Here is a 55,269-nt window from a genome sequence, read left to right as displayed (position 1 = left end):
CCTGCCAGCTCCGCGCTAGGCGGTGGAGAAGCACGGCCGTCCCTCGGGTTGTCCCATGCGGGCAGCGGCACTAGGAACCTGCTGGCAAGAGACGGCAATAAAAGCATTACAGTAGTCTCTTCCAGGGTCAAGAACAAAATTTAGGGAAGTGCTGTCGTAAGTCCCTAGCAAGTTGGGTAGACAGCTCTGGCTTGGCCAAAGCGACAGCTACGTCACGGCTCAGGGGAGCCGCTCTCTCCAGCGGCGCTGGAGGCACGATGGCCTTCGGGCATCACGCTTTAGTCGCAGAGTAGCCAAGCACATTTGTTTTCCTGTCTAAACTCTAAATTAACATGCCATTCCTTGCTTCCTCCACCTGAGAACTTGCTAGAAATTAGATATCCTTCCTTAGGAAGGTAGAAAAATGCGGTGGTTTCAAAGCGCAGTGCTAAGGCCCAGCTCCCATTTAGCTGCCTTTGCAACGGCAGGTACCGGCAGAGGCTCACCCTGAAATAGTTACCCCCTTGCACAGCCTATTTTATTTTGGATTAGCAAGTTTTCAATATTATTGTTTGGGAGCTTGCATACCATGGATTAAAGCATTTCAAATGGCCCTTCACCACGTGCGTGGTTCTAGCATGCACGTAAAAGAGACTTCAAAAGGCTAATCAGGGCAAAAGCAAGATGAAAAAAAAAAAGGCAAACACGTAAATTAAAAATGGAAAACAAATCCAAGGGAGACAACGCTCTAAAGGGTGTGTTAGCTAGCTGACCACTCTGTGTAGCCGTAAGAATTATGAACACCATAAGATTTTAAATGTATTATTACAGTCTGTTCAAAGTCCACATAAATTAGCCTTATGTAGTTGCTGGGAGCGCCCGTCTCTCCTATTAACGTGTCTGATACGGTCAGCTGCGCTGCGGTGAAAGGCAGAATCCAGCCGGTTTTGTACCAAATAGATGGAATCGCTTTTTGCAGTTCTTTGCTAGGAAATGGATCTGAGCTGTGGTAAGAAATGGAGCGACGTGTGGAAATTGTTTCACCTCAAGCCCACCCCAGCGTCTGTCGGTATTTTTATGGCGTTGCCATTGCTTTCCCCTCCCCTCCTTACACTTTATTGATCTTTTCAGTCGAGGTTTTTATTTTGCGTGTTGGCAGAGGCCAGGATTTCCTGGATTACACGCTCAGTTGGAAATACCTTGAAGTCCTTGTCAATATGCGCCTCAGAGCCGATCGGGTCCTTAAGGAGCGATTAAAGTAAGTCCCAGGATGTTTTCACCCAGAAGTCTCGCCGCTGCTAAGCCGTCCGCTCTTTGGCTGGCGCATGTGCAGATCCTGTGGAAAAAAACTTTAAAAAAAAGGAAGAGAGCAATTTGATAGCAGCACAATGAATTGTATACGTTATATTGACTACTCTACTTAGCCACGCCATCAGTTACCAAATTTAGTTTCAGTCAAAACAAGAAAAAAATCTGAAGCTGTTGAAAACACCATGGTTTAACTTTCAAACTACAAATGGTGTAAAACAAGACTATTATAATGTAAGCATAATATTTTATTTTTATGTATACTACTGTTTTTTCTAAGGAGTCCCTAACCAGTACTTTAAACCCAATATTAAATGGCAAATAACTTTTTGAAGCAGCAATCCCCACCTTTCACCAGTCACCCCAGTCAGCTTCATGGGAGCTAACTGTTAACTCTGTCCGTCAGCAACATCCTCTGTCTCCGGAAAAAAACATACTTTAGAAGTCAATAAAATTGGCCATTTTAGATCAAAGAGGGGAGGTCTAAAATGAACGCATTAATGGTTAAGATACAGCTATTCTATCCTTTTACCAAGTTCAACCATTTTTTTTCAGGCTGTGCTTTTGTACATTGTTTTATTGACCTATTCAGACAACAGTGACCCTTTACGCTAGTCAGGGAGCATGTATCAATATTTAAAATAATGCGTTTATTATGTTCCATCTCTTGGGAAACATGCTCCTGAGCATGAGACATTCCAGATAAATATCTGATCTGATGTTAAATACTATACTGTGGACCTTCAGACTAAGTCGAGAGAGACAAATAAGAGAAATCATCCTGAAAGTTAACCAGACTCCCTCATGAATTATTCTAATTTGCAAAAAAAGCTAGCTGGACTTCAGAAAGCATTCCTCACTGTATGAATACAAATATCTAGAAGCATTTCTAATGCTCAGTGGTTCTTAAGATGCAGCTTTCATGTTTGGCTGCAATTCTCTGAGTCTTCACTATGAGACCTGGGCTATTTTAGCTCTAGGTAGTTAATACTTCAGATATGCGTTTAGTGTGCATATGTTTTGGAGAGACAACAATTAGTATGATCTTCATGTGAGAAAATATATAAACATGAGAAAACCCTACAGAAACTAACGTTACAAAATCACAAGTCAAAGAAATCCCCCAAGTAAGCTTACTTAGATGGCGGGAAGATGCTAAAACCAAATTAAGCTGAAGCCTCTCACATGGTGCCCCGAAGCTCCCGGGCAGTCCGCTGGTGGAGTTCTGCTGCCACCTATTGTGAAGATGAACTTAAGGGACTCATTTCATTTTGCTAGGCGACACATTTGCAAGAATTACCACTTGTCTTTCTCTTTTTTTTTTTTCATTAACAGTACTTTCTTCCTAAATATCTGCTACCGATCATTGCTGGAGACAGGATACAGGCAGAGGTGGACTTTCGGCCTGTCCAAATACAGCTGCTCGTACATTTTGATCTCTACTCCAACGTACAGCAACGTACAGAACTCGACTGTCTGCAGCCGTCAGCTGAAAGGCGGGATCCAAACTGGAACCCCGTTCCTCTCCCCGGATCAGCAGCCGAAGCACACGACGGCCCCGGGCAGGGAGGCAGCACGCTCTCCCTGCAGCAACGCCTCGAGGCGCGCCGCTCCTGCCTCCCTTGCCAGCGGAGCGCAGGACTGCGCCTTAGCACCGGCACCCCGTCCACGCAACTGAGACAGCGCCTGAGCTCTAGTATAAACTCGGGACTACGCCTTTAGGACACCTCCTCTTCTTCCTCGCAAGCGCAAGTGGAGCCCACATACCCCTTATATACATATATATTGTGCCTAATTCTAGCAGCCGCAGGTACCAGGCCCGGGCAGGAATCGCTGCTGCCCAGAGCCGCTTTTTTGTGCGTGCAGAATTTAGGGGACCTTATTTCAGGCGAGGAGCTGCGGGAGGCCCGGGTCAGCACATGTCTAGAGGCAGCCATGAGCAAAACTGAAAGAAATGACGATGGTTACTTCCATCTCTCTACGACGGGAGTAGCTTGGCACTGGTCAAGTTTCGCAGTTCTCAGTGCACCTTCCTCCACCTTTTCCTTTCCATCTACCTTGGCGTGACGCGTGCCCCTCTGTTCCTTCGCCTCTTCAGGAGTATCAGCTAAGTCAAGATCTAGGCATCAGGCCACCACTGCCATCCTAAGGTCGCTTAGCTGGGAAAATGAGGCCATCTGTTCACTCCTAAGCGAGCAGCGTGCATCATCGCATTCCCTTATGCTCTCATCTTTCCAATCCCGTCCATGCCTGACTCATCGTTCATTTTGTCTTCCAGCTTTAGGAACCAAGGGGTTTGTACGAACGACAGGTTTCCGTCCGCAGCAGAGCTGCGGCAGGCAATACGGACCAGGAGCAGCGCCGTACTCGGGAGTTACTCCCGGACAGCTCGGAGAGCTGCCGCGGCCAACCCGCTACGGGGATTTTCTCATTTATCTGTAGGGCATTCAACAGCTTCCAAGCCCCTCAGTAGGAGAGAGCCTCCTCTCTCTTGAGCTGCGGTTGCTGTTGAACCCGACTGCCCCGATAGCAGTGGCGTGGCCGAAGCTGACAGCTCGGTATGAGTGCTGTTAGGGCTGCAGAGAACAAGCGTCAGAAGAATGGGGCATTTTATACCCTTTGCTGTGCCAGAGGGTATGCGTTTTTAAAGTTTTGAATCGGTAAGATCCAACCAGGATCTATGAAAGTCAGGGTTACTTGCAGCATGCACAGATGGTGTCAGTCAGGCAAAGGAGAGCGTCAGCAACTCAGACGGCACGGTTAGTAGCAGATACCATTTTCAGAGCAATACGATAATTCACAAATTCCTTGGACAGGAGTGTGCGCTCCCTTGTGCCCAGGGAGGGGACACCAGGCGCTTGCAGAACGGAAGCTGTAGGATGGTGCCTGCCTGACGCCTGGGTTTCAACACGCCCCCGTTACGACGGGAGTTGCCTGAGGAAAAGAGGTTGAGCTCACTGGCAGCTCGGAGCCTTCTCACCTGTGCTGGGCAGTGAGCTGGGATAAAGATCCGAGAGAGCCCGTGGTCCTCAGCCCTGTGACCCCTTAGCTGCTGCTAAGCAGTAGTGGGAATCAGTCTATAAAGCCAGGTGGCAGAGCGATCCGTACCCCTCTCTCTCTCAGCACCACCCCAGCGCATCCGGGTACTGCGTCGGTATCGGACCCTTCAGCTGTAATCTGCACGTTTCCGAGCTGCTTCCCTACGCCTGGCAACTCCTGGTGACCTTCCATCGATTTTAGCAGACAGAAGGGAGACCTCGCTTTCCAGTTACTACATGCCTAGCACACACCTTATTTGCACTGCAGTCAAAAATGCATGTTTAAACTGGGTTTTAGCCCAAATCCAGGAGCCATCAGAATATAACACGGGCTTAACTGTTCCGAAAGAGCTTAGGTCAAAGTCCTGGGGCTATCGCACATCCTCTTTCTCCCAAGAGATCTACCCATCTCAAAGAAGTTCAAACCAAGAGACAGTATCCTGACTTCAGATACGAGACTGACCTTAAGTCAAATACTCTCAGCTTTGTCTTAAAAGTGACAGATTCCAACCAAAACAGTAGCTTGCCAAAACCTCCCGCGATCCCACCCCTATACCCAGAAGCAGAGCATCACACTTAGTTCGTTGTTCTCCGTGACGAAGGACAGCACTTGCACACAGGGACTTTTTTTTCTTTTTTTTATTGCTGTTAATTCAAGGAAAAAGGTTGCATAAAATCCAATCTCTTCTAGAAATATAAGTGACCTTTCCAGTACATTTCAAATATCAAAGTATATGGTAAACATACAAATAAAGAGAAGGTAACATACCTCCTATTTACAGTACAGTATTTGAAATCATAAAATAAGTTCCATAAAGTACAACTGGCAGGTAATTCACAATACAAGTCCATTGGTGGTTTAACACCCTCACTTCAACTCAAACGCAGTTCATTCATTTCAAGTGGTCCAAAAATACCCAGATCAAATAAAAATTTTAATCAAAATAATTTTCATTTACTACTTAAACTTTTTTTTTTTTTTTTAAATTAAAGCTTTCATCTACCTCCCTCCCCATTCCCCCCCTCCAAGAAAAAAGTTTCAAAATGTACACTGGTGCTATAAATATAAATGCTACCTATGAAGAAATGTAGTAATCAAGCTTTTTTTTTTTTTCTTCAAGTTTTTTTGTTTGTTTAGCAATTTATTAGATGGCTGAACCAAAGATGGATTTTATTTCATCCCTCTACCGGACGCCGGGTCTGATTTTAAGAAAACATTTCTGCCATGAACTGTGAGGAATGCCAAACCCTATGGATATACAGTGGTAGCTGTTCATCGGTGTTGAATGCAGCAGTCAAAAAATACACTCATCTTCCAGATAACCTCAGTGCACTTTAGGAAATCAAATATTACCTGGAAGCAATTTAGTACATATATTGGCTTTTAAAAATAAAATAAAAAATACAGCAGCATTAAACTTACTTACTCATGATACTGACGTGATTAATACCATCTTAACACTCATTTCGGTCTTTCACATTATACCGTAATTACGCATAGTGGTAAATTGTTATAAAATAGTGACTTTGCTATTTGGTAGACAGGTTCTAATACTAATACCTGACTATTTTGTAGAAAACCATAGCTTTTGTTCAGTTTGAAATAAAACATTTACATTCTAGAGTACAATGCAACACTGTAATAGTTTAGGAAAAAAATATTCAATCAAGTAATGTTCATTCTGTGTTGACACAATGTAGAATAGCTTTAAAAAAGGAAAAAATGCTGTCAACTTTCATTACAAATGCAAACACACTGAGTACAACATTCATACCATTTTTTCACCTTTGTTGCTGAACATACAGGCTAAAAAGCTACAATGGAAGAAAAATCTGTCAATTTGAGCTCGTTCATTTTTCTAAGTCTGTTCCAGTCCACACAGTTTCAGCCCCTTCCTGCTCTATGTATTTATTTGGGACTCTCAAGAGCTGTGTATATGTGTTATTATCAGGTATAGTACACATACAGTATTGTGTTTTCCTTTGGACTCTCCTAATAGGACGTTTGAACATCTCCCCTCAATTCATGAGCATTAATTTAGAGTACGGGCAGGGTCTGTATGAACTGCTAAACACTCATGCAAGTCCAACGAATCCACGTGGACAAACAGGGAAAGAAAATAAAACAGCAGCATAAGGAGAACAGGGAGGGAGGGAAGAAGATTGTGGTGGGGAACATGACCAAGTTTCTTCTTTCACCATATGGCTGCTCCACCAGTGATGTCAGAGGTCAGAGGACTTTTTTTTTTTTTTTTTTAAAAATGCAGTAAACATTGCACATGTCTCAAGTCTTCAGTGCAAAAGCATGGTTCGAATGCTCTTTTTGATTGTTTGGCTGTGTGTTTGAATTACATGCATTACGCAAGCCTTTTGTAGAACCAGGAGGAGACCAGGGACTCAGCTTTCTTCTTTTGTATGGAACAGAGGTGCAAAAGCAATGAAAAATTCCAAAAGAATATAGAACCGGGAATGTCCCAAAACACAAGACCAACCCCCCGCCTCCCACACACACCTTCCCCCGATTTCCCAAGCTTCAGTTTAAGTAGGCAATGTTTACTTGTTTCAGTCTGCAGAATCCAAGGTATCATTGGAAGGGGGAGGGGGAGGTGCGTATCTCAGTCTGTAAGTGCCTAAAACAGGAAAGAGAACTACTAAGTCACTGCTCACAATTAAAATGGATTACAAAACCACTACAAGGTATCAAAATGGACATGCTCTTCAAAAGGCACTATCATCCGCCAGTCCTTTTAAAGTAGGTCCTAAGATTTTATGCTATTTTCTTTCATCTGCTTGCTAAAACTGTAAGTTTAAAAAAGACATAGACCGTAGATATAGGACTTTACCTTTACTGGAAAAATGCAAAGAAAAGACGACCCCCATCAAAGTTCGTCTTTCCTGTTCCAGTCCGACCAAACAAGTCAAGTCAGAATGGGCACAGGCCAAGAATCAAAAATAGTTTGTGCTCTCAGCAAACACCGCTTTTTCTCCATTCTTCTGGATGGAGAGAGAAATGGCACATAAGACTGAAGCCACTCCTGTGATTTTCAGTTCCAATTGGTTTCTGCCTTTTTGCTGCAACTTCTCTGAAAAGTTAAAGCATGTTTCATTTATGTATTGCATGATGGGGCACAGAAAGATGGCTGACTCTGCAAAGGTAAGCTTTAGAAAAGTTAAATTATCAAATGCCAGTCTGTTGGGTTTTTTTTTTAAATTCTCACAAGTTTTAAGAATCCCAGTTGGTATCACAGGCAGTAATTGATATCTTTCACTTTTTGCCAATGAATTCTCTCCAAAAAAACACTGAACAGGAATGGAAAAATTGAAACAACATGCAAGTCTCAACATAATGCCAAAAACCAACCAGTGAAAAAAGAATGACAATTTAGGGCTGATATAGTTCGACTTCCCAGCTCCGAATCATACCCATTTTCGACTTCACGCTGCGAACCCTGTTCCCTTGCACTGTTCTACAAAATTTTCGGGCAGAGATAAGATACTTTGCAGTTTCAGAGCAGGTCACTAGTGCACAACCATTTACACAAAACATACACACGCACGCACACCTTTCTGCAAGACCAGAAACAGCACATTCAGAAAGGTAAAGTGAAACCGTTAAACTCAAAAGCAAGTCCGCTGGGAGTTATCATGATTACCTTGTTGACTGGCCTCCATGGATGACTGCTTACAGTCCTGCGCATAGTGTCCACTTACACCACAATTGTAACATGAAACGTTCCCGTTCTTCTTGGGTCCCGACCCATTTGTGTTGGCAACTACGTTAGGTGCTGGATATACAGGATAGAACCTCCCAAATCCTGCCATCTGCTGCATACCATAGTTGGCTTGGCTCCCCATCACTGGGTCATGCATAAGCCCGTTTGCATATGGAGACTGATGCAGGAAGAAAGGAAGTTGTGTTCCATTGCTTTGATGTGCTTGATTGAGGTAGCTGCCATTGCAAAGTGATGGCAGAGTGAAGAAAGATGGAACTCTGTAGACTTGTCCATGAAGTGGATTATGATAAAAATAGCTATTAATCTGAAGGCTTCCATTGGTCCCACAGCTACACCTACGTCCGCAAGAACCGCAAGGACCAGATCCCAGCTGCTGCGGAGGTAACATTGTCCCGTTAGTGTTATTATTTCCAACAGCGTTTATGTAGGATGTGCTGTCGCTCTGTGCAGTGCTGTGTGTTAAAGCAGGGCTCGGGCTAGGGGCAGGGCCTGGCGTATGCGTAGGTATTGCAGGAGGAACAGTGGACTGGACCTGACCAACACCTAAACCAGCTGACTGAGGTGGTGAGGAAGTCGCTACAGTGTTTAGCACGTTTGTATTCTGGTTGGGCAACACACTGGTAGCATGAGGACTGCCTGGCAAAGCGTATGAAGCTGGTGGAGGTGGCGGTGCTGCTGTGGAGAGACCAGCTGCTGGAAGAACTACCTTTAGATTGGTAGGCTGAGGGATTGCTCCTGGGTTTCCCTCAATGTGAGGCACCATTTGATTCAGTCCTACCACCTGGGATGCAGGTTTTGTGATGGGATCTGTAGTAGGAACTGGGGATCCTGGGAAACTACCTGGATTGTGGACTGGGATAAAGGCAGTATTTGGTGATCCAATACTTAAGTTTCCTGTCGGCTGCTGCGGTCCATTAACTGTGCAACTTTCCGATGACCCCTGTGGGGAGGGCATTTTCAATCTGTGTATTGCCAAATGCAAAGCAGGGCTACCAGGCTGGACAGAATGTGGAAGGAAAGTGGATGGGACTGGCAAAGGGGAAGCCATCAGCTCAAGGCGTTTCTCAGGTTCACCAGAGGTCACTGGGCCCATTCCACCAGGAGGTGAATTTGCAGACTCTCTCACTGGCGAGACAGCAACAGGCGTGGTAACAAGCATTCCCATTGTTTTACCGTCTGCAGATATGGGTGGCGGGACGACTGCTTCAGGCTTTTGGGCAGCGCTGTGCATCACACAGTGTAAGGCAGGCATGAAGGAAATATGTTGAAACTTTGCATTCAAAGGATCTTCTGAAAGGCTTCCGTTTTCATTATTCGCTGAAGAGATCTGCGCAGACGATTTGTTCATATTTGATGAACTGACAGCACTGTAGCCTGTAAACCTGGTTGTATTTTGATTCCCAGAGTCCTCAGAATTGCTGTCTGTATCTGTGGAGACAAGAGCATTTGTCAGAGTCAGAAGAACGAATCTGAAACAATATAGTCATGTCCTGGACTCATTTACCCATATAAAACTTCCCAAGTTTGATGATGCAAATGATAAGTTACATCTTCCCGAATCAGAATAACTTTGAGATTATTTTCATTCATCCAAATCAAGCTAGGTGAATCTCCATCACTTGCCTATATCAAACTGCCCAACTAGCTGCTGTGTCTTTGACTTGTTTATATCTGCAAATGGGAAGAGTAGGACACAGACCGAATTAGGAATTTGCATCTACCTAGAAGGACGTTAACACAGCTTACTCAAATTTGGGAGGAGCGGCAAATTAAACTGCCAATACAAAAAGAAGGACCTCTCAGACACATAATTCGATATAAAACCGGTCCCTTTCATGCCAAAGTTTTTCCCATTACTGTACTGCTGAAATTTCTCAAGAGAGCTACTCCACTGAGGTCAGAAAATTAATACATATATGTAGTAATCTAAAACTCAACGGTATTTAAACAGCCCTGCTATTTGCTAGAAGCCTTCAAACCATCCAGTCACGAAACCCACAAAGCAAAATGTGTTCTGTGGCTAGCTCAGAAATAAAAGCACCTAAGAAAATTGAGAAACTAATTAAAATTAATACGAGAAAGAGATCAGTCTAGGAATAAAGACATTCATGCACACTATCCATAAATACCACCTCTGTCTTTTTCTTCTTCACTATCAAAGCTTTCCCTCCCATCATGTCGTGGACTAGAAGGAGAACTGTAACTTTCAGATGATGTTTCTCCACATGTGTCATGACCAGATCCAGCGTCCAAATTCAGATCTAAAAATAAAAATTGGCATTTTTATTTTTAATCTCAGTATATGGAAGCGAGGTTATTTTGGTTTGCTCACATCTCACACTAGTTCAGATTTTTGTTTGTTCCTACTTAATTGCATCTTAATTTGCGATCACTGAATCCTTGGTGTTAAAGAAGGTGACACTGAAAATTGGTACTTATGCAGAGCAGTGAAAAGAATGATCATCCTTAATATATTTTGTGATGCTTGTACCAAATTGTACTACAATAATAATTTCCTCTGAATGGCAGCAATCAAACGTTTCCATTCAAAGAGATGCAATACTCCCTGGTCATACCAGCAAAGGCAGAAAGCTAACTCAGCCAGCAACATCAAAATAATACACCTTTTTACAATTAACTCTTCCGGAACAGGCTTTAAGCAAACTGTATCAACAAAACCTGTTTAAAGAAAAGGAAGTGAACTAAAAAAGTGTAAAATTGTTTTCTAAATTCTGAATAGCATCATGGGAAACTCATTTGCTGGAAACCAGCTGTCAGGGTGGGTTTAGATCCTATTAGTGAAGTCAAGTAGGTAGCTAGTATGCTCTGGCTTTCAAGTTCAGCCTCAGAGGTGAAGGAGCAAGACAGATGCACCCTCTCTCAGAATGTATGCCAGACACTAGCTTCAAGGAAACACCAACACCTAAAACCTCAGTTGGCAAAACTCCAGGACAAAATTTAGAACACCATTTTATTAATTCTAATAAATTATTATTTTATTTATAAATTATTAATTCATTTATTAATGCTGTTGCAAGTATAACAGGTTGGGATAAGTCATCAAAAAGCTGCCTTAATGCTTCAATTCTTGAAACCATTTCCTGGATTAAACCTGTAACTGGTCAAATTATTTTAACAAGTGTTTCGAATATCTAATATAACCTGGAGCACCAGTGTTAACCTCGCATCACTGACAGCAAGCATCTAAAGTGCTAGTTACAAGGTATTAAGTCTTCAAAGTTACAAGTGTAACTAACTGATGACTCAGAAAAGCTAAAAATAGGGAGGAAAAAATGGAAGCAAACATGATGCAGTTAAGAGCTACTGACTCAGAACAGAGCATTTCCAACCAAGCCTGGATACGTAAAGCTAGGCAGAGATTCAGACCGCAACATGAAATTTTTTCTTTAGACGATGTCTCCAATAGGGTATTTTGATGTTTGTACACAAATGCCCAGGTAGAAAGCTCATCTCTGAGCAGGACTTAATTGCTTCCAGCCTCTGTGGGTTCAGTTTCTTCTTGGAGTGGCCTTAGCTGGCCAACAGTATCAGACAGGCAGTTTCACATCTGTAGTGGGTAGTGAGCGGACAGAACTCTTATGGCAAAGCATTCCTTATTTAACTTTGTACTACGTCACACAAAATTGCACCATCTGTTAAAGTTATCGTCAGTTCATAAAAGCTCAGTGTGTTTTGCCTGACAACAAGAACAGTAATCAATCAGACATGTACACAGCAAAGCTGCCCTGTAGAGTGTATTTTCTGCTTGTACAGCCCTTAGCTGTAACTTTCTAAAATTGTCCTGGTTTTGCTAAGTTTGTGAGCTGTGAATTCTTAAAGTTTTAGCCAAATACTGTTTGTAGAAGGTAACAAAAACTGCCCATAAAACACACGGCAATAATTCAGAACGGGATCCACCTGGAACTCTCAACAGTGAGAAGCGGTGAGAAGAAAGAATGAAAGCTTAATCAAGACTGTACCCCAAGTGGAAGCAAGAGCAAGACAAGGCACTTTGTAAGAGTCCTTTCAACACTTACGCCCATTAGGTGGTGTACAAAAAGGCAAATTCTTTGTCGACTTTCTGTCATGAGAACTAAGTATAAAAGAGGCAAGGCTGCAACTGATATTGGGAGCTTAGAAAATGTCAAGATGTCAAAGTCAATGGGTAAAGTAGCCCTTCAGAAATTTGTAATAAAGCTTGAAGACTCAATTTACTAAAAGAACACAAACATCATTTTGTCTTTTAACTGACTGATGTACACAAGTCTTGGCCTAGACACTAGATTTTGCTGGATGACCCAAACTTAAAGACCCTGTTAGGGTAGCATACACAGTTCTGTGTTGCAGCTCAGTAGTCACTTGGTTTACACACTACAGTTCATCAATGGTTCGCACCAGAGGGTTTTTATTCAGGTTCCTCATGGGTCATTCCACAACAGCTGAAGAAACTAGTGAGCTGCAAAGAGAACACTAATGACGAGATGCTGGACCTCCACACACTCAGACTGCTAAATTTCATATAGAAGTAGCCCAACATTAACTGCTTATGCAACTACTACTCCACATAAGGCAACTTATGGAGACTTTACTAGTATTTTTCCAGTTATGCATGAAAAGAGACACACCCTACGCAATTGCATACAGAAGACTGAGTCTAGCATGTTCTATACAGCAAGTCAAAGCACAGACTAGACAGCCAACATGCTGACTTGCACCAAAATGGATTTCAGACTTGTGATTTCCCCTTTACTGCAGAACAATGAATAAATCAGCAAAGCTGGAAATTCTGTGTCTTACAAACAGCTTGGGAAAAAACATCTTACCTTTTGCTGTCCCTGTACGGATGTGCTGTGATGCTGCAACTCTAACTCCATTAGTCCTGTTGTTCAACCGGCAGTCAGTTTTCTTTGCTTTCTCCCTGTGTAAATAATTTTCATGTTGGTTTTTTTTTTTTTTCTTCCCCCAAATGCATGGGCACAAATATCCAACCATGAATGAATATGTAATGCCACTGTAAACAAAAGCAGTGACTCCAGGCCAGAAACGCCTATTTAATAGCTATAACAACAAATGTAGATAATAAACAAATAGGTAAAGGCTGTTAGTGCAATATACCAGGAACTAAACTGCAAGTAGTGTTACTAAACACTATGAATAAAGAGCTAAAAAAGAAAAGGTGCAGCTGATTCTAAAGTCACCTTTGAAAGCTGATGTGTGGTAACGCAGCCCTACGCCAGACTAGCATTAAAAGCATCTGGCTACAGAGTAAGAAAATGACAGATAGTCAGCTTGGAAGTAGGCAGAGGTGGAAATGTTTTCACTTCCTCACAGTGCAGGATTGTGCAGCCCACAGGAAGTTCTGCAGCCCTCTGATGTGCAAATTATCTTCAATAAAACATTTTAGCAAGTTACCACCCACTGCGTAATGTTAAAGGCTGCTGTCAATCCTTATTTGATTTTCAGTGTTTTCTGGAGAGCTTTACACCTTGTAAGTTTCAAATAAATATAAAGGGAAAAAAGGCAATTCAGTATCAGTTAGGAACCTACTTGTGCTCCTTCATCTTTTTGCTAAATGACAACCGGTATTTTGAGAAATGAAGGCATACAATTACATTCCATTTTTCAAGTTACTTCTTTTCAGGAGATAAAATAACGATTTTTATGTAGACTGGCTTCACACTATGCCAGCTCCTGTCCCACAATAGCAAAACAAAGCACCTAATTGATTGTAGACTCTGCTTATCAGAGTGAATGCATTACACTTTGTTTCTGGATTACCAGTTACATTGGAAACCTACTTTTCCAGCTGTGGCTTTCCTTTCTTCTTGCTGACTGTAGACAGACTTCGTTTTTCTGCTGTATGCTAGACCGAAAATACAAAGACGCCAGTCAAACAACAGAATTTGTATCACAAAAAACAACAAAAAAACCCTTTCTAGACTGACAAGTCCATGAGTCCAAGACAAGTGCGCTCACAGGTGCTATAACCATACCAACAACTGCTTGTACGGTGCATCCAGGCCTTTAGAATAATGCATCTTGTCTTGTGTTTATGCCGTTATCAGCAAAACACTCAGCAAATTACTACTTGCAAACATTCCAAAGATATCAATCAAATTATTATTTGCATGCTGTCTTTCCTCTTGAGGATAAAAACAAATGTGTTTCATCACATACCTGCTAAAAAGACTAATCACAATGCTTAAGGGGCTACAGAATTTATTGATTTAAGTGGAATTATTTGATCGTTGGGGAGTGAGAAGTACACGCGGCAAATTATTTTTACATAGCGACAAAGCAGGTACCGAGCCTTAAACTGGAGGTAGCTGCTAAACTAAACTCTAGAATGTAACCTAGAAGCACATACGAAATAGCCACAGCATCTGCATAATTCTTTAAGTATGCTATTACTAGCTGCTAGTAATATCTCATATTTGGCAAAGGAGTAAAATCCATGAAAACTCAGACATAATCTTTGTCCAAATATACTTTATTCGGACATCCTTTAAACAGGAAGTAGCTTTTCCTCTGCTTTGGTATATTAATTTTTTTCTTGCCTCAAGCTTGCAATATTTCAAGCTTTGCTGCAGGCTACCATCTAATCTTTAGAAGCAAATCTCAATTCATTACCTTGCTTTGGAAATAAGGGAACTGTTTTTGTTTGGCTTGCTATTCCCCCCATAATAATCAATAGCCAAATTCTGCATGTGGAAGAAGAGTAATATTAAGCAATTCTGACATTCAAGGTTTTTCAGATGTAAGCAGTGAGCAACCCTCCTTCCCTCAATTTCGGCAGATGATTTTATTTATAAGTAATTCTTCTCAACTATACTCACATCAAAATTGACCATTGAAGAGACACAAATCTCACAAAAAGATGCATCTAGCTATTAACATTTTTCAACAAAGATTAATACTTAAGTTACTTAGATAATGCAGGTAAGACAGAAAGAATATGTTTAACCTGTTGTCCCTACTATAGCATTAATACGGTTTAGTTATTAATACAGCTTCTGGTTTGTTCCTTGCAATAACATAGAAATTCCCCAGGCGTTCTGAAATTCTCTCTGATGACAATACGTTACAGTAACAGGAAAGCGTCTGATTAGAAATGAACACTAGACTTTTCTGATTACTTCTGTCTTACTGGGAAGTTTTATTTACAAATTCATCAACAAAATATGCAACTTTATGAGATAGTGGTAAGTAATTATGAGGGTTTTTCTAATCAAGATAAGTCAGTAGCAACTCAAACTTCGACACTTACTTGTACAATTTTAGCAGGGCTCTTCATCTTTTAAAGCTAAATCTAACCATGTGTAGTGGACAGTCTTCTCAAGTGTCTCAGAATATTGCTTTAAAGAAAAAACAGCAACACACCTGGTCAAGTAGGTTTGTACAGTGCTCTGGGTGCTGCTGGACAATACAGCTTTTTCTTCTCCAGTCCATTACCCCATTTTGCTCAGAGTGCTGTATGTTAAGGCTATCCAGTGAAGAACATTTTGCACTGCTAGTGCTGCTGAAAGGAAAAAACGAAGTTATGTCAATGTGAACAAACTTGCAGGCTTTTCCTACCAACACAGACATTTTTGCATCATGTTGGGAAACTGTGGTATTTTGCTTTCAGAAAACCCTAGAAAATCTCAAGAGATTTAAAAGATGTAAATCACAGGAGTTCTTGTGCTCTAAAGTTATACTAATGATCTGAACATAACTGGAGTTCCTTTTTCATTTGTCTGCTGTAAGCTGACGCAAAATTCAGAACAACAGAATTTGTAGAAAACAGTATTTGAAAGAAGAGTTTCCATGGGTATTTCTGCACACACAGTCTTTTTTTTTTGCTTTTTTCATACCAGACGTGGGGAAATTTTGCAGATAGAAATGTATTCTGAATTCATCTTCTTTCTTCCTTATTGTTAATGACAAAGCTGGAATTACTTTGTAATCCCTGTTTCAGAGTTCATGAGACATTTAAGAAAAGGAACACATGGCTACTTGCGGATCATACTGCAGCTGTGTTTGTTTGAATTTCAGAACAGTCTTCTTGCTTTATATTTTTACCTTCAGGATTGCTAGTTTTGAGTAGTGCTTGGAAACCCGGATTGCTAGTTTTGAGTAGTGCTGGGAAAAGGGAGTTGCATTTGGCATTTACTTTGGACCTTGTAATGCCTTCCACTGAAGCTTCTCTGAACAGCAGCTGGTCAGAAGCAATATTTAACTATGTCTCAGAGCATTTGTCAAGAAAAGACTGCTGGAACAACAGTCAGGGTTCTGACAGAGTCAGCACATGGACCTATGAACTTTTCATCTGTCATACAAAACCATGCCCTACTACTGACTGGATGCCGGAGGGGCAGGGGAGGCGAAGGGAGTTAACACCTTTAAATTCTCATCAAGATACTTATGCTGATAATTGAAAATGCCTTTTAATTCAGGGCTGTTGGCAAGCTGCTTCATGAAGGCTACTGCAATATGAAATGTTACGGAGTTCCCGTGATGGCAGAAATCTAGCCCACTCCAAAGCACAAGACATGCTGAAGTTCCAGTAGCTACTTACCAAATACCTCTGGAAGTAAGTGCTCAAACTACTTAAAAGATGCACAGTAGAATATTAAAAAAATAGTTTAAGAAAATGGTGAGAACCCAAGAAGGTCCCAAAACACAGACATGAGCCCCTGACTGCAGAGATACAAGCAAGGTCACTTTCGAAACTTCTGCCGAATGGAGTTAAGTGAATCTGCTGCCAAATTTGCAGTCATTTCATGTAAGCTGTGACACTACTAAATTTTTTATTTTGTATGTCCAATCTCATTCCTACCAGTAAACTTTTGGACTTTTTCAAGAGTAAGGCTGCCATATTGAGTAAAAACAAAAGGTAGACAGATGTAATGTACAAATTTTCCTAAAATGTACCAATGCTATTTGAGATGAACTGCTCTTGACGCTAGACAAGTTTTATACATATTTAAAAGAGAAAAGCTTCATTCGGTGCCATTTCTTTAGAACCCATAAATAGCAGGCATGGATTTTAGGAAGACAGACATACAACGTGAACAGGAGAGGACTAGCAGACCTCCAGCAGTGAAGTAGTAAACCCTCTTAAATAAACAGAAAATAACAGCTAGCAAAAGGAGTTTCTACCATGGAAGTTTGTGGAAAGGCCTGTCCCTCTCTTTCCTACCCGAAAGATAGATCCTAAACTACAGTCAGCTTTAGTATACTTTATTATACAACGAATAAGAAAAAGACAATTTTTTTTTTTAATTAGCAACGATATGCTAGTAAGTTTGCATCCCACTCTCATGACTTCATAGTAGGCTGTACATCCACTGGTATAATCAGAGATTTTGTCAAGATGACATTCTCTTCTTGAAGAAATGTAAGTTGAGAGTAAGTAGGAGGGTTAAAAAACAACACAGAAACAAACCACTAAGTTGTCCAATTGGTAATTTCACAAGAATCTTGTCTGTTAAAGATCTGTGAACTTTAACCAACATTGTTTTGTGCTATGTTTATATTCTAATTACTGTAATTCCAAGTTATTTTTTACCCCCTGAGATAAACACATTTTACAGATAAAACAACACAGAACAAAACTGTAAACGACAATAAATTTTGTATCCATTTTTTCCTCTTAATATAGTTGAAGTATTGCACAACTATGTGCAAACGTATCCAAAGCTTCTGGTTAAAATACATTAAAGGGTGAATTCACATTACATACTTCATATATCTGAAAGCATATATAAACTACTTTAATATGGTTAAGAAGTGCTTCCACTTACAATGGATGTAAAACAGCAAGGTATACATGCTTTTGCTACCAAGCAAGGGAAAGAATGGACTACCTTCTTCTATAACGTCATCTTTGAAGCTACTGAAGGAAAGCTTAAAATCACCAGCACTGGAAATTTTCAGTATGTGCATGGGTGTGTGTGCACATGGGAAAAATACATGCAATACAAATTTATGCTACTCAGCTTATAAACACAAATCAAACCATCAACTCAAGTAGTGAACAGTCACAAAATCTGGGAAAGACCAGCATTCCAAATGACCTAGACCTAGATTTAGAAATAGGATCTTTTGAAATATTTTTCTAATACAGATTAAGTTAATAATGCCCCCCCAAACAACAAAGAATAAAACAAGAACACCCCACTCTAACCATACAGGAATCCCAAAAAACAAGCTTTCATCTAGACAGAAACACATACTCTCAAAGCACTAACAAATGAAGTTCAGAAATTTAGCATGGTCACATTACATCGTAGTACCTACTTGGCAACAGGACTTTTTCCATTATGTTTCTTGTGAACTGCTGTGTGTTGCATTACATCTGGAAAAAAAATAAATGAAGCATAATTTCAATAGCAATTCCTATTTCATCTTTTAGATCAATCCAACAAATTCATCTTTCCATCACTACTGACATTTAGCAGAAGACATCTCCGTTAAACAGGCTAGGCTTAATTTACAGTGCTGAAATTAACAGGTGTTGCATAGAGGACAGATCAGTTTGTACAGACAGTATAATCAAGGTTCTTTACCTTCCATTTCACAGAAGAATGAAATAGAAAAATAGGAACTATAACAACTGTTTATGCTTGCTCACCTCTACATTTAATCATAAGCACTAAATGCGTAACTGAATATCACCAGTATGAAAGGATGGAGAGAGAAGAAAGGGTTCAGTCAGAAAAGTACAGAATTTAGTGATTTTTTTTCTGAACTGCTAAAATTAATCTCAAAACTATGTCACACATTCTGAATAGTGAATGCAGACAAGTCTTACACAGAAGTATTGCATTCTGTAAAGCTCTGCAAATTACATTTGACATAAAAAGAGATACTGCCTCAAACAAGAACTTTAGAGACATGGTCTGCCCTTTTCTTTAAGGCAACTGTTTAATATTTAACAAAAGCAACTTTTCTGAATTCCAGCTGTTGATGATCTTAGCCTTCTGGATAGCTATCATTTTGCCTGAACTCTTCTCAATGCTACACATAAGTCCAAATTATGATGGGGGGGGAACCCACAATTTTTCAACTCTAGTAGCACTTCACTAAAATGGCACAAAAGGTGTTCTGAAATGCATTTGTAGTTTTCTCAGGTGAACAGATTTTTTTTTTTTTAAGGACAGTATATAAAACAATATTTGAGCGATTTCCAAATATATTGTAAATTTACTTGGTGCGTTCTGAATTCTAAAGAAAAATATGTTAATGATTTTTTTAAATAGGAAAAAGCTGTCTGAACTGCATATATGGATTACTGCACATAAGATCAACTGCAAGCTTCTTATTAGTTATTAAAGTGTAACAGGATAAGAGTGGTGTCATTCTGTGAAAGCTAGTGTAAGTGGTCAGTGGTCCATGTTCACCTATCAGTCCCATTTCTCATCCTTTCCACCTACCAGAAGCTTACACTTGTTTGCCGCTGAAAACAATGCAAAACTGGCTTGCCATTCCTTTCAGAATAGAATTGCTGACCAGCCACTGGGCTGCTGCTTCCATATGTGAACTGGTTTTGAGGTAGTTGGAAAACACCAGCTTTCAGACTGTAATCCATACTCACTACAGTCCCCAACAGTCCTCATTAACAGTCCAGAGTATAAAAGCAGCATAGGTTAAGAATAAGAAGAGGAAAACTTGAACATCCTTTCTGTGTAAAACTAAAAGCTAGACAAATTTGGCACATTTAATGCAAAACAGTCTGCAACTCTTGAAATGCTGCACTAAACTTCTAACCCTGGTAACTGAAGAATAGGTAAGGACATGAAAAGCTACAGTCTTGGCTCAAGTAAATTGTGAAGTACATCTCCCTGGTTGCTCAACACAGCTGTGACTTCTGCCTCCGAGCTGTCTATGAACACTCCCACTCCTTGGATTATACAGTAACCTCCTAAGGAAACTGCTGAAAGTACACAAAAATTCTTTGTTTACATAGCAGATTTCATTCAAATCTCTCAGTTTTGTATCAATGAAGAAATCAGTCAACTGCATGATTTCCAGAACTGAGTGTGGTAAAATTTCTCAGAGAAGAACCACCTTTGAGTACACAACTACCTTCCTCCTGACTTGAAGCTTCTGAACTGTCCTCCTTGAAGTGTTCTGGTGCCTTAACCGTCTTCAAAGAGGGTTGTAAGTTACCTGCAGAGAATAAAGTTCACGTAGTAACTTTATAGATCTTGAACAACTAGACAGTTCCTGAATGCCTGCACTAAACTGGAAGACTGAACTTGATGTTCAAATTATTGCCACATGCAAACCAGTGTCTCCTTCAAAGCAGGCCATCTCCAAGACTAAAGGCTCTATGGAGATACTTTTATTTTGAAGAAAAGAGCGTGCAAAACAATTTTAAAGCTATGCTGCAATTTCAAGAGGTTGGGATTGTGATTGTAGCATTAAAAACATTCCTATTATCCTACACCTCAGATTTTTTCATAATCTTTTTTGTGTTACAGGAGAAAATAAGAGGAGACCAACGATAGTTACTAGAATTCTTCTACAACAAGTTACACTCCTCCATTGTCAAATCATTCACCTGCCAAAAGAGACCTAATTTGGGCTAAAGTCTTCTAGTGCCCTTAACACAGGCTTCACACACAATTTTTGCCTTTTTATGCCAGATAGGATGGAAAAAGAAGTGGCAATAATATTTACAGTTTTGTTGCAAAAATACTACTGCAATGCTCTAAAATATTACTAAGTTTGGTAATGAATCTACCTCTAGGAGTCTACTCTTTCCTTCTCAAAAAGTTCCAACTTAGTGCAGGTAAAAGCATCTGAAAGCTTAGGAGCTTGAAACGTTGATAGGAAGATCCTTCTGAACATTATCTGCATTGAACATACTAAGCCCCCAGGGATCATGCTCTAATGAGTCTGTTGGAATCAAAAGTCTACTCCAGCCTGGAAAAGTGTCTAAAATAACTGATGTTATGAACCAGGAGGGAGCTAATTGATTTCCTCCTTAATGGAACCGTGGTGGCATAATTACGCTTACTGAAGATATTATTCAGTGTGAGATCCCAACTATTATTTAAGGTATAAAGACCCTTCACTGAACATAGAATTTATTTCCACATAGGTTTTACTAAAACCATACCCTTCAGAAAGAGTGGATATTTTTGTATTTCTGTGAAGAGACATTTTTATCCCCAGCTCTAAATAGCGACTGAAGACCAATTTAAGCCACAACTGCTTTGTCTGCCAATTAATTCTACACATCCGTTTGAGAACTATGACGCGATTTTTCTTAAAGATAAGCTTCCTTCCCTCCTCCCACACTGTCATCACATTCAAAATATGCCACCACGGGCTAACTTGCAATTGCAAGTATTAGCAGGGTTTCAGGAATCCCAAGCAGGAAACCTAGAAAAACACAAAGGCCACCTGTGGTGAGCTACCCCAGACAAGTCATCCAGTCCCCCTTCTCAAAAGAAAACCAAGTCTGCTTAGATTTATAACACTATTTGTCTTCATCAAACTTTTTCTTAATATCTAACTCAATGTCAGGGCCCTGAACCACACCAATGGGCTTTGCAACCTTTTCCCCCGCCCTCCCAAGGGCTTCACCTGCTGGTGCTCAAGATCCAGCCTGATACAGTGCAGTTTTGCAATTTTGGGTGAGACTGCTGGGAAAGGAACTGGCAGAGGCCTCACCCAGGGCCTCCATCCTTTGGCTTGGGAGCCACATTTGAGCTCAGGCCCTTGCCTGGGGTGCACTGCAGCCATGCCCGTGCCTGGCCACGTACCTTGCTGACTGTGTTCTTAACCCTGATCTACTGACTTGTTTTTCTGCCTTGACCTCAGACCTGCCTCACTGCTTTGGACTTGTCTGGTAATCACCAGATTCTTGCCTGACCCTGGTCCTAATCTTCCTCACAGCAAGCTAAGCCCAGTGCTTTCTGTCTTATCCATCAGAGAGAACAGATAATCCTCCTTACGTTATGACTCTCTGGTATTTGAAGACTTAAGTCATCTTCCATTTGAGTTTTTCCTCCTCTCTGCTAAACCATTAAGTTCTTCATCCTCTGTCATGCATTCTAGATCTGACAAATCCTCATGAACTTTCATGTACCCAATTATTTATTTATTATTATACAAATTATCTCCCATTTATGATCACATTATAATCTGTAAGACTTCCTGCAGAGTTGACATTTGTCCATTTTACCCTTCTGATCTACCTACCCTACAGACCATTTCTGCCCTGCGCTAATCCAGTCAAGTTTATCGTGATGGAACCTGGCACTGGTTCTTTTTCAGACCATTTCAAATTATAATCATGTACAACAATGCACTTGCAAGTTTCTCCCACCTAGAGGTAGTCTACAGTCTAAAATATGCATACTCTGTGCCGTGTGCCTATCATGAACACGAATCTTTCTGGACTTTGGAAACTCCCTCCCATGCAGCCTTTCATTACAACAGAGTTGTCAGAATTTTCACAGCAGTAAATTCCAGCCAGTTTCACAACCATCCTGGACCTCATTAGCTTAACTTTTTCACAAAACTGCCCTGTAAGAATGTTCTAAGTGTTACTAAAAAAAAAAAAAATCACAACATGACCTACAGCTCCTACCCTAATCACAAGGCCTGTATCTGATCATGGAAAGAATACATTTGTCACAGATGACACCCATCATTTCAAATTCAAGTCAGCTGGCATGCCTCTATTTTCTTCCAAGCGCATATGAGCAGTGTGTTTGAAAACTCCAACTTACTCAATTCCTTACTAAGGTCTTTTGCAACTTCTGAGGCAATGACCTCACAGGCAGTGCCTTAACTGTCATAGTGCATAACATGCACTGAAAGAAGAAAAGATTCAACAGAAACAAAGACCACATCCCAAGGCATCCATACAGAGAAGCTAAGCTTAGGTTGTACAAACAACTTGTAACACACAAGTAGGTAAGAGGTCCACCAAGGAAATCTCTGCAATGCAAATGCTCTGAACAAGACTCTGTATGTTCTGAAATTAGGACCGTCCCACTATTTATGTACTGTATACCCAAAATGAATCTTAAATATCAAGACAAACGCTTCATCTCCAAAAGAAACGAAATAAAAAACAGATGTGATTTTTTGGGTCAGCTCAAGCGTTTTGTTCTGAAATTTAAGATTTCTTAAAAGGAAAAAGTCCCAAACTGTTGCACATACTCAATTCATAATTACCTATTTTAACAGCATGATGGTACAGAGGAGAAGAAAGAAAGAAAAGAACACAAGCTGATGCTACATAGCGTGTTCCCACTGTCAAAAGTACGAGTACCTGCTGAAGCGACTATTCATTGGCAGGGAGTTCAAATATGACCAGTGGAACACATGTGACATGAATACATAATTATAAAAACATAATTAGGCATGACAGGAAGAACAGCTTTTTATAGACTTTTTGTTACATAAAACAGTATTAGGATATTTCTTACTGTGAGTGTGCAAAGATTCTGATGAAATTGATTGGAAGAAGTTGTATACTCTCTGATTCTGCAGAAAAGCTTGCGATGTATTTGAAAATAGCTGCCTGAAATTTAAGTGAGAGCTTGTTAAACTAAGTAATAGTCCATAGGAAGAATACAAAAATTTACTACAGCACCATTTAAGAGCAAAGTAGGCAGTTCTTAAGAAGTCCAAACACTTGAACTTGCACATTCAGCATAAACCACGTTAAATGCTACTTTTGAGCTTTGTTGTTCAGTGCTAGTGTAAGGTCGGAGTACAGCCAGTACAAGAAATTGATACGATGAATTTTTTTTATTTAAAAGGTATATGCTTTTGAGCCATCCCAATTCAAGTATTTTAGCCACCTGTACCATTTCATCAAAGAGGAGTTTGGACTGAGTCAAAAAAGCACTGGACTTTGTATTTTAACATTTAATTTCCCAAAACAATGCACCGGTTCCTGAAATGCACTTATTTGGTTAAACACAAAGTTGAATTCACCTATAACGTCAGTATTTCAGTTTCATAATTATCTCCAAGAGCAAAGGGTGGGATTCTCAATACAGCTCAGCACTGGTCTGAGTCTGTTCCCAAGAGGTCAGTTACAACTTCTATTAGCTTCAGATAAAAAAATAGGCCAAGAAAGAATGGTTTTTACACCCCACACCAAGTTTTCAGTTATTGCTTGCCAGGAAGCACTACCCAGTTCTATTTTTTTGGAGGGGGGCAGGGGAGAGCAATTTTTGGCAATTAGGCACATACTTAAGACCCCCAAATAAATATATATTTATGCTAAACTGATACTGTAAGAAAATGAAATTCATATACAGTAATGCTATTACGAGGTTATTCATGTACCATTCCAGTACAGTCACAGCCTAGCTTGCAAATTGTAATTATAGTTCCATACTATAACATGGTTGGATATGTTTAAAGGTTATCCTCCAACTGACTCTCTTGGGTTTGTAATTACTGTGCAGTGAGGCTTCACAACCTCTCTGTATTACAGATACGTTCTCTTCAGTCAACCTCTATTAGCAAGTTCATTCATTTAAAACCAGAATGTTTATTAGCCAAAAATTGTTCACACAGATTTAGTTTTTGGCTTGACAATCAAGCCAATAAAGACAGACAAATAGCATTACAGATCAAAGTAAAAGAAAATTGGGAAGGGGGAGGTTGAGGCACACAGCAGCTCCGTATCTTCTAAAGCTAAGCTGTTAAGACAAAACCCAAAGATCCAATATGCTTGGACCCGCAGTATATTCCGAGCGGGAGCTTGAAAAGTGGTGCCTGATTCTTCAGCGAGTACCCTAACTCAAGAGACATTGCCTAACCTGGTGAATAATTTGTTTTGAACAAGGTTGAACAACCCCGACAGGAAAGAACAAACAGAATAAGGTATCTGTAACAAACAAAAAGAGCAGGGAGGCCCACCCAAATTCATATTGCTGTTCTGAGTTACAGGATTTGACCAACATGTCCCACATTCCAGCAAGCCCCCTCATTGCTAGATAGTAGGTTACGAGGTATGGACCATTTTCTTACAAATGCATGACCTACATTTAATTTTATATACATGCTTCACTATTACTGTTTCTCCTCTTCCAAATTCTGTTCTGTCTCTCACTCTATCCTGACATAAAATTAGAACATATGCACTTTGCATTACTGTTTCTAATATTTCTAAATACACCCTTGTATAACAGAGGTAAGACCCTCGCTGAAGCGCCAATCATTGCTATATAATGCAGCTCAGGACAAATATTTTCATAATTGTATGGTTACTTCTAAAGAAGTAATCCATTGAAGTTTAATAAGAGTCTTAATTTAAAGAGGGGGGGAAAAAAAAAAAAAAAGAGTTAAAGGTATCTATTTCATCACTGCCTTCCCATTTTCTTCACAAATTGTGTTTAGGCAGCAGAATTTCCACTATCCCTAAAAGTCATCTAGTTTGACTTCAATCACTTTTCAGGTGACTTGTTTCAGGTTATTTGCTAAAATATTTACCTGATTATGGGCTCAAGATCAGCATGCCTTCGTTCTTCCCTCTTCTGAAAACCCTGATTTAGTGCTCTTAAAATAGTCTTGTCAAATGCTTCAGAAGACAGTTCCTTTGGGAGCTGAAAAAAAGGTTAATGTTAAAAAATGAGTAGCTGACATTTTAAAGAATGTATTTGTTCACCACCAGTCTTTATATCTTTTGGTATCAACAAGAAACTCTATTGTTCCAGTTTGAGTAAGGTAATTTACAGACTAAAGGTACAACAAATCATCATAATTTAGTTTTGCTAGAGAAACACTTTGCTGTAAAGCCTCACATCAAATCCCAGTGCAAGATGGTTTAAAGCTCTAGTTGAAAGAGCTACATTCAGAAATTTACCAATACTATGTTCTTTTCCAGAGTAATTACAGCCTTTTTTGATTTATTTCTTTAAATCTTTCACACAAAGAAAGTAGGTCCGAAAATAACATTAAAAAGTTAGCAGGGAGGACTGAATGCACTGTACTCACTATCATCACTTAGCTAGATTAAATTATTTTAAAGAAACAGGAGTAGAAAGGAGACTCTTTCAGTTATAAAATACACTAGACTTCAGTGGGCAACACTGAGATTAATCAATAGCAAGTCCTTCTCCAGTTGCTATTAACACTAAAACTTCTTACAAAAATTCATTATAACTGTTTCCAATGCCAGTATTACAAAATGAGGTCTTCTGATGTTCTAGTTCAGAAAGCAAAATTCTTGCATCTAAAGAGCATATCTATTTTAAATGAAAAATATTGCCTGGAACAAAGATTTTTCACATTTACCACTTCCAAAGTAATGTACTTAAGTGCAAGAAAGCTGATCAAATGTGTTAATTTATATTAAAAAAAAGTCTTTTAATTTTGGAGCAATTAAAAGTAAACTGCCATAGCAAAAATGCTTTTTCCTAAAGTTAAAAGCTATTGCTAATCTGGTTAACATCTGTCATCAGTTATGATCAACAGCACTGAGTAATTTACATTGGAGCAGCATCTTCCTCTTGCATATCTGGAACACACCCAATCCAGAGTGCCAGCTGGATATTACGTTCTGCTAGCGGTACAACAGCAAAGCACTAAGTAATTCTTTCACTGAATGAAATGCTACTAATAGAGAGACACTATGTCTAATATAGATAATTGCTTGGTAGCATACATAAAAGGAACTTCTGGACAGACAGACTCCAGACAGACAGGTGCTGTTACTATTAGATTAGTACAGTGCTATAGCACCTGCAGTGTATTAGATATAAAAGCAGAACGAAGTGCTGAAAGCAGCCTTTCTTAATTGACTCCTTTAGCTTTATTATGTGCTATTGAGCAACTCTGACTGAAGAATTAGTCAGTATTAATCAAAAGGTAGCAAAAAGCTACTGCAGAAGCATGGGGATGAGCAAACCTCCTGTCCTGGTGTTTTGTATTTAAATTTGTCTCCGGAAACAGCCACAACTTTTTTTCTTTAAAACTTTCATTAAAAGGAATTCAATTCCTTCTGTAGTTAAAACAGAGTTATACGAACCCAAGATCAGGTGCTTACTATCTTAACTTCAGGCAATGAGATAGCCATGTCACTACAAGTTCGTTAGTCCTTCCACATACGTGGGTAATTTCCTACATGCAAAGAACTTTTTATGCTTATCACATAAGAGAAGGTGCTCTTTAAATATAAGGCATCCAAGTTATTCCATTTACTGCTTTAGTTTTTCCCACCGATGCTTCTATTCTGAGAAAATTTTTACAGTTATCTTACTGCTATCACCCACAACCTTGGAATTTCCTATCAAGTATTTTGACCATTCTTTTCTCTTCCTAGGAAACTGAGTGCACTACTTAACAATGCCATGCAGACTGGAAATAAGAATAACAAAAAGCCAAAATGCAAGTGCGTATGAACTGGACAGAATTTGTACTTCTACAGTGCTTTTTAAAGCAAGGTCTAAGTTTTATCCTGCTTTATTTAACAATTCTCTCTTTCTTCTCTACTTATGGCTATCAAACCAGCACAAACCAAATATATTTTTCAGCTGTGCACATTCTCCACAGAACAATTCAGCAAGCTCGTAGCAGCCTGTGGTTGTCTTCCTTTTGTCCTGCCATTTTCTATATACCTGGACTCTGCTGGAGCAGTTAAGCCAGCACATGGAACACTCCACATCTGAAGAGCTGCCATCAATCAAACTGGACAGCTCTGCAACATTTTGGATCCTGTCTCGTTGCCTGGCTCCTCCTCCTCCTGGCAGCAAATAGCTACTAGAGGGTCCGTTTCAGAAACTGGCGTCCATCTTTACTTTACGGGTAGGAGAACAGGAGGCATGCAGTTGAACAGTCATCCCAGAGCTGCATGGGATCCCGTGTAACAGTCCTGCTTTTAAGGTTCTCTTCAGAAGCAGATGCATGTACCCTATGTTGTGGGACACCCCATCTGCAACCAGACACGCCATCCGTAGCTCAAATCCTCACAAATCAAGCTCCGGGAACTCTTGGAACTAGATATTCCAACCAGATTAAAGCAGCACTGAATACTCACTGCTTCATTTCTACAACACCGGAAAATATAATGTTGATAACGGCAACAGTGAACAAGACAATGACCTTTGTTCAGTAACTGGCTCTCCATTTGCAATTAACACTGCAGTTAAGAACATCAGATGCTATCAAAACGTGCCCAAAACAGATCTTTCATTAGTGCCCTGAACAGTGAGGAGTTTAAACACAGAGTTTCCCAGAATAGGCAGAACCCAAACTATTAGAGACTGGCAATGAAACACACAGTTCTGGGTCATCACACTCATGGGGTCTACATGTGGCCTATGCACACAAATGCATTCCCTGTTTGGAGTGGTGTGGGAGAACAACTTAGAGAACTTTTACTTTTTTTTTTTTTTTTTACACACATGCACAAATAGTTGCTAGATTTTCTCAAATTTAACTCCTTGTGACAGTGAATACGCCTGCCTTTGTTCTGCTGAAGAATACAACAGTAAAATGAAGAACTATTATGCTCATGACTCTGCCTCATTAATTAGAAACAAATGATACTCTTAAGGTCATTCTAACAGGGACACCAATAAACAAATGAGTAGTGCTTGTACTGTACGTTAACTCTGTGGGGAATATTAAAAACTCATCTGGTAGTTTCACAGTAGTTCAATTAAAACTATAAGAGCAATTTCAGATGAGACAAACAATCTCCTCCTGGGAAACTCCCCAAACATTCTGTTGAGCCGCTTCATCTGTCAAGCTGCTCCACCACAATATAGGTTATTTAAGTAGTTAATTCAATTGTGAAGTACAAAAATCTGATAGCAGGCTTTTGTTTCTGTAATTACATTCCAGAAATCACAGCTCTCCCAGACTACTTCTGAAGTTATAAACCTGATGTGTAAACACTACTTTTATATTTCAATACCTACTTTTAGCAGGAATTCCTGAAGCTCCTGGTGTGTTTTTGTTACACATGTTACCGAAAGATCGGACCAGGTTACCTAGTAAGGAAGGAAAAAGAGAATGAGGAGAGCTGCTTTTTCCAGGTATCGTACCAGTTAGCTGATCTTAACATTTCCATAAATCTGACGATCTCAGTATAAGAGTTAACACTTGCAGATAAGTAAATACCAGGCAAAACAGGGATAATAGTGTACCTTTTCAAAGACATATACTAACTTTAAGCGTACATTTTAAGATCACCTTCATGTTATTTGTGGCTAAAGAGAGCATGAACAAATTCAGGTGAATGCAATGAAGTCCCTGAAGATTACTGGCTTACCAACTGAGAAAGAAGCCAGGCAGAAGGCTCTGTAATTACAGGACTTGTCTCAAACAGACACCATTAACTGCAAAAACTAGGTACCAGAGAAAACGACTGTAGGTCAGATATATTGGATTGAGCTCTCACTGCCATTATCATGAGTCAAAACAAAACAACAACAAAAAAATCTCTCTTTGTTTATATTACCTATAAAATAATTTTATCTGCCTCAGGCTTGAATCTTACATGGTCATATAGAAGTCATATACGGTACAATTCATAAAAAGTACTGCAAGTTACTAAAGAAGTTACTCAAGAATCAGACATCATTTTGGTATATGCTTGTACAAAATTTCAGTAGCTTATTGTTCTGACACAACATGCAAGTAGTAAAACAGCACCTTCACATGCATATTTGGAGAAAAAAAGAAGTAAGCTTGGTTAGATGAGTGCTGCCTGCCTTTAAGCCCACTTCTGGGCTTAAGATTCCCATTACATGCATGGGAAGATTCTATGTAATGGGAGTAAACATGGCAATTAGAAACATTCATTTACTCCAAAGTGCTGATAGGATAATGTCAACCACCAACTACCTTCAACTCAATCCCCAGAAATGCCAACTACTCTTGGTGCTCTCAGTTGGGAAGCCATGACTGTAATTGGTGTTATAACCTTAAAAAAGCAGTGTCTGGGCAAGCAGAAAATGATCTGCAGTGAGGAGCACAGTATATACCTGCACAGATGAAGTCTTCCCTAAAAGAACTGAGGTGGAGGAGTTTCAAGCTTACTCAAATACTTCCCAGAATATCTCCACATTTCCCCTTTAACAAAGAAATTCAAAACCACTGTCAAATCCGTCTACGTGCTGAATTTTCAAAATAGTTTTGTGACTTTAAATATTAATAGCCCACATGGGCATTCTGTACAAACCCCTCCTATCTACCATTGTATTTTACCTAGTATTCAGTTCACAGACTATTCCAACAAAAGTTCTATGACAATGTTGAAATACTTGGGCAAGTTAACCTTTAAGACTTTGAAGGCTAAATTCCACATGACTGTCCTCAGCAAAAGAAGAGTGCAGAATTTTTTGCAGATTTCACCTTCAGACGTGATCAACAACAAGGTATCTGTTGCCCCTACTTTACTTCAATAACAGAAATAGTATACATGTCAATGTAACTCTAATTTTAAGCTTCTAGTAATACCAGAAAAGACAGAACTCTATAATTCACATCTATTTAGAGAACACAATATCAAATTTTGGGATCAACACATCAGTTTTCAGCTCAAAATGACTTTTTTTTTTAAGTTTGCCTCTTCAAAGAGCTCCCATGACAAATGGCCAGTTATAACGTTTGATCTAAAACATTCTTTCGTTTGGGGAAAAAAGGTAAAATTTAACTCTGTGTTCAAACCTGGTATACTACTAGACTCTCATCTATTGGCCAAATGACTCATAACGTTAGCCTGTCCTTGCTAAGAAAATTACTACTTTGATTCAATTAGAACATCACCACCAACGGCCTTAGCAGCTATTACTTAACACCTACAGCCTTTAACACCAAACCTCAATACCGAAAGCTTCTTTTCCAAAGCAGTAAGAAGCAGTGTTTCAATTTTGTTTAAAATTTACTCACATAATTGTTTTACATGTTGCCTCTGGCTATTATAATACATGAATACTATACTAGGTAGGCCTTCAAGTTTGTTGACATTTTTAGCTTGTTTGTTTTTACCTTAACAAACACATACAACAAAGCCAAAACAAACAAACAAACCCCCAATTTTGTCAAAACCCACAGGAACCATCCTCTTATGGCAAACACTCATGAAAGATCTAAGACGACCACATGACTCCAAGCAATATATAACTGCAGACACAAGAACTCCTATGCCACTTGAGCAACCAATCAATTAGTTTTAGAATTCTTTGTAGTGCTTACCCCAAATTAGCAAAAGCCAAGTTTTCTGAAGTGATGCCACACCCCCAGCTATGGCTGGTGTTTTACACCTTCCCACCTTATGCTCACAATTACATAAAACACCTGATCTGCACGCAGAATCCAAGAGAACTATAGGATAATTCCAAGAATCTCTGAAAACTTTAATGTAATTCAAAATTGTCTTCTGAGCAGGTATTAGAAACAAGCTGTATATATCTACAATACATAGATATCAGGAAGACATTTACTTTAATATTCTGGAGGTTATTTGCTTACTTTGAACGTGTACTCCAAATGTTTGTCAGCCCTTTTTCTTGGTACTCCTTTCAGGGTTATCTTCTCAATGTGTACAGCTGAAAGACAGACACCAAACATGCCAAAAATTACAGTTTGGAAATGTATTTACTTACATAGGCACTCTGAGAATCACTGTATGCTATTTACTGACTCACACAACCCCACTCTTTCTCAGATGCTATTTTACTATAACAAACTGCAGGGGGCAGGTGGAGCCTTGTTCTCTACAAAGCATTTCTCTGGCCTGACCACAAGCCCTTCATTGCACATCATGGAATCTGTGCATTACCCAAGAGCTTATTGAGACTGAAAGTCACATAAATACAACAATATAACCACTGTAAGCGAAAAGACAATGAAAGGAAGTCAGATTGCGTCTTTACTCCAAGAAGTAACAAGCGCTGATAAAAGCCAGTGACAGTGCCTTCCACATCCACGTTTCTGAAACACCTGGTAGTAATGAGAGCAAACTAAGGCAGAAGAACCACATTTCTGAAAGGCACTTAGGTGGAGGGAAACACTTGGGGAAGGCCTGAAGGAGACAGAAATGAGGGTTAGCAAACTGAAAATGAAGAGGAAAAGCAGAAGGCTACTACAATCGTACTGTAAAGAGTATCATTAAATTGAACTGGAAAGGAAGAAAGGTACTTTAAAGTGCTTGCTACTTTAACATTCCTTCCCCATAGTCTACTGTATTCAGGAACAGGCAAGTTTTGGTTGTGACTTGGTAAGCGGCAGCACCGTATGACTTTTAGGGTCTGCAGATTTTCTTGAGGGCACATAACATTGTTCAGGAAATACTCTAGATAAAAATCCTCATGTCGCTGAGATGGGCTTTTGACTTTTTCTGCTATGCTGGCCTAAGAATTCAACAGAATTTTATTCCTTTACAAGCATGAACACATCTTTACATGTAAAAAATTTTATTTAAAGAAGTTCGGCCAGCCCTAGACCATCAATGCTTCCTTTCAATGCTTCTGAAACTTCTTCTTTTTTGGGGGAGGTGGGAGAAGGGAGGAGGGTGGCATTACCAGCTAATGTTTTCCTTTCAATTTTTAGCTGCGTTTTTACATGGGATATATTGGGAATTATGCATAACAATTAAAAAAATTTTAAAAAATCAACCTCCTACAAGTGCATGTAACAAAGCTTATTCTTGCAGATTAGCTAATTACCATTTCATCTAACTTAACCATCTTTAATGAATTTTGTTAAAGTTACAATTAAAGTATCATCTCCATCAAACATGCCAGTTCTAAGAGAACTAAGTATTAGCAATTTCCTTAAAGGAATAAGCCAGCATATAAATCTAGTGATAGCGTTACAGCTTCCAATTATTTTAGTAGAAAGACTGACAAATGCTGAGTGTACACTGGTTATAACCCTCTACCTGGGAGTTAGAGCGCTAGATGATCAGTTCATTTTTATCAGTTAATGAAGATTAATTATTACAAAGCAAAGAAATCTGAGATGAGCTAAGGATGCCAGACAATAACATACCTCTATATACTGTGAAAAGCTGAATGTTTGATGACCTTTATTTTAACCTGTCTAGTATGGATAAAAGCACTGCTAGAAAAAGGACTATGGCACAACGTGAGTTTTGGTGCAGTAAAGTTTCTTAATGGCCAATGTTAAAATTGATACCATCAGCTGAATTGATATTCATAAGTTAATTAAAAAGTTGATTTCCATGCCTGGAACTGAGAATAGTGGTTTAAATTGCATTTCACTACATTCATATATTTAGCATACTTAATTATGGAAACTAACACCATTAACATTCACAGACAAGCTTCTTTTCTAACGAGACTGTGTTTATTTTAAACTATTGAATGTTCTCAATGCTAAATATATTTGTCCTCAAGTATAAAGAAATTTTATTACAGAATGTAGTACCTTCAACTTCCTTAACTTCTTTTTGTTGCTGTTGCATGCTTCATTGTAATAAGTAACACAACCGATAATTACGGTGCTGCTGCTGCACAGCTTTAGTCCCACAGTTTCAATAGACCATTTTAAAATTCTTTTTCCACAATCACTTTTTAAATGCTCTAAATGGCTAGACCGAGAAGCAATGTTTGAATATACAAGCCAATGGGGCGTGTTACATCTCTACATTTATTTTGGACACAACGCACGCATTCAGGATGATTAAGTCAAGCATGTATACATGACACGGCTTCCATTGTAAGTATAAGTTAAGATTTCTAAAAATCATATTCATAACAGCTGAGAATAAAACCCATATTTTATTATCAGTGCTATTTCTAACCCAGTAAGGAGATTCCTGTAGCGGGGACTCCCTTACTATCACATACCTATATAGCAAATGTTACAAAACAATCCCGATTCTTCACTGTAGTTTCTAACTATGATAATAAAAATGCTGAGAAATATTTAAGCTCTTCGCTAGATTCAATTATTCAACTTTTCTGTGCTTCTGTTACTTAATTCAAGAGCGTTGCTAAAGAGAGTCTCCCTTTTGTGTTTCTAATTTATGAATATGAACACTTTGAACTCTGTAGAAGGATTTGAAACAGGTTTGTTGTCTGTAATCTGCCATAATCTTTCTCTGTGTTTTTTTGCAAGGAATTAAAACACTCAAATTGCCTGCCTTCAAAGTGTAATTAAATCTCCACAGTAGAGACAAAAGGACATTTATGAGGACAAAAGGAATAGCCATAGTTTTCCCAGACTGACAGCTCTTCACTATCTGCAGGATAGCGTAGACTAATTTTGAGTAGGCAAGTGATTTGCTAATCTTGTTGGAGAATAAAGGGTAAGAATAAATCTGTTTTCAGTAATGCTCATTTCTTCAAAGAGAAGACACTGCTGGCAATTGCACAGAAGTTCTGTTTAAGCTCTGAAGCCTTGTTCTCCTTCTCCCTGACAGAGCCAAAAGACAATTTACTTCTATGGAAAGCCTCTCACTTCTCCAAACTACCACTTCTATAAAACCTCCTAATATGTGTTTTTTCTCTCTTTGTTTTTTAAGACTAATCAAATACAACTGAATCAAGTAGCAAAAGCTATCCACTGTTTCACAGTATCTTCATGTTTAGTTTCGCTTCAAGAATCTAAACACCGTTAATACAACTGCATTAAATTTTCTTGTTTTCTCCCAAATCCCACCTCTTTTTTCAGGAGGAAGCCCATTTGCAATCAATTTTCGTGCATACAGTCACTAATAGTTAGCAGCTAACAAGAATGACAACTTGTTACAATAAAGAAAAGACCAAGCAGGGAGCAGAGAAGCTATTATACTTACCAAGCATTGCAGTTTCTCATTCAGATGAACAGCAATACAGATGCAAGATTTCTACAACTCCAGGCAGAGTTTAGCATTCAAAAAAACCTTAAAGTGTTCCTCAAAAGAAACCTCAGACAACATACCTTCTCGTTGAGGTCTATGGGAAGCGACTGGTAGTCCATCATGAGGTGCTGTGGTTCGTTCTAGCAAACTGGTCTCATTACTTGACATGCAGTCACTATGGGAAAAGTCATTCTAAATTGAGAAGGGAAAAAAGGGAAGTGTCTTAATAGAATGTATTATTATCAAAGCTTGCTCTAAACAGCAGAAATTAACAAAAATAAAGTTCCTTATTTGGTATTCTACAGGAGAAAAACCTGAAGCTCTTGACAGTGGCAAAAAGGTGGTCATTAGCCATTTCAATTCTTAATTTTTTTATTTATTTATTAGATGTCAGCTATAACCTCCAGTGTTTCACTGACCTTATTTTAAAAACAGAACAGGGTGAGGGACAGATCATGTGCCTTTAGGGTATCTCAAGCTGGACAATTCAAGATCATTAGCTCAGAACTTCAGTGCTAATTTACTGTTAGTATGAACACTTTCAATTACTAACCTGTGAAGTCATCTACTTACTACACTCTAAACATATTCTCCTCAATTATATTCATGCCCTGTATCTTTAGCCTGCCACCTCTTCTATATAGGAAATCAGGAACAACTGTTTGGACAGTCTATCAGGACACGTGGTCCTAACAGCTAAATTCATGCACCTCTTACTAACTAAACATTCAGAACGCAACCACTTGCCACCAACATCCTCTCCTCCTAGAGGAAAGGACAGACTGAAAGCTCATCTCCCCCCACATTTGCATGCAGACTTCAAAATTATATACCGAGAATTACTGTTGTTTTAATACAGTGCCTAAGAAGGGACAGAACAGGAAGTTGAGGTGCTGGAGCTTGTCCAAAGAAGAGCAACGAAGCTGGTGAAGGGTCTAGAGAACAAGTCCTGTGAGGAGCGGCTAAGGGAGCTGGGGTTGTTTAGCCTGGAGGAGGCTGAAGGGAGACCTTATTGCTCTCCACAACTACCTAAAGGAGGCTGTAGCGAGGTGGGGGTCGGTCTCTTCTCCCAATAACAAGGGATAGGACAAGAGGAAACGGCCTCAAGCTGCGCCAGGGGAAGTTTAGGTTGGATATTAGGAAAAACTTCTTCACCGAAAGGGTGGTCAGGCATTGGAACAGGCTGCCCAGGGAAGGGGTTGAGTCTCCATCCCTGGAGGTATTTAAAAGACGGGTAGACGTGGTGCTTAGGGCCATGGTTTAGGGGTGGACTTGGCAGTGCTAGGTTAACGGTTGGACTTGATGATCTTAAAGGTCTCTTCCAACCTAAACGATTCTATGATTCTATAAAATCATACAAGACAGATAACATGGACAGATAAGTAAGAGAAGAAAGAACAAACTAGGCTAACAATGATAAACTAGAGAAAAGCATTAGATGAGCATGGACCTCAAGTGGATTATCGAGGGTAACAACTGTCTATGTAATTTTTCCCAAATTAAGATAAAACATTAATGTATGAAGTTACATGGTCTTCAATGACCAGGCCTTGGCAAAAAAACAAACTGACTAACCACATTAAAATTCAAAAATGTTTTAAAACAACCAATGACTTCAGATGCAACTGTTTTTGCCAGTTGACCAGTGTAATTCCATGTTTCAAGGAAATTACACATTGCCTTAAAAAGATACATCCACAAAGAACTAGGAAATACTGGAAGTTACTAGCGAGTTTCTGGATTAATCTATTTTAAGTGAGGCACCTCTATCTGTAACAAGTAGTATAACATGAGCTTAGCAAGTACCTAAATGCCATCAATATGCAAATACCGTATTGATGGTAGCAGCAGCAGCAGCGCAGAGGGGGAGAGAAGGTGGTTCTCTGTTTAGCACCACAAATCAACCAAATACTGTTTTTTATTAAGCACTGGAAGCTAAAACAGAGGGTAGGTTTCTTGGGAAAGCTTTCATAAGAAGCAAGTTAAATAGAGGACATTCAATGCACCACAAATATTTAGCAACTGGTCTGTATGAAAACTAGACGGTAAATTATCTATCTTACTAGCAGCTCTATAAAACAAATAAAATTCCTGGGAGAAATGGATACTTTTTGGAGCAGATGTATATTGCAAGTTCAAAGTCTGTTCCTCTCATTCAGGATGAAGAACATTGCTCCACTGAAAGACCTTCATAAAAGACGGGCAGAGGAAAAATATAAATCTTCAGACAGTACTCTTGTTTTCAAATATAGGAAGCATAAGATTCTGGAAACATGTGCCAGAATATACATGACTTTTTTTTTTTTCTCCCTGAAGGACTTACGCAATGTAATGGCACAAACCAGCAGCCAAGACTAGTTTCCTTGTTTAGTACATAGGACCCCAAGACTGTCACAACTGGCAGGCCAGAATGAGGAAGCACAGAGGTGTCAAAAGACGTCGGAATCCCCCTGCAGTTTGTGAATTCTTCAATGAACTTCTTCAGATTTGACAGAGGTACCAACTAAAACTTGCTTCATCTTACGAAAGCAGCTTTACATCATCTGTAGCGTGGGTACAAACTGTGGCAACTCCTAACGATACATTCAACTCATTTAGGACCCAGTAAGTGTACAGGCATCAAGCCTGCCCTGGGCATACTGTTAATCTAACTTTCATCAGTCACATCAACAGCAGTACACAATTAGCAAGTGAACATATATGTGCCTTTAGACCGCACTACAGATGGTCTGAGGAACTGAACGACATTTTAGCTGTTTCATCTAAATCAGTGTATGGTTTGTGGTCTATACCGAGTGTCAGTAATTTCAGGTTTCAAAGCAATCAGACTTAAAATATAGAGCATGCTTTGTTTCCTCAAGATAAAACTCACACCAGTGCCTAGTCACTCAGGAAACAATCTCAGCAACCTTAACTGATCAAAACAGTATTTCATGCTTCAAACATCTAATAAATTATGAGCGCAATGTCAGACTTGGAATAAGAAAGGAAAATAGCTGTATATCAACAAGATTGCATTTTAACAGCTTTAGCAAATTTCCAAGTTTAGTTTAATAAAAATGAAAAAAAAAAAAAAATCACAAGCATGGTCTGGAGAGAGCCACTTTCAGATCTCCTCAAAACTCCCATTGATACTGTTTCATCAGACATTTCATAACAACTGTGGACATAACCAAACCCAAGTACTTAACTTTTTAAGTGTTAACTCCTAGTCATGCATTATTCACAAAACTATTGGCATTTCAGCATGAAAGTTACCCTGTTAAAACTGTGATTCATTTAAGACTGTCCATAAAAAGCACTCCTACTATGATTAACTGGCTGTGTCCAAACTACATAAGCTAACAAGTTTAGCACATATTTTGGTATGAGAATGAATGTTTTCCTGACATGAAATCAAACAACTGAACCAGATTTCTCAAGAAGATCACTATCAACTCTCCGGCAGAAGCAAGGTCTTCCTTAAACTATGGTCACACGCTTTGACAAAAGCGGCTTTCCTATCTTTCTTCCACACTGCATACAGAAGATGACAGACATTTGAATTAACTCTGACAGAGGCTCTCAAACTATTCAACTTGTCCTACTTTTCTAAGATGTCTTTTTCCACCTCTGAAATCATGATTGTAAGAGCTGAAGGCAGTGCTTCATTCATATTAAGGAACAAGCTGAGACTTCCACCTACTCAATTACTTTTTTTTCAAATTCACAAATGGATCTAAAAACAATCGAATTTAAAGTCAGGCCTTCTTTTGCATTCAAAGTCAGGCTATTTGTTTTGATTAATGGAAAAATAAATTACAGTCTATTCTAATAAATAATTGCTAGTTAAGAAGTCAAAGAAATTGTGAGAAGTTTTTACAAGAGAGGTGTGGAAGTAAGATTTACTTCAAAGATGTATTCTGCTCGGCTCCTGTTAAAGAAGCATTAAATATTGCTGCTACACCTCCTAGAAATACTAGAATACTGCTTCTCACCTAACATAGACATCATCTTTGTAACAGTGTTCAAATATTTTTGCAGAAAATTATTCTAGAATGGTCACTTTTCTATCCATGGCAGTGTTCTGTACCAGGTGAACTACAACCACGTTTGAAGGCTCCCTCTAAATCACAAAATATTACATGGTTCAAACCTGTATTTAAACAAGTCCTGACATCAATGATTCTATAAATCATCATAACTGTAAAAAAGTTCATAATTTATTCACTTTAAAAATTCTTCACCTAGAAAGTCAAACCCGTAATATGTACTGCATGTATTGTGTGAATGACAGCTTTCACAATACCTAGTGGAACGCAGGAGGTAGACCATAGGGTAATCCAGGGCAGTCATAGCTTTACCTTACAGCTTACAGCCTGCAAGGGCTGCCTCCGTGCCAGCTCCAGATCCTATCTTAAGCTGCATTACAACTCTTCACATTTGATGTTAACTACTATGACAGTCCTACATCAAACACTCACAAGTAACTAAAACACAAGTGGCATTGTCAGAGCAGACAACTCTGGCACGCAAGTGACTGGAAAGTCTAGGCAGTCCAGAGGGCTAATGAATATTAAGAGCGACATCATGGGTTGCTACCTGGTGCCAGTCACACCACAAACATGAGTCCTTTAAAACTGACTATGCTGCCGAGGAATTCCTGTCGATGGTCATGCTGTATAGTGCTAATTGTGCTAGTCATTTCCTGTCAAGGAATAAAATGTATTCACACAACACATGCAAGTGTAAGGTTAATTCTTGCATAAGCCTTTGTCACTGTAAGGCTTTCACATGTAAGGGTTCACTGCAGCTCATAGTGCTGCTGCTAATGACTAAAATATAGTGAAGCGAGAAATGTGGGTGGCCCCAAACCAGTTGCCAGATAATTAATTTGGTAATCACACAGACCTTTGGGATGGGCTAGAGGATTAACTACATTTCTCCTGGAAAGTGAAATGAGCTAAGAGAGCGCTCTAAAAATTGTCTGCTCTCACAATCTAGACCAGAGTTTTGTATCCAAGACATCTTTCCTCATATGGTTGAAAGCAAGTACCATATTAAAAAAAACACCTATCGCTTGAGATGTTTCCCGTGACTGTAAAGACAAGCCCCAAATATCTCGAGTGGAGAGCCATCCTGCTCAGAAGGACGTTACTCTGTATAACTAACTGAGCAAATCTCAGCCAGTCTACATATGACACATGTTCAGACTCTGCCTTCTATTAATGTAGATGGCTGATCTAAAAATGTCATGCTGGTATTGGTTTGGCAATACGTAATGAAATCTGTTATTGGATAGCCTACTAATCATCATGAGCAAGTGATTGATGCACATAAGTCTTCTGATGTTTGCATTGCACTTTCATAAAAGAACTATTCATGCATCAGCTCTGATGAACACTAACAAGGGAAACCTGCTTACAGCAGCTGGACAGCTTGATTAGCTCTACATGCCCCAATATGAAAGCTTGTTTTTCTGCAAGACTTCAGTAAATGTGCTGTTAGGGACAGCACTACTTAGCCTTGCAGGCTGTGCAGATGTAAACTGGCACAGCTCTTTCATTCATGTACAAGTGGGAACTGGCAAACAAAACCAGATGAAAGAAGGCATCTTGGAAGAATCAAGGTCTAACTCATGATAATGAGTTATCAACTACAGCATCCGCACCTTAGAGAAATTTGAGTGATGTCAGAATAATCATTAATAGATGTGGTGCCCGTTACAAGACCAAACCCACAATTTGCTTAAAACAATCCTTACAAGCTACCACCTGTATTGCTTCACAACTGTGATCCGCAGATACGTAGCTACACAGCTATGTTAGCACAAAGGCTAAATATCACCTCTTCAGAAGCAACAATCAGCTGAAACTGCATGTGTACTTGTGTGCTGCTGAACCCTCTCTTGATGACAACAGCAGCAAAGAAGCAGCCTTACTCAAGACTTGATCTGCCCCCTATCACCTAATTCTTGCTGTTTGTTGCTTGGATATAGGGATAGAACATTTATGCCATCTTATACTTAAATGGAAATCCAGCACATGCATTTAAGACTCACAAATGCAAATATACGAGGCAGCAATGCTTCAAAATCTGTTTAATGTTGACAACTGTTGATGCAACAGATTGCCTCCCATGCAACAAATCCACTACTGTCTTGGACAAGCTGCTAGCCAAATGCAAGATCAAGACTGAAGACAATTGCCCACCTGACATTGCTGCAAAGTTACGCTTCAGTTTGCAAGCTTTGAACTATGCAATGGCACTGTCCGATTGATTTGAGATGCAGAGAGCTCTCCTACAAGACTAAGAACAGACTCGGCCTCAAGATCTAAGACCACAAAGATCTATCAGATGAGCTCTCTTTTGGCCACAGCCAACAAACAACTTAAATGCTTCCTTGTTAACTTATCTTTTCACATGCAGAATCAACCTCCAGAACAACAATGCTTATTCCACATAGAATCACAGGCTGGAGAAAGGGGCTAACAGGAACCACATGAAGTTCAACAAGGGGAAGCACAAAGTCCTGCACCTGGGGAGGAACAACGACAGGCACCACACAAGCTGGGGCCCAACCAGCTAGAAAGCAGCTTTGCAGAAAAGTACCTATACATACAAAAATGCATATACATACATCTGAAGGGAGGGTGCAAAGGGGATGGAGGCAGGCTCTTCTCAGTGGTGCCCAGTGACAGGACCAGAGGCAGTGGGCACAAACTGAAACACAGGACGTTCCCCCTGAACATCAGGAAACACTTTTTCACTGTGAGGGTGACCAAGCACTGGCACAGGTTGCCCAGAGGGGTGGTGGAGTCTCCATCCTTGGAGATATTCAAAAGCTGCCTGGACATGGTCCTGGGCAACCAGCCATAGGTGGCCCTGCTTGAGCAGGGGAGGTGGTGGACAAGACAACCTCCAGAGGTCCCAGCCAACCTCAGTCATTTTGTGGTTCTGTGACCAGACATAAAATCCCATAATATGCGAAATAAAAGCCTGACTGACTGAATGTACGGTTCAAATGGATAACGTGCAACTGCTCTAATAACTCATATCTAGTAAGCTGGACCACGCAGAGAGAACGCACAGTTGCCCAAGAGTACTTTAAGGCATATTTGTTTAGCGAAAACTATTTTAAGAGCTCGCTTGTGAGAGGCAGCAACAAAACACTATGAGGGAGATAGAAACCCTTTCAAAAAACATCAGCTGATTCAGGGAGGAAAAGCACACCATATGACAGCTTCAGCAATCACATATTGACTAACTTGTAGCACTGTGAAGTCATGACAATTTTGAGACAAAGGGCATACCAACTTCTTACGCAGCATTAACAACTTCAGCTACCAAGGCCTGTGGCAATTATACTTGAAGTACCAGACACGTCAGCTACAGCAACGATTTACAGTGCTGGGGGAATACCGCACTTTGTGTTTGCTAGAAACGCCTCATGTTCTGCCTCTAAGTCTCATCTGCATCTGAGCTTTTAACTGGACTTAAACCACAGCTTCAGTCCAACCTAGCTCAAGTAGAGAACTTGGAAGCTAAAGGCAGCATTGCAACAGTTCAGAAGTTACTGCATTGCCAAGTTCGTTGCTCATCCAGCACCTTTGTATAACTTCAGTCCTGTTACAACGGTCTGTTGAGTGAAGAAGAAGAAGAAAACATCTTGAATGTATTAGTTCAGATTGATACAAAAAATTATTCTCACAAGGGCCTAGAGTGCCGGAAAGATTTAAAAAACATTTGCCCCTTAAGAGTGGGTCACTGAAGTACAATCAGTACTGACAAGAGACGATGCCTTCATTACTACTTTTAACTACCGGCAGAGGGTAATGTGTCATTTTGTCCAATTCTTGAACTCAAGAGGTCTAAGCAGCATAGTTTAAAAGTATTCTTTCATGTATGGCAGTTCCGAATAACAGAAAATCTCTCTGTCATGTTCTCTCTCACTCTTAAGACACTTCCCAAGGTATTACATCTCCTTTCACTTTTAAAAGTATTTTTACTTTCTTCTCCCGAAAAGAACAAGGTTAAGAGGTTGAGGAAAGGCAAGAAGCTCATAAAGGAATGCAGTTTCCAGCCAGATCTCTGAGCTTGTCCTCTGCAAGCTTCGGTCTCTGAAAGTATAAACCCTTAGACTTGTAGGATACTACAGAAATTCCCTAAGTCTTGGAGGAAAAGTAGACATTTAGTATTAATTATAGTTAATGCAGAATCAACTGTACTGTTTTCTAGGGCAGCTACGGCTAGACACCAATATTGGCAAGTAAATGAGGTGACAGAGATTTAAGTAGACAGAATCCTGCAGACTTCAGTGGTTTCATGGACACAGCTGTCTTACTGCTGCTGTCTGCATCCTTTTCTGCATCTCTTTAGGAAGAGCTGAGAGTTCTCGATACTCCAAGCCCAGCGAGATCCTGCTGTCTACACGTAAGTCAACACTGGGCAACACTGAAAACTGGACCACAGCTTAACAACAGTAATCTTAAGCACAAACGTTAGGAAGTCATGGGTATATTTTCAGTGCCCCCAGTGCTCATTTAACCTTCGGCTGGGGCTGCACGGCTAGAAGGCGCGTCCCCTGGGTGGTGGATAGGGGATCCCTCTCTGGAGGGTGCACCGGATAAAATTGAAGAAGGTGCCGCGAACCAACGCAGCCTGACAGGCCACCCTGACAGAAAACCCACTGGCCCTCCAAGTCATGGGGATTGGGCAGGAGGCCAACTACCTCCTCCCGGGAGGGGGGGGGGGGGGGGGGGGGGGGAATTGCAGAAACGACGAGCATCAACTTTCAAAAAAAAAAAAAATGAAATGGCGGAGATGGAGAAAATCAGTAATGAAGTGAGGAGGAGGAGATGGAACTGGATCGGTCATGTCTTGAGGAAAAAACCAACAGAAGACTGCGCTGTGGCCCTTGGGACTCCAGAGCACGCAGCCGCAGACCGATCGAAGTGGAAGAACGATGTTCGCGCCTTGTGTGCCTCCTGGCACTGAGAGAATTCAGATCAGATTCAGAGTGCTCATTTAATATGTTGGAGAAGAAACTGGCATGGAAAACAGCGAGAGGCTGATTTACCCTGGTATAAAGGGACTGGGCAAGGCTACAAACTTGCCTTGTCCTAACACTTCATATATAAAACTAGATGACTAAAACAACTGAGAGCAGTGAAAGGTTTTACTCCGCAATTTCCTGGAGCGTTACCATGCATGTTTATAGACAGAAGTCTTTCATTTTAGGCATTGTCTTTTATCTAGTTATGACTTCCTTTCCAGAAGACTTCCAGTAATGTTTCTGGAAATCCTTAACTCTTGTTTGGAGTCAGAGAAATTCCTGTTCAGAGACAAGGGTTAGGTTCGCTGAGGGAGCCAGAATACTTTTTATCTCAGCATGCAAAACTTGTAAAACATTTGTATTTTCCTGGAGCGTACCACCATTTAGAAGATCTTTGTCAAGAGTAAAATGACATTTTTTATCTTTCTCTCTCTTATTTAAACCAGACTCTGAAGACACACTTTTCCTTATACTCAACTCTATGACACTAAAAAGAGTACACTGCAGCTTCAAAATGGGATTGCCTGTATTTTTGTTTCTACAGACGGAGCTCTCAGATTCTAAAATTAAGTTCTACTACCTTGTTCTGCTGCAAGTCACTGAAGATCAATTATAAAAGCACTCTTCTAATTTGCAGACAAAATATCCTATAAATAGAAGCCTATTAAGAAAAATACTCTGTAAATAGAAACTTTCCCTTTGTTTGTAAGCAGAGACTTTTTCTGTAAAGAATCCTCCAGCCAGCTAATTACAATATTATTCAGCAAACCATTATCTCCGGGAGATTGCTTATTTCAAGAGAACCTTAGTTCTATTACGCTGAAGTATGCCTGATTACATGTTCTAGTGTCTAACACAAGCCACATTTATTACGTTAGCACATATTCAGACCTCCTTCAGTATTTCAGCATTCTGATCTCAGGTCTTGGATGGGATGGAGCAAGATAAGCGATAAAGTCCAACAGCTTTGATACTGACGCACTTGTTAAACAAATATAATCAACACAAGAATTAAGCTATGCGTTCTGTTACTTAAACTAATGTATATAGTGATATCAGCAGACTTTGCACACTAATGCTTGTTTTATGACTACAGATGTGAATGCTGCTGATTTAGTCTTATACTTCAACTTTCGACTTAAAGTTCATATTCTGCACAGCTTAATGTACCAATGACTTTTTTCCAAAAGGTGTTATTATAAACTACATCTTCATTTAAAAATCTGCAAATAGTATCAAGTGTTTCTACCTTAAGTAAAAAAAAAAAAGTATTTCAGAATACTTTCTTAAAGAAACAAAGTTTATGCAATTATAAGGCAATCCTACCTCTACTCATCCCACCCCAACAGTCCTATCTCCTACAACTTTTGAATTTATCAGCCATTTCCAGCTACATTTGTTAAAAAGTATCACTAAGAAACATTAAGTTTTTAAAGGATCATTAAAATAGAAGACCAAAAAGAGCAACAATTCTGTTAATCTTTTGTCAAGAAGCAACTTTAATGTGAGCTCAGTCTTATCAGACGGCATGGATCCTATCCAGAAATCACAATCCCAATCATGGGAAAAAGCAAACTGCTTTATGTTCTAGTAAATCACCCACAAATTCTTTGTCGGTGAACCTCTCAAGTTCTGCTCCTCATTATAGCTACACGTTATAGCGCCTTGAAACCTCAAACCGAGCCATTTTGTTAGATGTGGCACATGCAATAACATAGTCCTTGCCCTAAGGAATTCAGAGTCTCAACTCGACAAATCAACTGCCTGGTTCAATTCCAGGTCTGAACTCCATCACCTCTGTCGGCTGATTTCACATCACCGTTGCTTGCCATCGGGCCATATTATTTCACAGGTCACGTGAACAACAGCTCTCCTACCACCTTCAGACTGTTCAGAAGACACGAGCTGAGAAAGCCCGGGAGCGTTAAGGAAGGGAAGACCAGCGCTGAGCTGGCAGCCTCTCAGCACAGAACTTCTCTTGCGGTTTACCTGCTCGATAAACCGGGCACACCACAGCCCCCCTCGGGACAGGCCGTGCTGGCGGCAAACCCCTCCCGCAAAGACGCCGGGCTCCCCCCGCGGCCCAGGCGTCCCCCCTCGGCGGAGGGCCGCGGGGCGCCCCCGCGGCGGGCAGGGGCAGCTCCTCGCACCGGGGAGCGGGCGGGCCCGAGCGCCCGCGGGCCCGAGCGCCCCACGGCAGCGGGCGGCACGCGCCGGCACGCCGCCCTCCCATTGGGCGGCCGGGAGCGCGGGCCCCCGCCAACCTCCGGGGGCGGCGGGAGCGGCGCGTGATTGGGCCCACGCGCCGCTACGTCGGCGCGGGACGGCCGAGACCCTCCCCGTTATGCAACAGCGGGCGCCTCCCCCCCCGCCGCGGGACGGAGAGGAAACCGCCCTGCGGGCACGTGACCAGGAGCGCAGGCTCCGCCGCCGCCATCTTGAACGGGGGCGGGAAGCGGCGGTGGCCAGCAGTCACCGCATCCCCGCCCGCGGAGGCCTCTGGCGGGGCGGCTCGGCGGGGACCGGCCCTTTCGCCCCCGCTGGCACGGCGGGGGAGGGCGGAGGGGAGCAGGGGCTGTGCCCTGGCGGGGCGGGGAGGCGCCATGATCGATCCGTCCTCCCCGCAAACAAAGCGAGAGGTCACCCCCGCCCCCCGGCCGTTCTCGGGCCGGGACAGGGGAGAGACCAACGGGCCGCCACGGTGCTCTTGGAGTTGGGGTCCGCCCCCCCATCGGTCCTTGCGCCCCGGCAGAACCCGGCTGTCCCTATTTAACGGGGGAGGAGAAAGTTCACGTCCTTCTCCCGGGTGCGGCCATTGCAAAACGTGACAGGAACCGCCTGCTCCGGGCGCTTCCCCTGCCGCCCCGAGGCGCGGCGGGCGGGCCCTGGGGGCACGGCCCAGGCCAGGCCAGGCTGGAAGGGCGCAGGGCATCGCCAGCATCCCGAGGGCGGGAGGTGAAGCTGCCTCTGCTGCACGGCTGCTGCCTGCCTGGCCACAGAGCGGGTTGTAACCAAAGAGGGAGCCCAGCCCTCCCGACCCGAGGCCAGCCGAAGGAAAAATTCAGAGAGGTCTTTACGAACCGTTTCAGTTCACAAACGCCGAGCCCTGAAAGCACTTAAATTTCAGAGAGTAAAGGGGGGTAAAAAGCCTGTGGACACCTGACAGGATTTTAAATCAAGTCCAATTTAACAGTACAGCTGCATTTTGCCAGGGAAGTCTCTAGCTGCACTACTAGCTCCGTTCCCTCCAGTGTCTTATCTGCGAGGGTCCCACCGCCCCTGGGAACGCAAACTGAAAATACTCAGCAGAAGCCATCAATTCCTCTGTTCCCTGTCAGCCATTATTTCCCAGAAGAGGCTCTGCTGTATTTACAATTCAACCATGAAGAAAGGGAAAAAAGCCTAGGCAAGGGATGCCGTTTCAGTCCTGCGTGGACTCGGGAATATGTGATGTGCATGTTCAGCCAAGCGGACTCGGGTCTCTCAGTGTTCCCCGAGTAAACGAAACCACCACAACTTGGAAGGCTGCTTTTATGCCGAAGCTAGAACGCTGCACAAAACAGACTGCAATTCCAGCAGTTCCTGAGAGCCTGGTCTCCTCATGCATGTGGTGGGGCAGACTGAGCCGCTACAGCCGATGGGCCAGCCTCAGGCAGGAAGTATGCTTCCACTTACCAGCACTCTAAACCCAGCAAGAACAGTGTCCAGCCTTACCACTTCCTGCAACTCGATCTTCTCCCCCTAAAGATGGGCTTCCAGGATTCATTTTGGGATAGAGCTAGGCTTGACGCAGGTCACTTTTTGGACTTAGGCTACGAATTCATTATGGTTTCGGTACCGTAACATCTACCCACTAGTTCATGACCTACCAAGTGTGCTTTGGCCTTGAAATGATACAAGCATGTACTTAATGTATTTGAAGGCTTAGAAATTCATCCCTGCCTCCTCCGAGTACTCCTCAAGAGCATGTCCCGTCTTCACCAGACAGAAGAAGGAGCCATGCCTTGCATAAAACAGTGTCCTAGGAGTGGCTGAATTGGCCAGCACTGGAAGCAAACTTAGAAACAAAACCCCAAGCCCCCAACCCTTACTGTTTTGTGCCTTTTTCTGTTAAGTACCCGGTGACGACCTGATGCGTTCGGTTGAACAGCATCACAAACACCCACCTTCCAGCCCTTTCTCCCCCTTTGCACGAGAGGCCACCTATAGACCAAAACCTGCAGAGCTCCGAGACGATGGCTTGGTTGCATAAATATGGGGCAGATCGCAAAGCTGATGCTCATCAAGAGGGCAGCACCGAATGGCGCTGGGGGAAAGCCTCAGCTTACACACTGCTGCTGCACAGGGGAGTGCTTCGGTGCCACTCTCCCTCGGTGACAGCCACCTTCGAGCAACAAGTGGCACATCTGCTTTCAAGATGTGCTTTGCTGTTTCCTGACAGCCACCCAGAAAATCAGCTCTTCTCTGGACAGAAGCTCCCGTTGTGACATTTTAATTCACTCCTTCAGCGGAACGATGACCACCCCTTCCCCAGCATCTTCAGCCACCTCGCTGAAGGTGGCTTCCCAGAGAAGCAGCCTCCGAGACCCTGACCCCTACCCTGATCCTTGCCCAGTCCAAGCCTCAGTCTCATTTGGGGGGGGGAGCAGGTTCCACATAACAATTATTTCAAGGCATTCTGCTGTTTCAAGCCCCCAGAGAACGCTCTCTTAGGCCGCATGGTTTCTATCTAGCATTATTACTATTTTTACAAGTTTAGCCAAGCTGCCACTCGTACTCGTGCCTCGCACAACTTCTTCAGCGGCCTGCGGCGTACGAGGCAGCGGGTCGAGCTGCAGCAGCGCTCTGCGCCCCAGCCAGGCGGGATTCAAAGGGCCGTGCTCGGGAAAGCATGGCAGGCTAGAAACAGTCCTCCCTCCCTTCCTCCCCAGTTCTACTACGTCATAGTCAGGCACTGTTACGGCACAACCAGAAATTCGTACTGGACACTCGACAGCAGCTCGGGAGGGGGGGGCGGCCGGGGCCTACACTGCCGGGGGGGGGGGGGGGGGGCAGGACGAGCGAGGGGGAAAGGCAAGGGGAGCGTCCGCCCTCAGCCCCTCCAACATGGGGAGGGGGTGACGGGAGAGGGAGGAGGAGGGGGAGGAAACCGCCCGGCGAGATGGCGCAGCGGGAAGCGCGCAGGACGCGGCGTTACCTGGGCTGGGTGGCGGCCGAAGCCCCCCTCCTCCTCCTGGTCCCCGCACAAGGCCCTCCGCAGCCGCTCCAGGTGCTCCCGCAGGGTGACCCGCTGGTGGAAGGAAAAGGCCGGGTGCAGCGAGGCCATGGTGAAGAGCAGCAGCAGCTCCTCCTGGGCGCCGAAGCCCAGGCCCTGGGCGGCGGGGAGGCCGGCCTGCCCGTTTTCTCCCGCCTCGTCCATCACCACCACCACGTCCTCCTCCTCGGCCCCCTCCTCCTCGGCAGCGCCCGCTGGGGGCCGCCGCGCCGGGCAGCTCTGCAGGATGGAGTCCACCTGGGGCAGGAGGCGGTGGAGGCGGCCGGCGGCCTCCCGGTTCTCGGAGCCCAGCAGGGCCAGGTAGACGATCAGCTTGGAGCGCACGGCCGGGTCGCGGAAGTCGCCGAGCTGCCCGGGGTCGCTGAGCCCGTTGGCCTTCGCCTCCGAGTCGCGGAGGCAGTGGTAGTCCTTGCGGGCCAGGTCCTCCAGGCAGGAGCCCAGGAACCGCAGCTCCAGAGGGTTGCACAGGTCCAGCAGCCCCACCATGAACTCCAGCCGCTGCGCCGAGCCCAGCACCAGCCCGAACCACTCGTACACCGTCTCCTTGTCGGTGCGGGCCGCCGCCGAGCCGGGCCCGCCGCCGCCCGGAGCGGTGAGCGCGGCGGGGGGGGGCGGCGGGCCAGGCCCCGGCCCCGGCCCCGGCCCCAAGCCGTGCAGCTGGCTCGGCCTCTCCGGCCCGCACCCCCTCCCCGCGGCGGCGCCCCCGCGGGCCGGCGCCCGGGGCACCTGCTGCAGCTGGAGGTGACAGTCCAGGGCGCCGCCGGGCTCCTTCAGCCCCAGCCCCGCGGCTGCCGCCGCCTCTTCCACCGCCGCCGCCTTGTGGCTCGTCTGCTTCAGGGGCAGCTTCATCTTCAGCATCCTCGGCGCGGGGGGGACGCGGGCATCCGACGGGGCCCGGCTCCGGGAGGGGGCCCGGCCCGGCGGCGGAGGGACGGGGCCGGGGCCGGGGCCGGGAGGGGGGGACGCGGCGCGGCCGGGGGCGGCGGTCAGGAGGAGCCGCTCATGCTGCCGCGGCCCTGCCGGCGCGGGAGAGGCGCGCGCAGGGGCAACGGTCCCGGCGGGTGCGCGCGTGGGGAGTGGGCGGGAGGGTGGGGGAAGGGCGGGCCTCGCCGGCGGCGGCGGCGCCTGCGGCTCCCGCGGCGGTTCCCCCTCCCCCCCTGCCCCGGCGCCCGTGCCCGTGCGCGCGCCCGGCGGCCCTCGCGCCTGTGCGCGCGCAGAGCCGGAGGCGGCGGTTGGCGCTCGCGGCCCCGGCCGGCGCGGACTGAGCCCGAGCTGCCGGCGGGGGCAGGGCAGGGGGACGCGGCCGGGAGGGGGCGGGCGCAGCGCGCCTCTCCGCCTATCGGCGCCGCCGACGTCAGCGCGCTCGCCAGCGTGCGCGGCGCCCGCCGCCGGGGCCGGGGCCGGGGCCGGGCTGGGCGGCGCTGCGCGCGGCGGGCCCGGGCCTGCGGCAGCCGCCCCGCCTGAGCCGGGGTCCCCTCTGCGCCCGGCGGGCACCGGCGCCCGGCCCCTGGCCAGGCGGGGGCTGCTCCGCCGCGGGCGCCGCAGCTCGCTCCGTGCCGCCGGGCCGGCCCGGGGCCGGGGCCTCGCAGCCGCTGGCGCTCTGGAGGCGCCCGGCCGCGGGCTGCTGGAGGCGAGGCAGCCCCCGCTTCCCCGGCTGGGGCTGCGTCTCCTCGTCGGTGGAAAGCGGCGGTGCGTGTCCCCGGCGGCGGGGGCAGCGCTGGGCGGCGTGGGCAGCGCTGGGCGGCGTGAGCGCGGTGGCGGGGCCGCGCCCCCCGCCCCGGGCGGGTCGGTGCCAGCGGCCCGGCTCCGCCTGGCCTTTGCCTGATGAGCTCGGTTACGCAGCCAAACGGGAACAGCTCAACCGGTCGCCTGGGACCAGCGGAGGAACAAACCTCCCCGCCTCCTGGCTGAAAGGTTCCCCGAGATAAGGCCGTGTGCTGGCGGGCGGCCGGGCCGGCGTGCGGGGGCTCGGGGATCTACCGCAGCCGGCAGGACTGGGCCCAGCGCTGCACCGCCCCGACCCAACCACCCTAAGTACAGAAACAGCTGCTGCAGGCCTCTGCATTTCTAGTGCAGTCGGAACAATTCGTATTGTCAGATGTCTCATGTTTAAATGACTGCCGTTACAGGGCCGTGTGGCTTTGTACCTGGCGGTTTTACAGTAGGGAAATACAGGGGATATTACAGAAAAAAGGATGGCAAAATGGCTTGAGGATAGTCTGTCACGAAATAGCAGGCTTGCTTCATTCTCATTCCCCCCCATTCTGTTCCCAACTGTTGCAATCTGCGACAAGGAAGAGCCTACAATTACAAGATTAAGCAGTTCTCTGAGTAATCAGAAAGTTGCAATGCTCCTGCTTCGGTTCCCGCACATTTACATAAAGACAGTATATTTGAAAACGGAATCAAGCCCGTGGCTTGCAGAGCAACACAGGGAAGAATAAAATGTGTTTTAATTAGAATTATGCAAAGCAGCTGAACTGCTTTCAGCAACAAAGTATAAATTGCCAATGCTAACTCCCCCTTATCTCTCTGTCCAGAAGCCGATCGTGCTACAATGAAAGAGCCAGCTTATTAAACAACTAAGTAAATGCCACGCAGATTATAATAATCTTGTACGCATCACTCAGATTTGCCACAGAGCAGTCTTGAATAGTGGTTATAGCCTAAACCATATCCTGAATTTTCATATATATGCAGCAAGCATATGTATTTTATTTAAAAAAAATCGGAGGACTAACTAGTAGGTACCATATGTTAGGTTTATACATTCCTCATCGCTGCTGGGTCCTTTTCCAGTAACACAAACAGACTTGAACCTGACTCATTGCAGCTCTCCTTGTTCATTAGCGTCACGGCAGCGCTGCCGCTGTCGTCACGGCCTCTTCCAGGCCGTGCGGCTTCAGGAGCGTGGTGGGGAGTGGGGAAGGGGTCAAGCCCTACCCTTTCCTCCCGGGCTGCCTGCAGTCCCTCGCTGGCCTCGGGGCCGGGAAGGCGAAGGATAGGCACAAGAAGTCTCATAAACCCATTTTAGCCTCTTTTACTTGGTGCTGTTTGCTGGTTAGGGCCTGGCTGGACGCACAAATCGTTCCAGATCCCTGCAGTTACTGTTTAAAGCAGCTATCATCATACCCCAAGATAATATTTTCTTACATTGTCATTATGAAGCAGTAATTCTAGAAGTACAGCAATTCTTGTCATATTGTCGTTTTTTTTTTTTTTTTCAAAGAAAAATTACCCTGACTCTCTCAGGTGATGTGCCAAGCTGGAATCATGGAAGCGCAGAAAGAAGGCTTGAGGTTTCTGCTTAGTAATTTGAACAGATATTTAGTCTGAATAGAATTTGCAGGATCAGAATGACAATGGTCTGAATGTTAGAAATAACATTTCCTACTCTAACAGTACGTGACTCAAATAAAACGTGACATAGTGCCAAACAGGTAACACCCAGAGAGTGAAAAAGGAATTTAATTTGGGGGGAAGGGGAGGAGGGGATGACAGAAAGAGAAGGTCCGCTGATTCAGTCATAAATCCTCAAACGTAAGATAAATTGCACACGCGTGAGGTTAACGGTTGAAAGCATGCTCCCCCAGTCCAAAAAATACTTGAGCCCACCCATATTTGCGTTGGTTCTCAAGCTGATACTTAGTTTCACAAATAAGCTTAGGAACCTGATTAACTCCGCCCTCCTTAATTTCCCCTTTCTTTAATGGCTACGATACTTGAGAAAAACAGATTTGAAAGATGTGAAGTCAGGAAAGGAAGGAAAAAAAAAAAAAAAAGGAAAAGGAAAGCATGAGAAAGCAAGCGGAAGACTGCGAATGTTTCAGTAGCCGAGGGAGGTGGCAGCAGGACAGGGGCCAGTGCGGAGAGAGAACCGAAACCCGAGGGCCCAAGTGAAACGAAAGTGAAACTCGGGGCTGTGGGTGGAAGAAGGACACGGCGGGGAAGCGCACGAACACTGACAAGCCGGCACAACAGGAGAGGCTACCACAAAACTTGGCTTGCCCAGGGCAGCTGCCCTTGAGGTTTTTTAATCTGATTTTCTTAAAAGAAAGTATCGCTTGCACAGATCTTTAATGACTGTTGGGCCCACAGTCACGCTGGCATGGGGTGAGCACGGTACAGAGCCTTAGAGGGAAAAATATGCCTGTAATCTCTACGTTGGAAGCCAGATGAGCTCTGATGCAACACAGAGCCGGCGGAGGAGCCGGCCCGAGGGGGCTGCCGGCCCGGGAGCCCCGCAGCCCCGCTCTCCTTGGAGCGCAGCAGGGCTCCGGCTTCAGGCCCCAGCTCAAGGGCCAGAAACGCACCCCGGGGCGCAAGGTGCCCTGCCCGAGAGAGTCACCGTTGCCACAACTCAATTTGCAGTGGCAGGACTAGGGGCTTTTCTGAGTCTTCCTCCACCTGCTGCCTTTCCGCCTCTACAGCGTAAGCCCCGTTCAAATTGTCACAGCCTCCGAGCCTCCCGAGCGCACAGCGGCTTCATCGCTGACCTAGAAATGCTGTCCTTATTGACAGATCCTTCCGTGAACCTGGTTGCCACAGGCTGCCGGCTCAGCTTTCGTGCCGTGCTGCGACCATCGCAGTCTGGGTGGATGAGATGTGGGGAGCAGGCAAGCCCAGGAGCCCCCGTTCCCCGCGCTTCGTGTGTCAGCACGCCGCGTGCAGGCTTTTGTGCGTAACAGCCTCCCTCACTAAGTTCTTACAGAGAGGTCATCGGCATTTGGGGGTTTTTGTTCAGCAGGCCTAAAACTTCTCCAGCAACGCTCTTAGAAGGGAGAAAGCCATCAAGAAGAATAAAAAGCACGACACTGGGACACTGGACTGAATGCTGAAGCTAAAGGAGGAACTAACAAAGTAACCTTCAACGCTATCCACATACATTTCTTTTGTTTTCTAAATGATCCTATTTTTTTCAATATTGACTGCTGACCAAGGCAGTCAAAGATTTTCCGTTAATTTCAGCAACATGTAAAACCAGTCTCGTAGTCTCCGTTTGTCTGTTCCTCAGCCACTACTAAGGATCTGATAAACCCGGTTTGTAAGGATGTGAATGAGGTTATTCTGTGGCCCATTTAAAAATCAGATAGGGAGGCTGTAGGATATTTTTTTTTTTTTTTTTTGTAGAATATATATATTTCATATAGAGTAGTGTATATATATATATTTCATATATATCAGGAGATATATGTTTTTTTCATGTTGATACTGTTCCCCAGCTACTCCCTCTGCTATTAGTGTTTTCCCTTTTACAAAAAGCTGTAACAAATGCTCAGCGAGGATCTTTGCACGGATTCCCATACTACAGGGTAGAAGATAGGTAAAGAGGGAAACAAAAAAGCTTCCTTTCCTCCTTTCTTCTCTTTGTCAGACTGCAGGAAGATCAAGTGCCTCCTTATACAAAGCTTGCAACTGTGTTTAATTCACTGTAAGTAACATGGACTCTTGTCAGGTCTCTCAGCCAAACTCCCGAGGTGTAAGGGAATCGTTTCAGGCAATGTCACACAAATGTCACACAAAAAACAACCTGGAAGAAAATAAAAGTTCCCTGGTATAGCTTTGGGGCAATTTTGCTGACTCATGATTTGTCATTTATCTCATGATAGTTGGCATTTTTTTGAGTATCTTACCTTTTGTGAAACAGGAGGTAGTTACCTTTTAGCCCTGAGATCTGGAAGAAAAAGTCTTGAGAACATGACAACTTGAAATTCGCTAAAAATAAAACCTGACAAATCAACGGGTTGTTATTACTTATGTGTTTACTCTTATTGCTTTGATGGGTTTTGAGTATTTGAGCTGGTTTATTCTTTCTTTGGGCCTCTTTTTCAGCAGGAGCTGAACAAGCTTCTATGTGAAAACTAAAGATATGTTTAAGAAATGACATTTTTTTGATATGCATTTATGGAATGAAGACAGGCGTTTTTAGGACTTTATATTCAATGACTAGTAAAATGCAGATGACCTGTAGACCTAATTATGTTAGCATCCCGTGCAGGAATAAACATACAATTTTAAACACAGTTTAAACAGTTTAAACATAGTTTTGGGTTTAAAGTTACTGAAAAAGTAGTTCAGTGTAGGCAGAGGGTGTGTTCCCAGGATCAACTTCATTATGA

The 55,269-nt window shown here is 42.9% G+C and overlaps 1 protein-coding gene across 7 annotated transcripts; it reads right to left on the bottom strand.

The window, feature by feature from the left end:
• Positions 1 to 4,978: 4,978 nt before the first annotated feature.
• Positions 4,979 to 50,266, bottom strand: ZCCHC2 (zinc finger CCHC-type containing 2). Of its 7 annotated transcripts, none has more exons than XR_014228948.1 (15): positions 49,073 to 50,266; positions 34,922 to 35,033; positions 31,505 to 31,581; positions 28,948 to 29,019; positions 25,517 to 25,629; positions 23,494 to 23,588; positions 20,129 to 20,212; positions 18,341 to 18,398; positions 15,440 to 15,578; positions 13,858 to 13,922; positions 12,883 to 12,977; positions 10,192 to 10,320; positions 7,979 to 9,487; positions 7,169 to 7,408; positions 4,979 to 6,955 (listed from the first exon to the last, which is right to left on the bottom strand). XR_014228948.1 is itself a non-coding variant. In XM_082319325.1 (14 exons), exons 1-14 carry the CDS (start codon positions 50,006 to 50,008, stop codon positions 6,888 to 6,890), a joined length of 3,549 nt encoding a protein of 1,182 aa, XP_082175451.1. In that variant the 5' UTR covers positions 50,009 to 50,266; the 3' UTR covers positions 4,979 to 6,887. The 7 variants fall into 7 exon arrangements, 3 of the variants coding, with proteins under 3 accessions (XP_082175451.1, XP_082175450.1, XP_082175449.1); XR_014228949.1 differs by having other exon boundaries at positions 15,440 to 15,575; XR_014228950.1 differs by lacking the exon at positions 20,129 to 20,212 and having other exon boundaries at positions 49,073 to 50,265.
• Between the last annotated feature and the right edge of the window lie 5,003 nt (positions 50,267 to 55,269).

This window comes from Platalea leucorodia, assembly GCF_965183815.1.
Source record: "Platalea leucorodia genome assembly, chromosome: 1".
NCBI lineage: Eukaryota > Metazoa > Chordata > Aves > Pelecaniformes > Threskiornithidae > Platalea > Platalea leucorodia.
This window is presented reverse-complemented; position numbering and strand designations above follow the sequence as displayed.

What these genes read in the sequence shown, in the direction of transcription:
- ZCCHC2 (XM_082319323.1), bottom strand. Translation starts at nt 50,008, where the DNA reads ATGCTGAAGATGAAGCTGCCCCTGAAGCAGACGAGCCACAAGGCGGCG. An exon ending in GGAAAAAGTCCTGTTGCCAA is followed by an intron (nt 15,579 to 18,340) that starts GTAGGTACTACG and finishes TTTTCCTTTCAG; the next exon opens with CAGCACTAGCAGTGCAAAAT. An exon ending in GGAAAGCCACAGCTGGAAAA is followed by an intron (nt 12,978 to 13,857) that starts GTAGGTTTCCAA and finishes TTATTTACACAG; the next exon opens with GGAGAAAGCAAAGAAAACTG.